We start from the raw sequence: 55,746 nt of genomic DNA on the forward strand, positions 1-55,746 counted from the left end.
ACATGTCCTTGACTAAAAAGTTTAAACTAATGAAGCTTATTACTAAATTATTAACGCCAACAAAGCACATACCAGTTTCATTAATTTACAAAAGTGCAAAGTTATTGCAAATGCACACAAATCATTTTTTGTTTATATGTAACATGCAAAACATAAATACCTGTAGACTTGTAAAACATCCAGCCACCCTGAAGTGTTTTTAATTTGGGAAACTCTCCTTCAAGCAGACTGACAATCTTAAGAATGAAACAAAATTCATCATTTAGTTTTTTTTTTTTTTTCCAACAGATATAAAACTCCCATCAATTCCTAGTATTATAGTAACATTTGCAATTACCTCACTGTGTTTAAAATTATCTGGAACAGTTAAAAGCCTTTTTCCAAGTCCAGCATGGACAAGCTCAAGGTCTTCATCTCCTTTTGGTGTGAAGGGTGTGGGTTCAGAGAGGACATGGATTTGAAAATCAGTTTTTTTAATGTTTCCAGGTTTGGCCACAGAAAAATCTCTGTCCCAAACATACTTGGGAATTGCCTATAGTGACAAAAGGGCAAAATGAATAAACATATTAATAATAAGAAACATTTTTTGCATGACACAAAAAGTTGTGTTTTACAGTAAACATGAAAAATTACCTTTTTAAGGCTTGCCTTACCATGTTTTCAGGCTCTGCAGGCAAAGGAATGGTCCCACTTGAGATGCTTTCTCTCATTGGTCTACTACCACTAGCTAGTGCATTTCTTTACGAAGATGGAGTAAGGCCCCTGGCTAATACATCGATCAGAGCTTTTGCTGCTATTTCTACTTCTGATGACAGTGCCTGTAAGACAAATACCAATTATACCTTTTATCATTTGTTATCTTCATAGTCCGCGATCAACACTGCCGACCCCCACCCCGCCCGTTCCTTACAGTCGGCGATCATCTCCTCTCTCCACCCCCCATACCCACCCACACCCAAAACGGCATTACGCTCTCCCGGTCTTCACTTTAGTACGCGATCGATTCTACCCCCAAATTAGTCCCCGATCAAATTTATAGCTGAGCTCCCTTGAATGACAATCCTAGAATCGACCATGACAGAAGCCATGCTATTTTACACAACCATCCCGTTCTTCACTCGCCATGTTGGCTTAATAACGGACTTAATTTACGTTATAAAGTTTACATTATAAACAACAGCAGCCATTGCTTTAACAAACGTTTGATACTTAATCTTTGCATACATAAACCACTATAGAAATCAAGTAACCACTTACCCGCGCATCCCGCTCTTCACCTGCCATGCTAAATAGAGGAGTATTCTTCTTCTTAGAGGATCATCTCCATTAATTAGGTCAGACTGCGCAAATGGAGCGCACAGTGAAGCGCTTTGGTCATTCCCGCGTTCTCAGGGAGTTGTGATTGGTTGAACAGTAAGCTCGCATCTTATTGGCTACAGGGCACGAGTGACTCACGTGGGAGGTGTGTGCTGACAGGAAGTCTCAAAAATGCACACACTCGTATTCAGGGTGAGTCGTACGTGAGAGAGGATTTGCACATTCTCATTCAGGATGAACTCGTGAATTTTAAACATTCAAAACTTTTTGTACACTCTTATATATTTGCAAATGGTGTTTTACATTTGTGAAATGTATTTTATGAAAATGTATTTTTATTTTGTGCATGTGAATTGTTTTTGTGAGTATAAATAAATATTTTACGCATGTGAATTTGGCTACGCATGTGTACATTGTGTCTTTTGCGTGAATTATTATTGAGACTAATCTCTCTCCATAGAAAAACACTTTTTATCAGATCTGGACTCCGTTGCTTGAATATGTAGGTCCTAGGATTTCAGGTACATTTTTGCAAAACCTTAAATCACCATAAACTTTGGTTAATTTATGCACTTTTCCATTTTTATTATTACTCTGTATTTTTATGTCTTTTTTTTATTTTGATTTTCATTATGTGCTGTGATGCTAAGAAATTTCTTGGTTGTAAGCTGTTGTCATTGTTCTGTTCTTTTTTGTTTTGTTAAAATAAAGACAAAAAAATGTATTTCGAAGAATTCCAGTTTGTCAGCAGATAGTGTCGGCGCATAAAACATTCCTTTGCATAGTGGCTTGGTTGTCTAGGACTATGATTCTCGTTCATGCTGTGAGAAATCCCAGATTCAAATTTCGGTTGAGCCCTTACAGTTGTCTGCTGTTTTGTAAGGGCGTTGTGGCTTACACAGAGGCCTTTTTTCTGAGAATGCCAGTTCGTCAGCTGATAGTGTTGGCATATAAAGTTACTGTTTTGCGGTGGCTCGTTGATCTAGGGGTATGATTCTCGCTTTGGGTGTGAGAGGTCCCGGGTTCAAATCCTGGACGAGCCCTTGCAGGTGTCATGTGTTTTACAGGGCACTATGACTTTCATTAAAATGTCTTTCGAAGAATTCCAGTTTGTCAGCAGATAGTGTCGCCACATAAAACATTCCTTTGCATAGTGGCTTGCTGGTCTAGGAGTATTATTTTCGTTCATGCAATGAGAAATCCCAGATTCAAATTTCGGTTGAGCCCTTACAGTTGTCTGCTGTTTTGTAAGGTCTACGGGCTTACACAGAGGCCTTTTTTCTGAGAATGCCAGTTCGTCAGCAGATAGTTTTGCCATGTAAAGTGGCTGTTACAGTAGCTAGTTGGTTTAGGGGTATGATTCTCGCTTAGGGTGCCCTTGATTCGTTAGAGAAAGTTTTCTGACTATCTGATGGTTCTGACGCCATGTGAAATTTTATCAATGTAGTGGCTCGTTGGCCTAGGGGTATGATTCTCGCTTTGGGTGAGAGAGGTCCCGGATTCAAATCCCGGATGAGCCCTTGTGGGTGTCATGCGTTTTACAGGGCACTATGTCCTTCGTAAAAATATCTTTCGAAGAACTTCAGTTTGTCAGCAGATAGTGTCGCCACATAAAACATTCCTTTGCATAGTGGCTTGCTGGTCTAGGAGTATGATTTTCGTTCATGCAATGAAAGATCCCAGATTCAAATTTCGGTTGAGCCCTTACACTTGTCTGCTGTTTTGTAAGGTCGTTGTGGCTTACACAGAGGCCTTTTTTCTGAGAATGCCAGTTTGTCAGCAGATAGTGTTGCCATATAAAGTTGCTGTTTTGCAGTGGCTCGGTGGTCTAGGGGTATGATTCTCACTTAGGGTGCCCTTGATTCGTTAGAGAAAGATTTCTGACTATCTGACGCCTTGTGAAATTCTCTCAATTTAGTGGTTCATTGGTCTATGGGTATGATTCTTGCTTCGGTTGCGAGAGGACCTGGGTTCAATTCTCAGATGAGCCCTTGCAGGTGTACTGTGTTTTACAGGGCATTATATCTTTCGTAAAAACGTCTTTCAAAGAATTCCAATTTGTCAGCAGATAGTGTCGCCACATAAAATATTTCTTGCATAGTGGCTTGCTGTTCTAGGAGTATGATTCTCGTTCATGCCATGAGAAATCCTAGGTTCAAATTTCAGTTGAACCCTTACAGTTGTCTTTTGTAAGGGCGTTGTGGCTTACACAGGGGCCTTTTTTCTGAGAATGCCGGTTTGTCAGCAGATAGTGTTGCCATGTAAAGTTACTTTTTTGCAGTGGCTCGTTTGTCTAGGGGTATGATTCTGGCTTAGGGTGCCCTTGATTCGTCAGAGAAAGTTTTCTGACTATCTGATGCTTCTGACACCATGTGAAATTTCATCACTGTAGTGGCTCGTTGGTCTAGGGGTATGATTCTCGCTTTGGGTGTGAGAGATCCCGGGTTCAAAACCTGGACGAGCCCTTGCAGGTGTCATGTGTTTTACAGGGCACTATGACTTTCATTAAAATGTCTTTCGAAGAATTCCAGTTTGTCAGCAGATAGTGTCGCCACATAAAACATTCCTTTGCATAGTGGCTTGCTGGTCTAGGAGTATTATTTTCGTTCATGCAATGAGAAATCCCAGATTCAAATTTCGGTTGAGCCCTTACAGTTGTCTGCTGTTTTGTAAGGTCTACGGGCTTACACACAGGCCTTTTTTCTGAGAATGCCAGTTCATCAGCAAATAATTTTGCCATGTAAAGTGGCTGTTACAGTAGCTAGTTGGTTTAGGGGTATGATTCTCGCTTAGGGTGCCCTTGATTCGTTAGAGAAAGTTTTCTGACTATCTGATGGTTCTGACGCCATGTGAAGTTTTATCAATGTAGTGACTCGTTGGCCTCGGGGTATGATTCTCGCTTTTTTGATGAGAGAGGTCCCGGGTTCAAATCCCGGATGAGCCCTTGTGGGTGTCATGCGTTTTACAGGGCACTATGTCCTTTATAAAAATATCTTTCGAAGAACTTCAGTTTGTCAGCAGATAGTGTCGCCACATAAAACATTCCTTTGCATAGTGGCTTGCTGGTCTAGGAGTATGATTTTCGTTCATGCAATGAAAGATCCCAGATTCAAATTTCGGTTGAGCCCTTACACTTGTCTGCTGTTTTGTAAGGTCGTTGTGGCTTACACAGAGGCCTTTTTTCTGAGAATGCCAGTTTGTCAGCAGATAGTGTTGCCATTAAAAGTTGCTGTTTTGCAGTGGCTCGGTGGTCTAGGGGTATGATTCTCACTTAGGGTGCCCTTGATTCGTTAGAGAAAGACTTCTGACTATCTCACGCCTTGTGAAATTCTCTCAATTTAGTGGTTCATTGGTCTATGGGTATGATTCTTGCTTTGGTTGCGAGAGGACCCGGGTTCAATTCTCGGATGAGCCCTTGCAGGTGTACTGTGTTCTACAGGGCATTATATCTTTCGTAAAAACGTCTTTCAAAGAATTCCAATTTGTCAGCAGATAGTGTCGCCACATAAAATATTTCTTGCATAGTGGCTTGCTGGTTTAAGAGTTTGATTCTTGTTCATGCCATGAGAAATCTTAGGTTCAAATTTCAGTTGAACCCTTACAGTTGTCTTTTGTTTTGTAAGGGCGTTGTGGCTTACACAGAGGCCTTTTTCTGAGAATGCCGGTTTGTCAGCAGATAGTGTTGCCATGTAAAGTGGCTATTTTGCAGTTGCTCGTTGGTCTACGGGCATGATTCTCGCTTAAGGTGCGAGAGGTCCCGTTTTCAAATCCTGGACGAACCATTGCAGAAGTCCCGGGTCCAAATGAAGCAAAAGCCCTGCTTCAATGTTTGTTAGATAAGGATTTCTGACCATCTGTTCCTTCTGATGTCTTGTAAAATATTCAAGCTTTTGTGGCTCGTTGGTCTAGGGGTATGATTCTCGCTTAGGGTGCGAGAGGTCCCGGGTTCAAATCCCGGACGAGCCCTTGCAGTTATTCTGTTGTTTTACAGGGCATTCTGGCTTTCATAAAAAACGTTTTTCGAAGAATTCCAGTTTGTCAGCAGATAGTGTCGGCACATAAAGCATTCCTTTGCATAGTGGTTTGGTTGTCTAGGACTATGATTCTCGTTCATGCCGTGAGAAATCCCAGATTCAAATTTCGGTTGAGCCCTTACAGTTGTCTGCTGTTTTGTAAGGGCGTTGTGGCTTACACAGAGGGCTTTTTTCTGAGAATGCCAGTTCGTCAGCTGATAGTGTTGCCATATAAAGTTACTGTATTGCAGTGGCTCGTTGGTCTAGGGGTATGATTCTCGCTTAGGGTGCCCTTGATTCGTTAGAGAAAGTTTTCTGACTATCTGATGCTTCTGACATCATGTGAAATTATTTCAATTTGGTGGCTTGTTGGTCTAGGGGTATGAATCTCGCTTCGGGTGTAAGAGGTCCTGGGTTCAAATCCCAGACGAGCTCTACAGGTGTTATGTGTTTTACAGGGCACTATGTGTTTCATTAAAATGTCTTTCGAAGAATTCCAATTTGTCAGCAGATAGTGTCGCCACATAAAACATTCCTTTGCATAGTGGCTTGCTGGTCTAGGAGTATGATTCTCGTTCATGCCATGAGAAATCCTAGGTTCAAATTTCAGTTGAACCCTTACAGTTGTCTTTTGTTTTGTAAGGGCGTTGTGGCTTACACAAAGGCCTTTTTTCTGAGAATGCCGGTTTGTCAGCAGATAGTGTTGCCATGTAAAGTTACTGTTTTGCAGTGGCTCGTTGGTCTAGGGGTATGATTCTGGCTTAGGGTGCCCTTGATTCGTCAGAGAAAGTGTTCTGACTATCTGATGCTTCTGACGCCATGTGAAATTTTATCACTGTAGTTGCTTGATAGGGTATGATTCTCACTTAGGGTGCCCTTGATTCGTTAGAGAAAGATTTCTGACTATCTCACGCCTTGTGAAATTCTCTCCATTTAGTGGTTCATTGGTCTATGGGTCATTGGCTTTCTGATGTCTTGTAAAATATTCAAGCTTTTGTGGCTCGTTGGTCTAGGGGTATGATTCTCGCTTAGGGTGCGAGAGGTCCCGGGTTCAAATCCCGGACGAGCCCTTGCAGTTATTCTGTTGTTTTACAGGGCATTATGGCTTTCATAAAAAACGTTTTTCGAAGAATTCCAGTTTGTCAGCAGATAGTGTCGGCACATAAAGCATTCCTTTGCATAGTGGTTTGGTTGTCTAGGACTATGATTCTCGTTCATGCCGTGAGAAATCCCAGATTCAAATTTCGGTTGAGCCCTTACAGTTGTCTGCTGTTTTGTAAGGGCGTTGTGGCTTACACAGAGGGCTTTTTTCTGAGAATGCCAGTTCGTCAGCTGATAGTGTTGCCATATAAAGTTACTGTATTGCAGTGGCTCGTTGGTCTAGGGGTATGATTCTCGCTTAGGGTGCCCTTGATTCGTTAGAGAAAGTTTTCTGACTATCTGATGCTTCTGACATCATGTGAAATTAATTCAATTTGGTGGCTTGTTGGTCTAGGGGTATGAATCTCGCTACGGGTGTGAGAGGTCCTGGGTTCAAATCCCAGACGAGCCCTTACAGGTGTTATGTGTTTTACAGGGCACTATGTCTTTCATTAAAATGTCTTTCGAAGAATTCCACTTTGTCAGCAGATAGTGTCGCCACATAAAATATTTCTTGCATAGTGGCTTGCTGGTGTAGGAGTATGATTCTCGTTCATGCCGTGAGAAATCCCAGATTCAAATTTCTGTTGAGCCCTTACAGTTGTCCGCTGTTTTGTAAGGGCGTTGTGGCTGACACAGAGGCCTTTTTTCTGAGAATGCCAGTTCGTCAGCTGATAGTGTTGCCATATAAAGTTACTGTTTTGCAGTGGCTCGTTGGTCTAGGGGTATGATTCTCGCTTAGGGTGCCCTTGATTCGTTAGAGAAAGTTTTCTGACTACCTGATGCTTCCTACGCCATGTGAAATGAATTCAACTTAGTGGCTCGTTGGTCTAGGGGTATGATTCTCGCTTCGGGTGTGAGAGGTCCCGGTTTCAAATCCCAGACGAGCCCATACAGATGTTATGTGTTTTACAGGGCACTATGTCTTTCATTAAAATGTCTTTCGAAGAATTCCAGTTTGTCAGCAGATAGTGTCACCACATAAAACATTTCTTTGCATAGTGGCTTGCTGGTCTAGGAGTATGATTTTCGTTCATGCAATGAAAAATCCCAGATTCAAATTTCGGTTGAGCCCTTACACTTGTCTGCTGTTTTGTAAGGTCGTTGTGGCTTACACAGAGGCCTTTTTTCTGAGAATGCCAGTTTGTCAGCAGATAGTGTTGCCATATAAATTTGCTGTTTTGTAGTGGCTCGGTGGTCTAGGGGTATGATTCTCACTTAGGGTGCCCTTGATTCGTTAGAGAGAGATATCTGACTATCTGACGCCTTGTGAAATTCTCTCAATTTAGTGGTTCATTGGTCTATGGGCATGATTCTCGCTTCGGTTGCGAGAGGACCCGGGTTCAATTCTCAGATGAGCCCTTGCAGGTGTACTGTGTTTTACAGGGCATTATATCTTTCGTAAAAACGTCTTTCAAAGAATTCCAATTTGTCAGCAGATAGTGTCGCCACATAAAATATTTCTTGCATAGTGGTTTGCTGGTTTAAGAGTTTGATTCTCGTTCATGCCATGAGAAATCTTAGGTTCAAATTTCAGTTGAACCCTTACAGTTGTCTTTTGTTTTGTAAGGGCGTTGTGGCTTACACAGAGGCCTTTTTCTGAGAACGCCGGTTTGTCAGCAGATAGTGTTGCCATGTAAAGTGGCTATTTTGCAGTTGCTCGTTGGTCTACGGGCATGATTCTCGCTTAAGGTGCGAGAGGTCCCGTTTTCAAATCCTGGACGAACCATTGCAGAAGTCCCGGGTCCAAATGAAGCAAAAGCCCATCTGTTCCTTCTGATGTCTTGTAAAATATTCAAGTTTTTGTGGCTCGTTGGTCTAGGGGTATGATTCTCGCTTAGGGTGCGAGAGGTCCCGGGTTCAAATCCCGGACGAGCCCTTGCAGTTATTCTGTTGTTTTACAGGGCATTATGGCTTTCATAAAAAACGTTTTTCGAAGAATTCCAGTTTGTCAGCAGATAGTGTCGGCACATAAAGCATTCCTTTGCATAGTGGTTTGGTTGTCTAGGACTATGATTCTCGTTCATGCCGTGAGAAATCCCAGATTCAAATTTCGGTTGAGCCCTTACAGTTGTCTGCTGTTTTGTAAGGGCGTTGTGGCTTACACAGAGGGCTTTTTTCTGAGAATGCCAGTTCGTCAGCTGATAGTGTTGCCATATAAAGTTACTGTATTGCAGTGGCTCGTTGGTCTAGGGGTATGATTCTCGCTTAGGGTGCCCTTGATTCGTTAGAGAAAGTTTTCTGACTATCTGATGCTTCTGACATCATGTGAAATTAATTCAATTTGGTGGCTTGTTGGTCTAGGGGTATGAATCTCGCTTCGGGTGTGAGAGGTCCCGGGTTCAAATCCCAGACGAGCCCTTACAGGTGTTATGTGTTTTACAGGGCACTATGTCTTTCATTAAAATGTCTTTCGAAGAATTCCAGTTTGTCAGCAGATAGTGTCACCACATAAAACATTCCTTTGCATAGTGGCTTGCTGGTCTAGGAGTATGATTTTCGTTCATGCAATGAAAAATCCCAGATTCAAATTTCGGTTGAGCCCTTACACTTGTCTGCTGTTTTGTAAGGTCGTTGTGGCTTACACAGAGGCCTTTTTTCTGAGAATGCCAGTTTGTCAGCAGATAGTGTTGCCATATAAATTTGCTGTTTTGTAGTGGCTCGGTGGTCTAGGGGTATGATTCTCACTTAGGGTGCCCTTGATTCGTTAGAGAGAGATATCTGACTATCTGACGCCTTGTGAAATTCTCTCAATTTAGTGGTTCATTGGTCTATGGGTATGATTCTCGCTTCGGTTGCGAGAGGACCCTGGTTCAATTCTCAGATGAGCCCTTGCAGGTGTACTGTGTTTTACAGGGCATTATATCTTTCGTAAAAACGTCTTTCAAAGAATTCCAATTTGTCAGCAGATAGTGTCGCCACATAAAATATTTCTTGCATAGTGGCTTGCTGGTTTAAGAGTTTGATTCTCGTTCATGCCATGAGAAATCTTAGGTTCAAATTTCAGTTGAACCCTTACAGTTGTCTTTTGTTTTGTAAGGGCGTTGTGGCTTACACAGAGGCCTTTTTCTGAGAATGCCGGTTTGTCAGCAGATAGTGTTGCCATGTAAAGTGGCTATTTTGCAGTTGCTCGTTGGTCTACGGGCATGATTCTCGCTTAAGGTGCGAGAGGTCCCGTTTTCAAACCCTGGACGAACCATTGCAGAAGTCCCGGGTCCAAATGAAGCAAAAGCCCTGCTTCAATGTTTGTTAGATAAGGATTTCTGACCATCTGTTCCTTCCTATGTCTTGTAAAATATTCAAGCTTTTGTGGCTCGTTGGTCTAGGGGTATGATTCTCGCTGATGGTGCAAGAGGTCCCGGGTTCAAATCCCGGACGAGCCCTTGCAGTTATTCTGTTGTTTTACAGGGAATTATGGCTTTCATAAAAAACGTTTTTCGAAGAATTCCTGTTTGTCAGCAGATAGTGTCGGCACATAAAGCATTCCTTTGCATAGTGGTTTGGTTGTCTAGGACTATGATTCTCGTTCATGCCGTGAGAAATCCCAGATTCAAATTTCAGTTGAGCCCTTACAGTTGTCTGCTGTTTTGTAAGGGCGTTGTGGCTTACACAGAGGGCTTTTTTCTGAGAATGCCAGTTCGTCAGCTGATAGTGTTGCCATATAAAGTTACTGTATTGCAGTGGCTCGTTGGTCTAGGGGTATGATTCTCGCTTAGGGTGCCCTTGATTCGTTAGAGAAAGTTTTCTGACTATCTGATGCTTCTGACATCATGTGAAATTAATTCAATTTGGTGGCTTGTTGGTCTAGGGGTATGAATCTCGCTTCGGGTGTGAGAGGGCCCGGGTTCAAATCCCAGACGAGCCCTTACAGGTGTTATGTGTTTTACAGGGCACTATGTCTTTCATTAAAATGTCTTTCGAAGAATTCCACTTTGTCAGCAGATAGTGTCGCCACATAAAATATTTCTTGCATAGTGGCTTGCTGGTGTAGGAGTATGATTCTCGTTCATGCCGTGAGAAATCCCAGATTCAAATTTCGGTTGAGCCCTTACAGTTGTCCGCTGTTTGGTAAGGGCGTTGTGGCTGACACAGAGGCCTTTTTTCTGAGAATGCCAGTTCGTCAGCTGATAGTGTTGCCATATAAAGTTACTGTTTTGCAGTGGCTCGTTGGTCTAGGGGTATGATTCTCGCTTAGGGTGCCCTTGATTCGTTAGAGAAAGTTTTCTGACTATCTGATGCTTCCTACGCCATGTGAAATGAATTCAACTTAGTTCCTCGTTGGTCTAGGGGTATGATTCTCGCTTCGGGTGTGAGAGGTCCTGGGTTCAAATCCCGGACGAGCCCATACAGATGTTATGTGTTTTACAGGGCACTATGTCTTTCATTAAAATGTCTTTCGAAGAATTCCAGTTTGTCAGCAGATAGTGTCACCACATAAAACATTCCTTTGCATACTGGCTTGCTGGTCTAGGAGTATGATTTTCGTTCATGCAATGAAAAATCCCAGATTCAAATTTCGGTTGAGCCCTTACACTTGTCTGCTGTTTTGTAAGGTCGTTGTGGCTGACACAGAGGCCTTTTTTCTGAGAATGCCAGTTTGTCAGCAGATAGTGTTGCCATATAAATTTGCTGTTTTGTAGTGGCTCGGTGGTCTAGGGGTATGATTCTCACTTAGGGTGCCCTTGATTCGTTAGAGAAAGATTTCTGACTATCTGACGCCTTGTGAAATTCTCTCAATTTAGTGGTTCATTGGTCTATGGGTATGATTCTCGCTTCGGTTGCGAGAGGACCCGGGTTCAATTCTCAGATGAGCCCTTGCAGGTGTACTGTGTTTTACAGGGCATTATATCTTTCGTAAGAACGTCTTTCAAAGAATTCCAATTTGTCAGCAGATAGTGTCGCCACATAAAATATTTCTTGCATAGTGGCTTGCTGGTTTAAGAGTTTGATTCTCGTTCATGCCATGAGAAATCTTAGGTTCAAATTTCAGTTGAACCCTTACAGTTGTCTTTTGTTTTGTAAGGGCGTTGTGGCTTACACAGAGGCCTTTTTCTGAGAATGCCGGTTTGTCAGCAGATAGTGTTGCCATGTAAAGTGGCTATTTTGCAGTTGCTCGTTGGTCTACGGGCATGATTCTCGCTTAAGGTGCGAGAGGTCCTGTTTTCAAATCCTGGACGAACCATTGCAGAAGTCCCGGGTCCAAATGAAGCAAAAGCCCTGCTTCAATGTTTGTTAGATAAGGATGTCTGACCATCTGTTCCTTCTGATGTCTTGTAAAATATTCAAGCTTTTGTGGCTCGTTGGTCTAGGGGTATGATTCTCGCTTAGGGTGCGAGAGGTCCCGGGTTCAAATCCCGGAAGAGCCCTTGCAGTTATTCTGTTGTTTTACAGGGCATTCTGGCTTTCATAAAAAACGTTTTTCGAAGAATTCCAGTTTGTCAGCAGATAGTGTCGGCACATAAAGCATTCCTTTGCATAGTGGTTTGGTTGTCTAGGACTATGATTCTCGTTCATGCCGTGAGAAATCCCAGATTCAAATTTCGGTTGAGCCCTTACAGTTGTCTGCTGTTTTGTAAGGGCGTTGTGGCTTACACAGAGGGCTTTTTCTGAGAATGCCAGTTCGTCAGCTGATAGTGTTGCCATATAAAGTTACTGTATTGCAGTGGCTCGTTGGTCTAGGGGTATGATTCTCGCTTAGGGTGCCCTTGATTCGTTAGAGAAAGTTTTCTGACTATCTGATGCTTCTGACATCATGTGAAATTAATTCAATTTGGTGGCTTGTTGGTCTAGGGGTATGAATCTCGCTTCGCGTGTGAGAGGTCCCGGGTTCAAATCCCAGACGAGCCCTTACAGGTGTTATGTGTTTTACAGGGCACTATGTCTTTCATTAAAATGTCTTTCGAAGAATTCCACTTTGTCAGCAGATAGTGTCGCCACATAAAATATTTCTTGCATAGTGGCTTGCTGGTGTAGGAGTATGATTCTCGTTCATGCCGTGAGAAATCCCAGATTCAAATTTCGGTTGAGCCCTTACAGTTGTCCGCTGTTTTGTAAGGGCGTTGTGGCTGACACAGAGGCCTTTTTTCTGAGAATGCCAGTTCGTCAGCTGATAGTGTTGCCATATAAAGTTACTGTTTTGCAGTGGCTTGTTGGTCTAGGGGTATGATTCTCGCTTAGGGTGCCCTTGATTCGTCAGAGAAAGTTTTCTGACTATCTGATGCTTCTGATGCCATGTGAAATGAATTCAACTTAGTGGCTCGTTGGTCTAGGGGTATGATTCTTGCTTCGGGTGTGAGAGGTTCCGGGTTCAAATCCCGGACGAGCCCATACAGATGTTATGTGTTTTACAGGGCACTATGTCTTTCATTAAAATGTCTTTCGAAGAATTCCAGTTTGTTAGCAGATATTGTCGCCACATAAAACATTCCTTTGCATATTGGCTTGCTGGTCTAGGAGTATGATTCTCGTTCATGCCATGAGAAATCCTAGGTTCAAATTTCGGTTGAGCCCTTACACTTGTCTGCTGTTTTGTAAGGGCGTTGTGGCTTACACAGAGGCCTTTTTTCTGAGAATGCCGGTTTGTCAGCAGATAGTGTTGCCATGTAAAGTTACTGTTTTGCAGTGGCTCGTTGGTCTAGGGGTATGATTCTGGCTTAGGGTGCCCTTGATTCCTCAGAGAAAGTTTTCTGACTATCTGATGCTTCTTACGCCATGTGAAATTTAATCACTGTAGCTGCTCGTTGGTCTAGGGGTATGATTCTCGGCTTGTGAAAATCTCTATTTAGTGGTTCATTGGTCTATGGGTATGATTCTCGATTCGGTTGCGAGAGGACCCGGGTTCAATTCTCAGATGAGCCCTTGCAGGTGTACTGTGTTTTACAGGGCATTATATCTTTCGTAAAAACGTCTTTCAAAGAATTCCAATTTGTCAGCAGATAGTACATATATAACATAAAATATTTCTTGCATAGTGGCTTGCTGGTTTAAGAGTTTGATTCTCGTTCATGCCATGAGAAATCTTAGGTTCAAATTTCAGTTGAACCCTTACAGTTGTCTTTTGTTTTGTAAGGGCGTTGTGGCTTACACAGAGGCCTTTTTCTGAGAATGCCGGTTTGTCAGCAGATAGTGTTGCCATGTAAAGTTACTGTTTTGCAGTGGCTCGTTGGTCTAGGGGTATGATTCTGGCTTAGGGTGCCCTTGATTCGTCAGAGAAAGTTTTCCGACTATCTGATGCTTCTGACGCCATGTGAAATTTAATCGCTGTAGTTGCTTGTTGGTCTAGGGGTATGATTCTTGCTTAAGGTGAGAGAGGTCCTGTGTTCAAATCCTGGACGAGCCCTTACAGATGTTATGTGTTTTATAGGGCACTATGTCTTTCATTAAAATGTCTTTCGAAGATTTCCAGTTTGTCAGCAGATAGTGTCACCACATAAAACATTCCTTTGCATAGTGGCTTGCTGGTCTAGGAGTATGATTTTCGTTCATGCAATGAAAAATCCCAGATTCAAATTTCGGTTGAGCCCTTACACTTGTCTGCTGTTTTGTAAGGTCGTTGTGGCTAACACAGAGGCCTTTTTTCTGAAATAGCCAGTTTGTCAGCAGATAGTGTTGCCATGTAAAGTGGCTGTTTTGCAGTTGCTCGTTGGTCTACGGGCATGATTCTCGCTTAAGGTGCGAGAGGTCCCGTTTTCAAATCCTGGACGAACCATTGCAGAAGTCCCGGGTCCAAATGAAGCAAAAGCCCTGCTTCAATGTTTGTTAGATAAGGGTTTCTGACCATCTGTTGCTTCTGATGTCTTGTAAAATATTCAAGCTTTTGTGGCTCGTTGGTCTAGGGGTATGATTCTTGCTTAGGGTGCGAGAGGTCCCGGGTTCAAATCCTGGACGAGCCCTTGCAGTTATTCTGTTGTTTTACAGGGCATTATGGCTTTCATAAAAAAACTTTTTCGAAGAATTCCAGTTTGTCAGCAGATAGTGTCGGCACATAAAGCATTCCTTTGCATAGTGGTTTGGTTGTCTAGGACTATGATTCTCGTTCATGCCGTGAGAAATCCCAGATTCAAATTTCGGTTGAGCCCTTACAGTTGTCCACTGTTTTGTAAGGGCGTTGTGGCTTACACAGAGGCCTTTTTCTGGGAATGCCAGTTCGTCAGCTGATAGTGTTGCCATATAAAGTTACTGTTTTGCAGTGGCTCGTTGGTCTAGGGGTATGATTCTCGTTTAGGGTGCCCTTGATTCGTTAGAGAAAGTTTTCTGACTATCTGATGCTTCTGACATCATGTGAAATGCATTCAACCTAGTGGCTCGTTGGTCTAGGGGTAATATTCTTGCTTCGTGTGTGAGAGGTCCCGGGTTCAAATCCCGGACGAGCCCTTACAGGTGTTATGTGTTTTACAGGGCACTATGTCTTTCATTAAAATGTCTTTCGAAGAATTCCAGTTTGTCAGCAGATAGTGTCGCCACATAAAACATTCCTTTGCATAGTGGCTTGCTGTTCTAGGAGTTTGATTCTCGTTCATGCAATGAAAAATCCCAGATTCAAATTTCAGTTGAGCCCTTACAGTTGTCTGCTGTTATGTAAGGTCGTTGTGGCTTACACAGAGGCCTTTTTTCTGAGAATGCCAGTTTGTCAGCAGATAGTGTTGCCAAATAAAGTTGCTGTTCTGCAGTGGCTGGTTGGTCTAGGGGTATGATTCTCACTTAGGGTGCCCTTGATTCGTTAGAGAAAGATTTCTGACTATCTGACACCTTGTGAAATTCATTATGTCTTTCGTAAAAATGTCTTTTGAAGAATTCCAGTTTGTCAGCAGATAGTATTGCCATGTAAAGTGGCTGTTTTGCAGTAGCTTGGTAGTCTACGGGCTTGATTCTCGCATAAGGTGCGAGAGGTCCCGTTTTCAAATCCTGGACAAACCATTGTAGAAGTCCTGGGTCCAAATGAAGCAAAAGCCCTGCTTCAATGTTTGTTAGATAAGGATTTCTGACCATCTGTTGCTTCTGAAGTCTTGTGAAATATTCAAGCTTTTGTGGTTTGTTGGTCTAGGGGTATGATTCTCGCTTAGGGTGCCCTTGATTCCCTTTAGAGAAAGATTTCTGACTATTTGATGCTTCTGACGCCATGTGAAATCTTATCACTTTAGTGGCTCATTGGTCTAGGGGTGTGATTCTCGCTTCTGGTGTGAGAGGTCCCAGGTTCAAATACCGGATGAGACCTTGCAGGTGTACTGCGTTTTACAGCACATTATGTCTTTCATAAAAATGTCTTTCGAAGAATTCCAGTTTGCCAGCATAAAGTGTCGCCACAAAACATTACTTTGCATAGTGGCTTGCTTGTCTAGGAGTATGATTCTCGTTCATTCCGTGAGAAATAACAGGTTAAAATTTCGGTTGAGCCATTCAGCATATAGTGTTGCCCTGTAAAGTTGCTGTCTGAGAGAACTATGCTTTTAAGCCAGGGGTCACCAAACTTGTTCCTGGAGGTCTTAAAATGACAACCAAAGAGGTTGTTTACAGTTTTTTCCAGTTGTTTACACACATTTTCTGAAAGCATGTCTCATATTGTCAGAACTCTACACACAAATCACAAAACACACACACATTGGGCAAAACTCTTCAATTCTTCTGCAAAATGAAACTATAAGTTCAAAACAATGTGATTTCTTCTCAAAAAGGTATTTTGTTTTCAAATGACACACACAAGCCATCACATTAATAGATATTCATAAGATCAGTTGAACACTAATGTGCTTAATGTAAAACACTATGACCACTTCTTCTCTATTCATCATAATGACTTTCTGTAAGCCTTCTTCTGTTCAGTGTTACACTTACTACAGACAGTACATAGACCTACAGAAGTGCATTGTAAAATTTTTCGAAAATTGTTTTAATACAAAACAAACAAATACCAAATATATTTTACTGTATTTTCCTCACAAAAACAGCGTACACAGTGTTCATCCCAACCAACACAAAGTTGCAGAAAATGTGGTCTACATATACCATCAACAGAAGTATTTACTAAATACAGTTACAGTAAAAAAATAAATAAATAAAAAAACAGCTATACTGCATTCTCTTTTCTGTATTGGTGTGGCCAAGCAGTGGGGCAAATGTCACCTTGCATGGCAAATCCAGCCATGAAAAGCATCAACTGCTATAGCTTGGAGAAGGGGTATACATGTGTTTGGATTTCGGTCATACACTTTTCATCTCTAGGCAGGAAAAAAATCCTCAATAGGTTTGAGGAATGGAGAATATGGAGGGGGAGATAAACAACTTAAAAACATGGGTGTGCAGTCAACTAGTTGTGAATCAGATGAGCTCTCAAATGTAACTCATTTTGTCGCACTATCCATTATGCCTCAAAGCTATACAGTTTTATAATTAATTTCGTTTATCTGTATAAAAAAAGCACACGCACCACCTGAACTAAGGCGCTGCTGGGATTTGAGCCCAGGATCTCCTGTTTACAAGGCATTTTGACCAGCTAAGCCACAGCGCCACAAAAATTAATTGTAAGAGACATTTGCCCGATAACAAAAATCGAAGAAGAAATAAATACACAACAAAAACCAGCATGTCAGGATGCAGAAAATGCTGACAAGACGGACGTGGTCTTTTAGAGTCTGGATGATCATGTCTCAAACCTGACCGGTAACCTGGCCTCTGTTCAAGATCAAAGCAAAAAATGCATTATTTTATTTTTATTTAATCTACCCTTAATCATGTGTTAAGTGTTTTTTGGAATATCCAGTTTCATTACATCCAAACCCTCTGTCAGCTCGGAAAATGGAAATCATTTAATCTAAGATAATGGATAGCGCATTGGACTTCTTGGCTGTGAACTGAGTCATTTAAAGGTTTTGAGTTCAAGTCCCACCAGCGTTGCAAGCTTTGGCCTTTTTCTTCACTGACTTAAGGTGTGGTGCGTTTCCAACATTTTTGGCATCTGTCCATCCTGTTCTGCTTTTTAATTTCATTGCGCAGTGCAGGCTCAGATACTAGGGGTACTCTACAATGAAGCCGATGACTTAATTGAGCTGTTTTAAATAAGGGAGATTAGAAAACGGTGTAGGGCCAAGTAAGCTTAAGGAATGACTCAAAGGCAACCTGTGGTTTTGGGCAAAAGTGTCTACCACCTATTGTTGAGATCACGCCTTTTGGAATCGTCGTACAAGAGCCTCTTTATGCATGTGCAAAGTAACTAAGTAGAAAGCATAGTAAATTTTGCTTTTCCCTCACTGTCTTAGATGAAACTGCGTTTGGAAGTATCGTATCCAGAGGTTTTCTTCTTTTAGTGTTAAGACTAAGTTGGCCAGAGCACCTTTCTTGAGAACAGCAGGTGCTAGATTCAAATCCAAATTGCACCTTTCCCTCAGATTTCCATTTTCCAAGCTGAATCTGGGTTTGGATGTAATGAAACTGGAGATTCCAAAAAACACTTGACACATGATTAAGGGTAGATTAAATAAAAATAAATCAATGCATTTTTTGCTTTGATCTTGAACAGAGGCCAGGTTACTGGTCAGGTTTGAGACATAATCATCCGGACTCTAAAAGACCACGTCCATCTTGTCGGCATTTTCTGCATCCTGACATGCTGGTTTTTGTTGTGTATTGGTTTGTTCTTCTTCGTTTTTTGTTATCGGGCAAATGTCTCTTACGGTCATTCATTGTGGTGCTGTGGCTTAGCTGGTCGAAGCGCCTCTCTTGTAAACAGGAGATCCTGGGCTAAATTGATCCAGGTGGTGCATGTGCTTGTTTTATAGAGCTTACCGGAATGCATAATAAAATTGTACAGCTTTGAGGCCTAATGAATAGTGCGACAAATAGACTTAAACAACCTCTTTGATTGCCATTTTAGACTTGCTGTCTTTTTTTAGTCTCTGTGTGCAAAACCGTCTTGCCTTCATTTCAGCTTTAGTGCTGTGGCTTAGTTGGTCAAAGCGCCTGTCTCGTAAACAGGAGATCCTGGGTTCAAGTCCCAGCAGTGCCTATTGTACATGTGCCAGCGTTGCTTTTTCTTAAGAGTTACGAGTGTTTACGCAGCGGGATGTTTAGCAGTCGGTTTCTAAACAAAACTCAAATCCTTAAGAACGCTACACGTTTAAGAGGACTTTGGACGATGGCTTTATATAGCATAATGTGGTAATGCCTAACCAATTGGACTTTAATATTTCAAGTCCAGACATTCACACATGCAGCGCTGCCATTGTTAGTTTTTTTTTTCTTTTTTTCGATTAAACAATTAGCCCTTGTCAACATCGTTTGACCCTGTGGCTTAGTTGGTCAAAGCGCCTGTCTAGTAAACAGCAGATCCTGAGTTCAACTCCCAGCAGTACTTTGTCTGCAGTTGGCTGTTCTTTCATGGGCCAGAGAGTCCCAACAAGTGCTTTTTGGTGCAGTCTCTGTGGTGCAATGGATAGCGCATTGAACCTCTAGGCTGTGAGCTGAGCCATTCAAAGGTTGTAGGTTGGAGTCCCACAAGAGTGTCAAGCTTTGACCCTTTTCTTCACTGACTTAAGGTGTGGTGCGTTTCTAACATTTTAGGCATCTGTCCATCCCGTTTTGCTTCTTTCTTTCATTGCGCAGTGCAGGCTCAGATACTAGGGGTACTCTACAATGAAGCCGATGACTTAATTGAGCTGTTTTAAATAAGGAAGATTATAAAACGGTGCAAGGCCGAGTGGACTTAAGGAATGACTCGAAGGCAACCTGTGGTTTAGGGCAAAAGTGTCTACCACCTATTGTTGAGATCACACCTTTTGGATTTGTCATACAAGAGCCTCTTTATGCATGTGCAAAGTAACTGAGTAGAAAGCACAGTAAATTTTGCTTCCCCCCACTGTCTTAGATGAAACTGCGTTTGGAAGTATCGTATCCACAGTTTTTTTCTTTTAGTGTTAAGACTAACGGCTGTTTCAAACCGCAAGCGCCAGCAGCGCGTGTTTTTCGGCGTCCATGTTAACAAATTAGAGCTTTCATACTGCACGCAACAGCAGCGCGTCAGAGCGAGGCGTGAGCGTCGCTGAAGCAGCAGTGCAGCGATAGTTTTGGCGCCGGGTCTATTTTTGACGCGCTGCTCACGCTCAATTAAAGTGACAGTGCATTGATAATGACCAAAACACAATGAATGACAGTAAAAAAGTAGCAATTGTACCCAATAAATGCCTTAATAATGTCAACTGATTTATATATAGTCAGTTGTAACCCAGGTTACTAGTGGGTAGTACACAGCAATAGAGCAAATAGAAACACCCTTATAAATATGAAAAAAAAAACATTGGCAGAATACTCGATTAAATAATATATATTAAAATTATTTATTTATATAAATAATTCATAATCGAGTATTAAACAGCATTCAAGGGAATAGTGCTTTAGAATAACATCATCGTGCCTTACACTATAGCAGATCAGATTTACAAACAATAACAAATCTCTCTTGTCTGTTAGCTTGTGTTTACCGTTGCTATGGTGATTCAGTGTTCGCAAGGGAATGCAGAGATGTAAGTTTTTAAATTAATAACAGTAGAAAACTATTAGATATATATCAAGGCCTCAAGGCTCTGTTCTTGGGCCACTTCTCTTCTCAGTCTACACATCATCTATAGGACCAGTCATCCAGAGACATGGATTCTCCTACCACTGCTATGCTGATGATACCCAGCTATACCTCTCTTTTCATCCTGATGATCCCTCGGTTCCAGCTCGCATTTTAGCCTGCCTGTTGGATATTTCACACTGGATGAAAGATCATCATCTTCAGCTGAACCTCGCAAAAACGGAAATTCTTGTAGTTTCTGCTAACCCGACTCTACACCATAATTTTTCAATCCAGATGGATGGGGCAACCATTACTGCATCCAAAATGGTGAAAAGCCTTGGAGTAACGATTGATGACCAACTAAACTTCTCTGAACACATTTCTAGAACTGCTCGATCGTGCAGATTCACACTCTATAACATCAGAAAGATCCGACCCTTCTTTTCTGAACATGCAGCTCAACTCCTTGTTCAAGCTCTTGTTCTCTCCAAACTGGATTACTGCAACTCTCAACTAGCTGGGCTTCCAGCTAACTCTATCAAGCCTCTTCAACTGCTCCAGAATGCAGCAGACGAGCGGTCTTCAATGAACCGAAATGAGCACATGTCACTCCGCTGCTAGTCCGTTTGCACTGGCTGCCAGTTGCTGCTCGCATCAAATTCAAAGCTCTGATGTTTGCCTACAAAGTGACTTCTGGCCTTGCTCCTTCTTATCTGCTCTCACTTCTGCAGATCTATGTGCCCTCCAGAAACTTGCGTTCTGTGAACGAACGCCGCCTCGTGGTTCCATCCCAAAGAGGGAAGAAATCACTTTCGCGAATGCTCACGTTCAATCTGCCCAGTTGGTGGAATGAACTCCCTAACTGCATAAGAACAGCAGAGTCACTCGCTACTTTCAGGAAACGACTAAAAACTCAACTATTTAGTCTCCACTTCACTTCCTAATCTGCAATTGCCTCTCTGAATATCACACTAACTGTACCCACACAAAAAAAAAAATACTAATACTAATACTACTAATACTTCCCTTCTTAGACTTTACAGACCTGAAACTTGCCTACAGCACTTATTCATTGTTGCTCTTAGTTGTGTAAGTTGCTTCCTTGTCCTCATTTGTAAGTCGCTTTGGATAAAAGCGTCTGCTAAATGACTAAATGTAAATGTAAATATATATTTTAATGTTTTAAATGTGTATTAACTGTGAAAACTGACCATTAATAAGATGCTGAAATGATTTCTATCATATATCTTTAATGAAGGATTGAGAGAAAAAAACAAGATTTGTATCTGTGAGTGAAATCTGCACACGAGTGCCCCCTGGAGTTTTCCTGGCTTTTCGCTTTGATTTTGAATGATTTTCTTGGTGAGTTCGTGTTTTTTTTTTTTTTTTTTTTTTTTCATTATAACATGATTACAACTAGTGTCAAAAATGTGTTTCATTAATTAACCATTTGTTTGGTCTAGTAAAAACACAGTATTATACACAGTATTATACAAGTGATTGTGTAAAGTTTAAGTGAGAGAGTTTAAGTAAAATGCTGTCATTTGTAAAAAGAAAATGCCAAATAGGAGAAAGAAATAGGAAAAACACAGAAATTCAGCAGAGAGAAGCATATACATGGTCATTTATTGTTGCTGTTTATTTACAAATGTGTTAAGCTGAGATAATGCATACACTGTAAAATGCTAATGGTTTTTTTTCTCCCCTTTGTTTGCTTGTGCATCTTCTTCTGGTTTTTCATTGGTGAGATGTTCTATTGAAGTCAGTTGCTGAATGTGATCTGCTCTGCATTCAAATTAATTGAAGTGTGAACTCTTTTCTGGATTTGGATTGTCTCAACTTCCATCGGTGCGTGTCTAATTGTGGAGTTGGACTGGCGAGCCTCCCATTAAGTGGATTTTTTGGATACACCTGTTGGAAAGATACAAAGTGAAACATATTCAGCGTCATGGTAAGAGTGTAAATTTACAATAAACTCACAAGTGCAACATCCTAGATCTCTTGAACTGAATTTGCAACCTAGTTGTTTTGCAAAAGAATCTTTTTGAGTGTTCATCACCTGTACTGGACTTTTGGGAAAATTTGAAATGTTTTAAGTAAATGTTTTATTTTCATTTTTATTTTATTTGTACATTGTTTCATTGGAGTGTTCATTTGTTGCAATTTTTGAAGCTTTATAGAGAGAAGTTAATTGGTTTAAGAAGGGAAACCTTGATTATATATTAAATAATAAAACAATTTTAATATTGTACTATTAAGAGGGTTTTGGACGATGGCATTATATAGCATGGTATGGTGATGCGTAACCAATTGGACTTTAAAATTTTTAAGTCTAGACATTCAAACATGCAGTGCTACCGTTTTTACCGTTTCTTTTTTCGATTAAACAGATACCCCCTGTCTGGTTTTGTGGCTTAAGTGGTCAAAACACCTGTCTAGTAAACAGAAGATCCTATGTATGAATCCCAGCAGTACTTTATCTGCAGTGAGCTGTGCTTTTATGGGCCAGAGAGTACCAAAAATTGCTTTCTGTGCAACAGTGCTAGAGGCAGGAGCTCTGTGGTGCAATGGATAGTTCATTGGACTTCTAGGCTGTGAGCTGAGGCCAGTGCGAGCCAGGACGAGCCGGGGCAATTGCCCAGGAGGTTAAGCAGTGAGGCCGAAATCATGTTGCGTTTCCACTGTCGGGCTAGTAGCTCGCAGCACGTCACGCAAACCCCGCCCCATAACATCCCCCGAATCAAACGTCACACAACCCGCCCACTTCAGCAGGAATCAGCCAGATAAAGCACACCATCACATCCTCACGAAACCTTTCAAATAAAGACAACTGAAACAAACAATTGACACGTTACTGTACAACATTACATTTTATGTCTATACGCACATGCCTGTGTGTTCTCATTCATCATATTCATTTACTCACCGACCGACTGAATTTGAAACTAATTTTCATGCGAAGCAACACGCCCCTTCAGCTACTCCAGAACGCAGCAGCATGAGTGGTCTTTAATGAATTGAAAAGAGCACATGTCACTCCGCTACTCACCCGTTTGCACTGGCTGCCAGTTGCTGCTCGCATCAAATTCAAAGCTCTGATGTTTGCCTACAAAGCAACCTCTGGCTTTGCTCCCTCTTATCTGCTCTCACTTCTGCAGATTTATATGCCCTCAAGAAACTTGCGTTCTGTGAATAAACGTCGCCTCGTGGTTCCATCCCAAAGAGGGAAGTAATCACTTTCCCGAACTCTCGCATTCAATCTGCCCAGTTGGTGGAATGAACTCCCTAACTGCAACAGAACGGCAGAGTCACTTGCTGTCTTCAAGAAACGACTTAAAACTCAACTATTTAGTCTCCTCTTCACTTCCTAATCTGCAATTGCCTCTAGCTATACCACTAACTGTACTCAAAAAAATATATAAAAATTCTTACATTACTAATGCTTTCCTTCTTAGACTTTACAGACCTGAAACTTGCCTACAGCACTTATTTATTGTTGCTCTTATAGTTGTGAAAATTGCTTCCTTGTCCTCATTTGTTAGTCGCTTTGGATAAAAGCGTCTGCTAAATGTAAATGTAAAACAACGAGCTGTGTACACGCCCTTAAAATGACACATTATAACACATTATAATAAAAAAATCTGGATTGTGTTTTGAACTGAACCTAAACTGGCACACTCAGAAGAACCATAATAATGTTAAATCATAAAAAAAGGGGTAAACTATGTGACTGTCAGGGTTCGGGAAGGATGAGGGAGCGAGGACTCAAGTGCAAACAATAATTGGGTTTTATTAATAATAAAGTACAAATAAAACAAAAAGGCAAAACAAACAACCCTGAGGGGAAAAAACTCTAATAAAACAAATAAACGAACAAACAAACTTGACTGGCTGGACAAGACAGGGCTGGACACAACAGGACAGGAAACTATCAACGACGAACTGGTAAAGGACTGAAAACATGAGGGGGGTTACATAACACAACACTGAAGCACACGACAAAAGCACGTGACCACAATGTAATCACAGAGCCACGTGCTTTGACAAGAGACGCAAGACACGAGCACACGATGAATGAAAACACTCACCGTGCGCTCACACATATAGCGTGCATGCTTCATCCCAGCGCCGACCAAAACCGAAACCAACAAGACTGAGACGCTGGGAATGAAACACCACACTGCTGACAGACGAAAACACAAACACGAGTACAAGAGCGCACACGTAGCGGCGTCAAGCAGGAGCGCGCACACTCTGCGTACACCCACGACGGCACGCGCGCACACAGAGACAGAAACAGGACCAGACATGGGTAGTGTCAGAGCTCTGCCACCAAAACAAGAATTTACAAGACCAGAGTGGTAGAACCCTGACAGTGCCCTTTAAGCAATGTGTTAACTTTATTAATTATTCAATAATCATCAAGATTGATAAAAAAAGTTCAACACACACAGCAGTGAACCTGTGCACACACACACACATCAGTGAACATGTACACACACACACACACAGTTGGTCCAGTAGGCCTACATACTGTATCTACCTTGCAAAGAAGTGATATGGTTCTTAAAGTGTTGTTTTACGTATGGAGCCTGATTGAATTTTATTTTAGTGTCTTCGTAAAAACATCTGTCCATAATTCCTGAAAATAGAAAAAATATATATATAAATAAAGAAACTGCAAAGAAACGATTCAATCATATTAAAGAGATTTGAACTAACCTTCTAACACAACTAGTGGTCCAGGTCCCTGACGGAATATGGCTCCCCAGACATGAATTTTTACTGGATGCTTTGCTTTCGGGTTCACAACATGGCGGTTTATTAATAGGGTATGTCCTATTAATAAATTTGTAGGACATGTAAGCTCGTATAAAGCAAATAGCCTAAATAAAGAGATGCATGGATTAATGTAAATAAATAAATCTTTTCATTATGGCATTGTTCAAAATGGCTTACCTGGCTTTTCCAGAGGTCCACCTGAGTTGTTTTACTGGTTTTCTAATATTGCAGACTGATGCTTTTAACTGTATTCTAAACAGAAGCTCACTCTGAATCTTTTTAGCAGATCGCTATTGTGGATTGTGCTGCACAGCCAACTTAAAAGGGACTGCATTAAAGACAACCCAGGTGGCACATACTAAAAACAACAAGAACAAAAAGTATTTATAAAAAAGTAAGATTTTTTTTTGGCACAGCAGGGTCTTTCTTCAGGGCTCGTTGGTCAAGGGGTATGATTCTCGCTTAGGATGCGAGAGGTCCTGGGTTCAATCCCCCGACGAGCCCTACAGCTGTCACAGAAAAAGCAGTGGAACTTTGGCATTTCTACATTAATTGTAGCACCTTTTGCTGTGACTTTAGTTAATGAACATTTAGTGGACTTCTAATTTAAATTAGTTTAACATGTACAATTATACAGACAAAACCGTCTGCTACCCTCAGGCAGATGGTTCCGCAGCATCTGGTTACGCACCATCCGGCTAAAGGAAAGTTTCTTCCCTCAGACTATCAGGCTGATGAACACTTAACACACAGGCTCTTCCATACCCTCACTGCACACCATCGATATGTAGCATGCACTGACCTTTAGCCAATCCATACTTGAAACAACACTGCCTACAACTATGTGGACACCTATTCATTGTACATATCGCTGTCAATTTCACATTGTCATTTTATTTGTCTGTTATTTGTACTGTCGTTGTATTTGCACTGTCATTGTTTTTGCACTATCTGTATTTTTTTACTGTTTGTACAGATAATTTTTCATGATTTTTGGTGAATTTTCCATGATTTTTGGTGATTTTTCAAGATTTTTTCATGATTTTTCAAGATTTTTTCATCTTTCATGATTTTTCGTGATTTTTCAAGTTTTTTCATTTTTCCATTTTTTATGATTTTTCATGATTTTTTGATTTTTTTGTTTTTTCAAAAATTTTTCATTTTTCGTGATTTTTTGTTATTTTTTAAAAAAAATCATTTTTCTTGATTTTTTGTGATTTTTATATTTTACGATTTTTCAAAAAATTTTCATTTTTTGTGATTTTTTGCGATTTTTCAAAAAATTTTAATTTTTGTGATTTTTCAAAAAAATTTCATTTTTTGTGATTTTTCAAAAAAATTTCATTTTTTGTGATTTTTCAAAATTTTTTCATATTTTGCGATTTTTCAAAAAATTTTCATTTTTTGCGATTTTTCAAAAAATTTTCATATTTTGCGATTTTTCCAAAAATTTTCATTTTTTGCGATTTTTCAAAAATTGTTCATATTTTGCGATTTTTAAAAATTTTTTGTTTTTGTGATTTTTCAAAAAATTTTTATATTTTGCGATTTTTCAAAAATTTTTCATTTTTTGTGATTTTTAAAAAAATTTTCATATTTTGCGATTTTTCAAAAAAATTTCATTTTTTGCGATTTTTCAAAAATTGTTCATATTTTGTGATTTTTCAAAAATTTTTCAGTTTTTGTGATTTTTCAAAAAACAATTATATTTTGCGATTTTTCAAAAAAATTTTCATTTTTGTGATTTTTAAAATTTTTTTCATATTTTGCAATTTTTCAAAAAATTTTCATTTTTTTGTGATTTTGCGATTTTTCAAAAAATTTTCATTTTTTGTGATTTTTCAAAAAAATTTCATTTTTTGCGATTTTTCAAAAAATTTTCATATTTTGCGATTTTTCAAAAAATTTTCATTTTTTGCGATTTTTCAAAAATTGTTCATATTTTGCGATTTTTCAAAAATTTTTCAGTTTTTGTGATTTTGCGATTTTTCAAAAAATTTTCATTTTTTGTGATTTTTCAAAAAAATTTCATATTTTGCGATTTTTCAAAAAATGTAAATTTTTTGTGATTTTTTAAAAAAATTTTCATTTTTTGTGATTTTTTGCGATTTTTCAAACAATTTTCATTTTTTGTGATTTTTTGCGATTTTTCAAAATTGTTCATATTTTGCGATTTTTCAAAAATGTCATTTTTTGTGATTTTTCAAAAAATTATCATATTTTGCGATTTTTCCCAAAATTTTCATGTTTTGTGATTTTTCAAAAAAATTTCATGTTTTGCGATTTTTCAAAAAAATTTCATATTTTGCGATTTTTCAAAAATGTCATTTTTTGCGATTTTTCAAAAAAATTATCATATTTTGCGATTTTTCCAAAAAATTTCATGTTTTGCGATTTTTCAAAAAATGTAAATTTTTTGTGATTTTTTAAAAAGTTTTCATTTTTTGTGATTTTTTGCGATTTTTCAAACAATTTTCATTTTTTGTGATTTTTTGCGATTTTTCAAAAATTGTTCATATTTTGCGATTTTTCAAAAATGTCATTTTTTGCGATTTTTCAAAAAATTATCATATTTTGCGATTTTTCCAAAAATTTTCATGTTTTGTGATTTTTCAAAAAATTTTCATGTTTTGCGATTTTTCAAAAAAAATGTATATTTTGCGATTTTTCGAAAAATTTTCATTTTTTGTGATTTTTTGCGATTTTTCAAAAAATTTTCATGTTTTGCGATTTTTCAAAATTTTTTTATTTTTTGCGATTTTTCAAAAATTGGTCATAAATTGCGATTTTTTAAAATATTTTCATTTTTTGTGATTTTTTGCGATTTTTCAAAAAATTTTCATGTTTTGCGATTTTTCAAAAACATTTCATATTTTGCGATTTTTCAAAAAAATGTCATATTTTGCGATTTTTCAAAAAATTTTAATATTTTGCGATTTTTCAAACATTTTTCATTTTTTGTGATTTTTCCAAAAAATTTTATATTTTGCGATTTTTCAAAAAATTTTCATTTTTTGCGATTTTTCAAAAATTGTTCATATTTTGTGATTTTTCAAAAATTTTTTCATTTTAGTGATTTTTTGCGATTTTTCAAAAATTGTTCATATTTTGCGATTTTTCAAAAATTTCTTTTTTGCGATTTTTCAAAAAATTAAATTTTTTTGTGATTTTTATAAAAATTTTCATTTTTTGTGATTTTTTGCGATTTTTCAAAAAATTTTCATTTTTTGTGATTTTTTGCGATTTTTCAAAAATTGTTCATATTTTGCGATTTTTCAAAAATTTCATTTTTTGTGATTTTTTGCGATTTTTCAAAAAATTTTCATTTTTTGTGATTTTTTGTGATTTTTCAAAAAATTTTCATGTTTTGCGATTTTTCAAAAAAAAATTAAATTTTGCGATTTTTCAAAATATTTTCTTATTTTGCGATTTTTCAAAAAAATGTCATATTTTGCGATTTTTCAAAAAATTTTCATTTTTTGCGATTTTTCAAAAAAATGGCATATTTTGCGATTTTTCAAAAAATTTTCATTTTTGTGATTTTTTGCGATTTTTCAAAAATTTTTCATGTTTTGCGATTTTTCAAAAAAAAATTATATTTTGCGATTTTTCAAAAAATTTTCATGTTTTGCGATTTTTCAAAAAATTTTCATATTTTGCGATTTTTCAAAAAATTTTCATATTTTGCGATTTTTCAAAAAACTTTCAAAAAATTTTCATATTTTGCGATTTTTCAAACATTTTTCATTTTTTGTGATTTTTCAAAAATTAAATTTTTTTGTGATTTTTATAAAAATTTTCAATTTTTGTGATTTTTTGCGATTTTTCCAAAAATTTTCATGTTTTGTGATTTTTCAAAAAATTTTCATGTTTTGCGATTTTTCAAAAAAAATTTATATTTTGCGATTTTTCGAAAAATTTTCATTTTTTGTGATTTTTTGCGATTTTTCAAAAAATTTTCATGTTTTGCGATTTTTCAAAAATTTTTTATTTTTTGCGATTTTTCAAAAATTGGTCATAAATTGCGATTTTTTAAAATATTTTCATTTTTTGTGATTTTTTGCGATTTTTCAAAAAATTTTCATGTTTTGCGATTTTTCAAAAACATTTCATATTTTGCGATTTTTCAAAAAAATGTCATATTTTGCGATTTTTCAAAAAATTTTAATATTTTGCGATTTTTCAAACATTTTTCATTTTTTGTGATTTTTCCAAAAAATTTTATATTTTGCGATTTTTCAAAAAATTTTCATTTTTTGCGATTTTTCAAAAATTGTTCATATTTTGTGATTTTTCAAAAATTTTTTCATTTTAGTGATTTTTTGCGATTTTTCAAAAATTGTTCATATTTTGCGATTTTTCAAAAATTTCTTTTTTGCGATTTTTCAAAAAATTAAATTTTTTTGTGATTTTTATAAAAATTTTCATTTTTTGTGATTTTTTGCGATTTTTCAAAAAATTTTCATTTTTTGTGATTTTTTGCGATTTTTCAAAAATTGTTCATATTTTGCGATTTTTCAAAAATTTCATTTTTTGTGATTTTTTGCGATTTTTCAAAAAATTTTCATTTTTTGTGATTTTTTGTGATTTTTCAAAAAATTTTCATGTTTTGCGATTTTTCAAAAAAAAATTAAATTTTGCGATTTTTCAAAATATTTTCTTATTTTGCGATTTTTCAAAAAAATGTCATATTTTGCGATTTTTCAAAAAATTTTCATTTTTTGCGATTTTTCAAAAAAATGGCATATTTTGCGATTTTTCTAAAAATTTTCATTTTTGTGATTTTTTGCGATTTTTCAAAAATTTTTCATGTTTTGCGATTTTTCAAAAAAAAATTATATTTTGCGATTTTTCAAAAAATTTTCATGTTTTGCGATTTTTCAAAAAATTTTCATATTTTGCGATTTTTCAAAAAATTTTCATATTTTGCGATTTTTCAAAAAAACTTTCAAAAAATTTTCATATTTTGCGATTTTTCAAACATTTCATTTTTTGTGATTTTTCAAAAATTAAATTTTTTTGTGATTTTTATAAAAATTTTCAATTTTTGTGATTTTTTGCGATTTTTCAAAAAATTTTCATTTTTTGTGATTTTTTGCGATTTTTCAAAAATTGTTCATATTTTGCGATTTTTCAAAAATTTCATTTTTTGCGATTTTTCAAAAAATTATCATATTTTGCGATTTTTCAAAAAATTTTTCATGTTTTGCGATTTTTCAAAAAACATTTAAATTTTGCGATTTTTCAAAAATTTTTCATTTTTTTGTGATTTTTCAAAAAAAATTCATATTTTGCGATTTTTCAAAAAAATGTCATATTTTGCGATTTTTCAAAAAATTTTCATTTTTTGTGATTTTTTGTGATTTTTCAAAAAATTTTCATGTTTTGCGATTTTTCAAAAAAAATTAAATTTTGCGATTTTTCAAAAAATTTTCTTATTTTGCGATTTTTTAAAAAAAATGTCATATTTTGCGATTTTTCAAAAAATTTTCATTTTTTGTGATTTTTCAAAAAAATTCATATTTTGCGATTTTTCAAAATATTTTCATATTTTGCGATTTTTCAAAAAAATTTCATTTTTTGCGATTTTTCAAAAATTGTTCATATTTTGCGATTTTTCAAAAATTTTTAATTTTTTGTGATTTTTCAAAAAATTGTCATATTTTGCAATTTTTCAAAAAATTTTCATTTTTGTGATTTTTTGCGATTTTTCAAAAATTTTTAATGTTTTGCGATTTTTCAAAAAAAATTTATATTTTGCGATTTTTCAAAAAACTTTCATATTTTGCGATTTTTCAAAAAATTTTCATATTTTGCGATTTTTCAAAAAACTTTCATATTTTGCGATTTTTCAAACATTTTTCATTTTTTGTGATTTTTCCAAAAATTTTTATATTTTACGATTTTTCAAAAAATTTTCATTTTTTGCGATTTTTCAAAAATTGTTCATATTTTGTGATTTTTCAAAAATTTTTTCATTTTAGTGATTTTTTGCGATTTTTCAAAAATTGTTCATATTTTGCGATTTTTCAAAAATTTCATTTTTTGCGATTTTTCAAAAAATTAAATTTTTTTGTGATTTTTATAAAAATTTTCTTTTTTGTGATTTTTTGCGATTTTTCAAAAAATTTTCATTTTTTGTGATTTTTTGCGATTTTTCAAAAATTGTTCATATTTTGCGATTTTTCAAAAATTTTCATTTTTGTGATTTTTTGCAATTTTTCAAAAATTTTTCATGTTTTGCGATTTTTCAAAAAAAAATTATATTTTGCGATTTTTCAAAAAAATTTCATATTTTGCGATTTTTCAAACATTTTTCATTTTTTGTGATTTTTCCAAAAATTTTTATATTTTACGATTTTTCAAAAAATTTTCATTTTTTGCGATTTTTCAAAAATTGTTCATATTTTGTGATTTTTCAAAATTTTTTTCATTTTAGTGATTTTTTGTGATTTTTCAAAAATTGTTCATATTTTGCGATTTTTCAAAAATTTCATTTTTTGCGATTTTTCAAAATATTAAATTTTTTTGTGATTTTTATAAAAATTTTCATTTTTTGTGATTTTTTGCGATTTTTCAAAAAATTTTCATTTTTTGTGATTTTTTGTGATTTTTCAAAAAATTTTCATGTTTTGCGATTTTTCAAAAAAAATTTAAATTTTGCGATTTTTCAAAAAATTTTCTTATTTTGCGATTTTTCAAAAAAATGTCATATTTTGCGATTTGTCAAAAAATTTTCATTTTTTGTGATTTTTCAAAAAAATTCATATTTTGCGATTTTTCAAAATATTTTCATATTTTGCGATTTTTCAAAAAAATTTCATTTTTTGCGATTTTTCAAAAATTGTTCATATTTTGCGATTTTTCAAAAATTTTTAATTTTTTGTGATTTTTCAAAAAATTGTCATATTTTGCAATTTTTCAAAAAATTTTCATTTTTGTGATTTTTTGCGATTTTTCAAAAAATTTTCATGTTTTGCGATTTTTCAAAAAAAATTTATAATTTGCGATTTTTCAAAAATTTTTCATGTTTTGCTATTTTTCAAAAAATTTTCATATTTTGCGATTTTTCAAAAAATTTTCATATTTTGCGATTTTTCAAAAAATTTTCATATTTTGCGATTTTTCAAAAAATTTTCATATTTTGCGATTTTTCAAAAAAATTTCATATTTTGCGATTTTTCAAAAAAATTTTATATTTTGCGATTTTTCAAACATTTTTCATTTTTTGTGATTTTTCAAAAAATTTATATTTTGCGATTTTTCAAAAAATTTTCATTTTTTGCGATTTTTCAAAAATTGTTCATATTTTGTGATTTTTCAAAAATTTTTTCATTTTAGTGATTTTTTGCGATTTTTCAAAAATTGTTCATATTTTGCGATTTTTCAAAAATTTCTTTTTTGCGATTTTTCAAAAAATTAAATTTTTTTGTGATTTTTATAAAAATTTTCATTTTTTGTGATTTTTTGCGATTTTTCAAAAATTTCAATTTTTGCGATTTTTCAAAAAATTATCATATTTTGCGATTTTTCAAAAAATTTTCATTTTTTGTGATTTTTTGTGATTTTTCAAAAAATTTTCATGTTTTGCGATTTTTCAAAAAAAAATTAAATTTTGCGATTTTTCAAAATATTTTCTTATTTTGCGATTTTTCAAAAAAATGTCATATTTTGCGATTTTTCAAAAAATTTTCATTTTTTGCGATTTTTCAAAAAAATGGCATATTTTGCGATTTTTCAAAAAATTTTCATTTTTGTGATTTTTTGCGATTTTTCAAAAATTTTTCATGTTTTGCGATTTTTCAAAAAAAATTATATTTTGCGATTTTTCAAAAAATTTTCATGTTTTGCGATTTTTCAAAAAATTTTCATATTTTGCGATTTTTCAAAAAATTTTCATATTTTGCGATTTTTCAAAAAACTTTCAAAAAATTTTCATATTTTGCGATTTTTCAAACATTTCATTTTTTGTGATTTTTCAAAAATTAAATTTTTTTGTGATTTTTATAAAAATTTTCAATTTTTGTGATTTTTTGCGATTTTTCAAAAAATTTTCATTTTTTGTGATTTTTTGCGATTTTTCAAAAATTGTTCATATTTTGCGATTTTTCAAAAATTTCATTTTTTGCGATTTTTCAAAAAATTATCATATTTTGCGATTTTTCAAAAAATTTTTCATGTTTTGCGATTTTTCAAAAAACATTTAAATTTTGCGATTTTTCAAAAATTTTTCATTTTTTTGTGATTTTTCAAAAATATTCATGTTTTGCGATTTTTCAAAAAAAATTCATATTTTGCGATTTTTCAAAAAAATGTCATATTTTGCGATTTTTCAAAAAATTTTCATTTTTTGTGATTTTTTGTGATTTTTCAAAAAATTTTCATGTTTTGCGATTTTTCAAAAAAAATTAAATTTTGCGATTTTTCAAAAAATTTTCTTATTTTGCGATTTTTTAAAAAAAATGTCATATTTTGCGATTTTTCAAAAAATTTTCATTTTTTGTGATTTTTCAAAAAAATTCATATTTTGCGATTTTTCAAAATATTTTCATATTTTGCGATTTTTCAAAAAAATTTCATTTTTTGCGATTTTTCAAAAATTGTTCATATTTTGCGATTTTTCAAAAATTTTTAATTTTTTGTGATTTTTCAAAAATTTGTCATATTTTGCAATTTTTCAAAAAATTTTCATTTTTGTGATTTTTTGCGATTTTTCAAAAATTTTTAATGTTTTGCGATTTTTCAAAAAAAATTTATATTTTGCGATTTTTCAAAAAACTTTCATATTTTGCGATTTTTCAAAAAATTTTCATATTTTGCGATTTTTCAAAAAACTTTCATATTTTGCGATTTTTCAAACATTTTTCATTTTTTGTGATTTTTCCAAAAATTTTTATATTTTACGATTTTTCAAAAAATTTTCATTTTTTGCGATTTTTCAAAAATTGTTCATATTTTGTGATTTTTCAAAAATTTTTTCATTTTAGTGATTTTTTGCGATTTTTCAAAAATTGTTCATATTTTGCGATTTTTCAAAAATTTCATTTTTTGCGATTTTTCAAAAAATTAAATTTTTTTGTGATTTTTATAAAAATTTTCTTTTTTGTGATTTTTTGCGATTTTTCAAAAAATTTTCATTTTTTGTGATTTTTTGCGATTTTTCAAAAATTGTTCATATTTTGCGATTTTTCAAAAATTTTCATTTTTGTGATTTTTTGCAATTTTTCAAAAATTTTTCATGTTTTGCGATTTTTCAAAAAAAATTTATATTTTGCGATTTTTCAAAAAACTTTCATATTTTGCGATTTTTCAAACATTTTTCATTTTTTGTGATTTTTCCAAAAATTTTTATATTTTACGATTTTTCAAAAAATTTTCATTTTTTGCGATTTTTCAAAAATTGTTCATATTTTGTGATTTTTCAAAAATTTTTTCATTTTAGTGATTTTTTGCGATTTTTCAAAAATTGTTCATATTTTGCGATTTTTCAAAAATTTCATTTTTTGCGATTTTTCAAAAAATTAAATTTTTTTGTGATTTTTATAAAAATTTTCTTTTTTGTGATTTTTTGCGATTTTTCAAAAAATTTTCATTTTTTGTGATTTTTTGCGATTTTTCAAAAATTGTTCATATTTTGCGATTTTTCAAAAAATTAAATTTTTTTGTGATTTTTATAAAAATTTTCTTTTTTGTGATTTTTTGCGATTTTTCAAAAAATTTTCATTTTTTGTGATTTTTTGCGATTTTTCAAAAATTGTTCATATTTTGCGATTTTTCAAAAATTTTCATTTTTGTGATTTTTTGCAATTTTTCAAAAATTTTTCATGTTTTGCGATTTTTCAAAAAAAATTTATATTTTGCGATTTTTCAAAAAAATTTCATATTTTGCGATTTTTCAAACATTTTTCATTTTTTGTGATTTTTCCAAAAAATTTTATATTTTACGATTTTTCAAAAAATTTTCATTTTTTGCGATTTTTCAAAAATTGTTCATATTTTGTGATTTTTCAAAAATTTTTTCATTTTAGTGATTTTTTGTGATTTTTCAAAAATTGTTCATATTTTGCGATTTTTCAAAAATTTCATTTTTTGCGATTTTTCAAAATATTAAATTTTTTTGTGATTTTTATAAAAATTTTCATTTTTTGTGATTTTTTGCGATTTTTCAAAAAATTTTCATTTTTTGTGATTTTTTGTGATTTTTCAAAAAATTTTCATGTTTTGCGATTTTTCAAAAAAAATTTAAATTTTGCGATTTTTCAAAAAATTTTCTTATTTTGCGATTTTTCAAAAAAATGTCATATTTTGCGATTTGTCAAAAAATTTTCATTTTTTGTGATTTTTCAAAAAAATTCATATTTTGCGATTTTTCAAAATATTTTCATATTTTGCGATTTTTCAAAAAAATTTCATTTTTTGCGATTTTTCAAAAATTGTTCATATTTTGCGATTTTTCAAAAATTTTTAATTTTTTGTGATTTTTCAAAAAATTGTCATATTTTGCAATTTTTCAAAAAATTTTCATTTTTGTGATTTTTTGCGATTTTTCAAAAAATTTTCATGTTTTGCGATTTTTCAAAAAAAATTTATAATTTGCGATTTTTCAAAAATTTTTCATGTTTTGCTATTTTTCAAAAAATTTTCATATTTTGCGATTTTTCAAAAAATTTTCATATTTTGCGATTTTTCAAAAAATTTTCATATTTTGCGATTTTTCAAAAAATTTTCATATTTTGCGATTTTTCAAAAAAATTTCATATTTTGCGATTTTTCAAAAAATTTTTATATTTTGCGATTTTTCAAACATTTTTCATTTTTTGTGATTTTTCAAAAAATTTATATTTTGCGATTTTTCAAAAAATTTTCATGTTTTGCGATTTTTCAAAAAATTTTCATGTTTTGCTATTTTTCAAAAAATTGTTCATATTTTGTGATTTTTCAAAAAATTTTTAATTTTAGTGATTTTTCAAAAAAATTTTATATTTTACTATTTTTCAAAAAATTTTTATTTTTTGCGATTTTTCTAAAATTGTTCATATTTTGTGATTTTTCAAAAAAATTTTCATTTTAGTGAGTTTTTGCGATTTTTCCAAAATTTTTCATGTTTTGCGATTTTTCAAAAAAAAATTATATTTTGCGATTTTTCAAAAAATTTTCATATTTTGCGATTTTTCAAAAAATTTTCATATTTTGCGATTTTTCAAAAAAATTTCATATTTTGCGATTTTTCAAAAAAATTTCATTTTTTGATTTTTTGTGATTTTTCAAAAAATTTTCATTTTTTGCGATTTTTCAAAAAATTTTCTTTTTTGTGATTTATCGCGATTTTTCAAAAAAATTCGATTTTTTGTTATTTTTAAAAAAAATTCATTTTTTGTGAATATTCAAAAATTTTTAATTTTTTGTGAATTTTCAAAAATTTTAATTTTTTTGAATAGTTTATTATTTTTTATTTTTCGTGATTTTTTGTGCTTTTTCAAGATTTCATCATTTTTCATGATTTTTCTTGATCTTTCAAGATTTCATTTTTCGTTATTTTTCGATGTTTTTTCATTTCTCGAGATTTTTCATGACACTGAAGCGGTTCCAGCAGTACATTCTCAGCAAAGATATAGGCTTTATTTTATTTTTTTAACTACTTTATTAAAAATATATATCATGCTGGCAACATTTCATGCAAACTACAACTTGTAACTCACAGAAACCCCCAAAGGACAGGCCTTTTCCTGCAGTGGCGGCCAGCTCCAGCTCATCGGGTTCTAGAGGTGACGGTGGATGCGTAGATGATGCGCTACTTGTGAAAAACCCTCAATGCTTTTGAAGCACAAGGTGCACAGCAAATTCATTGGTGTTCAATTTTTAAGTGTTGTGGTAATTCAGAGTGAAGTGTTAAAATTCTAGAGTTATATAAAGTGTCACACTAGAGCTCCAGCAGATCTTTATGACACACAGACATCAAGAATCAGGATATGAACCTCAACCATGGTTGCTAAAAAGAAAAAAGCTGCATATTTCATGCTATGTGCCAGCATAGTACAAAGCTCCCAGCATGCATTGCATCATAAATAAATTATGCAGCTTTATGTTGTTACAATCTCTTTCTTTTTATTTATTTTGTGTTGTGTTTGGGAGGTAATATTTCAGTAGTTTTTTTAATTGATTTTTATTTTTTTGTTTGTCACCATTATTGAGATTCAAAGACTAATTGTTGATGTCTGTGTGTTTTTAAGTGCTGCCATAGATCAAACATTCACATTGTAAATCATGCTTTTAAAGCTGCAGTGGTTTCATTTATGTATTTTATTTATTTCACACACATAACAAATGTGACACTGAATTAGAAAACAAGCAGGAGAAGATGGCTTTGATATCATAGTTAATCTCTTCAGACTGACTCTTACATTTTCTTATGAATTTTCATGCTACATGTAAGAATAGTGTGATTAGCACTAATAATTATAGCATCCAAATTAAAAAAAAAAACCATTTTATAGCAAGAAGTTGAAGAGCCATACTAAAGCAGACTCTGTCCTCCATCATGGTGACTTCAAATGAACAACAGAAATTTAATAAAGAGCTTTTGTTCATATGACAGAATTAAAGCCAAAGCTCAGTAATAAGTGAAGCTCCATGATGAGTTGTTTAATGTGATGAGTTGTTTTAAAGATGTTGAAAATAAAAATAAATTTTATTGTGTAATTTTTTTTTATTTTTTTTTATTCATTATTATTTTATTTAAAGTTTTATTCTCAGTTGATTTCATCTTTGGTTTTGGCTACTGCTGCCAGTATTTTGATATACATTTTACATATATTTTACACAATAAGAGTTTGCTAATTAACACTCTCTGAGTGGTAAAATTTTTTAACACTTTCAAAAGTGTTATTTTAACACTTTTATAGTGGTTCCCATATAAACACTGAGGGAGTGTTAATTTGAACTCTAAGGTAGTTAAATCTACAATCTAAAATTTGCAGTGTGTATAACCCTTTATTATTGTCTTTAATTGTTTATGTACCATAGCATAATCAATGAAACACAACATCAAAACACTGTGCTGATGAGATTGTCTTCTTGCTGCTTTGACACTGACTTTTGCCCATCTTGTGTTTTTTTTTTCCTCCTTTAGCAGTTGAGGACAAAGGCGGTCTGCCGAAGAAACCACTCAGCTTCCCTGAAAGACAAGGTATATCACATAATGAATGTCACTTATTAACATTTATTCATACTGTTGTAGCATGAACTACAGCTGAGGGCCCTCCTGTGAAATATTTATTTAAGGTAATGGAGCAAGGACATGTTCACAGTACTTGCGATAGTATATTATATTCTGAAGAAAGTTTTATTTGTTTTATTATTTATGTTTTTCTATTGGCTACAGAACAAACAGTGTTAAGCTAGTTAAGCCTTTACTTTCTCAATCTGAATATGGTAACACTTCAGTATAATAGTCCTTTAGTTAAATAATTTACTAACACTAAGTATCGCCAATCTTGTGCAGCATTTATTAATTACAGTTCAACATTAATGCATTATTAAAATCCAAAGTTGTGCTTGTTGCACAGTGCATTATTGAACTAACGTTATTTAACTTAAATAACATCATTAACAAAGATAAATTTATACTGTAATTAATGTATTAAATTTCTTGTTCATGTTAGTAAATGCATTAACTAATATTAACTAATGGACTATTACTCTAAAGTGTTACCTTAAAGGGTGACACTTTACAATAAGTTTGTATTAGTTAATGTCAAAGCATTTACTACCATAAACAAGCAATGAACAATATACTAAATACAGTATTTGTTCGTGTTACAGTCATCCATGCCAACTCACAGTCCATCAACTAAGCATTAAATATTATTTTAATAAAGCATTAGTACATGTTGAACTATGATTAAAAATGTTGTACAAGCATTTTTCATAATTAGTTCATGTTAGTAAATACATTATCTAATGAAACCTTATTGTAAAGTGTGACCCAATATTATGTTCTGTCATCATGGCAAAGATAAATTATAAGAAATTAAGTTATTAGAACTATTATGTTTAGAAATGTGCCTGAACAAGTCCTCTCTCCATTACACATAAATTGTGAAAAATAAACTCAAATTTAACAGGGGGGCTTATAATTCCGGCTTCAACTGTGTGCATTAATAAATAAAATTCATCACACTAAGACACTGTCTTCTGATAATCACAACTTTGCTCATTTAGGAGCCAGGGAAGCAAAGAGAAGAAAACGTTCCTGTGAAGATCTGTCACAGAAGCCCCACTCAGACTCTCCACTGTCTGCTGTAAGTTTATCATTTGTACATCACAATTAGGTGGTGTATAAACTCCTGAATACAGTTTTGTGAGCATAGATGGGGAGGCTGTGCAAAAAGTATGATTATGTCAATGAAAAAGGATTTAACTATTATACTTACTTTGTTGAAGGCTCCTGCGTCAACTTCTTTATTGGAGGCTCCTGCATCAGCCTCATCAGTTCCTGTTTTTTCTTCTTCATCCGCTCCTGCATCAGCCTCGTCATTTCCCGCCTCGGCTTCTTCATCGGCTCCTGCATCAGCCTCATCAGTTCCTGCCTTGGCTTCTTCATCGGCTCTTGCATTAGCCTCGTCAGTTTCTGCCTCGGCTTCTTCATCGGCTCCTGCATCAGCCTCGTCAGTTCCTGCCTCGGCTTCTTCATCGGCTCCTGCATCAACCTTGTCAGTTCCTGCCTCGGCTTCTTCATCGGCTCCTGCATCAGCTTCTGTGTCAGCTTCTGACGTTCAACCTAGAAGGTCATCTGGTGGGTCAACACACAGTGACCCAGCACATTCTGAGGTAACTGTCAAAGAACTCTGTGGTTGTGAAGATAAGAAAAATTAATACTTTAATACTAAAACTTTAATTGATTTTAACACAGATTTGTCTCGGTTATTCTAATTACCAGGTGTCATTTGAGGGTTGGCACAAGATGTGGGAGTCTGGTCTTCATGGGCTGCCCAGTGCAGACATACTGTGGCTTAAGGAGGATGCTGAAAGGGGACTCTTTCAGAGGGCCATGTCTTATAAAGACAAACATGGAAACAGAAAGTGGAGGAAAGTCCTGAAGGATGACCGGATGTGGTTTCACCCTCCAGAATTTCCTGGAGTGGTGGAAGGAAAAGTCCCCTCAGCAGACTCCTTTTTTCGCAGATCCGTTTTTTTCTGGAGACCAGTCGGTGTGTGGCGTTACAGTCTTCGGTGCCCAAGGTCTGACTGCCCAGCACGCACCAATCAGAAGGCTTTTCTCTACCGTTGTGGGTATTCATCCACGGTAAGACAGATCTGCCACATGTCTGGCTGGTACTCCATGCTGACTGAGGTCCTGGCATGCAACGCCTGTAGAAAGGCTGCAAAGGAGTCGGAAGAGCATACTATTGGTCGTTTCCTGTCATGGGATCAGTGCATCCTTAACCAGCTCAGTCCAGCTCACAGAGCGGTGTTTCCTGCTGTCTTGACGCTACGGTGAGTCTCTAGCAGAATACAAATCATTGTAAAATTATTCAGAGTCTAATAAAAGTTAAGACTCACCATCATCTAATGATTGTGTTGCTCCTATGATTCTAGGCGTGGCGTGGACAAGCAGGTGATCCGCCTGATGAGGGATCGCACTGAGGGAAATACCATGGTGAAAGTTTGGAGACAGGTGCAGGAGAGCCACTGCGAGGACTATCTGCAGAGAAAGGACTTGTACACCACTCTTCTCAGCCAGTACAACAAACCTGGGAAGATCACTCGTAAGTCAGAGTTAATTGTTTTCTTTAAGGGATAGTTCACCCAGAAATGAGTGAACCTTTATGAGTTTCTCTCTTTTGTTAAACACAAAAGAAGATATTCTGAAGAAAGCCGAAATCCTGAAACCATTGTCTTCCATTGTAAAAAAACAAACAAATACTATGGAAGTCAATGGTTACAGGTTTCTGACATTTTTCTAAATATCTTGTTTAGTGTTTAAAGGAAACCCATAATGGTTTACAATCATTAAAAGGATCAGCAAATGATGAAAGAATTATTATTTTTAAATTCCTATCCTTTTGAGCATTTATTCAAAGATTAAGCAGACTGATGAGAATGGCGTTCCTTATCTCAGAGGCAGATAACATCGAGGACTACCGTACTCAGATTATGTCCACATTTGGGCAAGTCCTGAAGTACGACTCCACCAAGAAGGTAAATTTAACACAATGGAAAAAAAGTCAGTTTGTAAACGTATTGCTAAACCTTTTTACTGTTAATCTTTCAGGAAATCTTTTATCAGAGAGATTTTATCCTTAAAATATTATTGTCCACTTTTGCATCATGGGACATTTTAATCATTAATTATTAATGACAATTGATAAGTAAAGTATTATTAATTGTTCAATAAATTAATATCTAATATGGGTTACTAGTGCTTTAAAATCCTGTTTGTCACCATCACACGCACCAGATTATTAATCATACTTACCTACATCTTTGTGTGTCGTTTTCTTCACTTCAGGTTTCCTCTTGCATGCTCTGCATCCGAAATCTAATGAGCTGCAATGCAAAAACACATTATTAATTCATTTCTGAATATTAGTGACTATTACTTTCTTGGTCTGGTGCAGAAAAAAAAAATACAAAATACAAAAATGTTTAAATCTGTTTGTGTTGTATTTGTTATCAGATCTGCAAGAAACTCTCCGGCGATGGAAAAGGCACTGCAGAGTGGTGTACCAATGTGGCCAACGAGCAGGGGCAGATCCTCATATCTGTTCTCACCTGTGAGGAGTCATTGGAGAAGATGAGGCCGATGGCTGAAGGCCTCATGGAGAGGTACAGGAGAGCTGACGAGGCACCGCCCGAGCTCATGTATGTGGATCGTGGCTGCTGTCGCGTCCATGCCGTGTCCTCGGTTGAGCAGCTCTTCAGTGACTGGACGGACAGGGGCATGCTGGTACGGCTGGACATCTTTCATTGGATCCATCGATTCGATGCAGCCCTACGGACAGATCATCATCCAAAGTATGCCCTGTTCAAGTCTGCCCTCTCTGCTGCCGTCTTTGCCTACAACAAAGACGACATGGCTCTTCTGGTACAGGCGATACGTGCCGGTCACCCAACCAACGATGCCTCCCTGACTGACAGCCAGATCATCGAGCTGCGTGTCAGTAAATATGACCTCAGCCATTACGTCAGGAGGATCACAGTTGGTGCACAGGAAACATGTGCGCGCGTGCAGTGCGCCATTGATCTCCTGAAGGGAGCCGCAGGGATGGATGAGAACCAGGTGCATCTGTTTAAGGACTCTGCAGCCATCGACCACGTCTGGGAGAACCAGCAGAAGCACCTTGAATGCATCCAGGATCCTCCAGGGAGGAACATGTACACCATCACCAAGTATGTGACCCGTAACGGTGTTCGTCTTGCGCGGTACAGTACGGTGAGAGGAAGCAACAGTCTGGAGGGCTTTCATTCCTTTCTGCCTGACATGATCCCGGGACCCCACTGTGCTGCCGTCCCGTTTCAAATCTATCTGTTGGCTGGCATCGCACGCTGGAACTCTAACAGGGAGTCAGCCAGCGTCCAAGGGCGGAAAGGGAGGAAACATATGGTGTACATGTCTCCTCTGGTCCATCGCCTAAACCAAAGGTGCCAGGAGCTATTTGGGGAGGTGGAGGAGGCAAACTACAGGCCTCCGGTTCCTGCTGGTGATGAGCGCATTGGTCTGGAGTACCTGTTTTCCCAGTCCTCAGAGCCCTTCAGTGCTCCTGATCATTACGCTCAGACTAGAGAGACACTTCAGGCAGATGAGGATGAGGACGAAGATGTTCCTGCTGGGGTGGCAGAGGAAGAGGAAGAGCTGCAGGAGGAAGATGATGATGTGGGCTACTCCTCAGACCGCGAGAGGGACAGCCTGACTCCTCTGAGGAACCGTCTGTGCCTCACCGATCAGGCAGTGGCTGCTGAATTTGACCCCTGTGTGGAGGACGTGTGCGGTCCCAATCATCTGCCTGGGTACCAGCACGTAGAGGATCTGTGTAAAGTCCTTGTTGAGATCGCCCTGGAGGAAGGAAAACTTGCCTTAAATGAGTCGACCAGGCAAAAGGTCATCAGCGCCTGGAACAAGCTTGACCTCCATGACCGCAGCATCCAACAATTCGACAGCCTCTACTCTGCACGCTGGGGCAATGCTCTGTTTGGCCGCACCAGTGGAGATCCAACTGAGGCGTCCCTGGTGCAGAAGCTCAAGTTCAGCAAGCGGTACTCAGCCGCACACTTGGTGGACTCCAGAAAGAACCGGCTGATGTACTGCCTGGTCAAACAGCTGTGGCTTCATCCTGGTGTTGGAGGAAAAGCTAAAGGGTCACCGCTGAAACAGCAAATCACTAAACTGTACCAGCGTGTGCAGCAGAGAGTGACGGTGGACGATGATCAGCTCAGCAAACTCGGGATTCCCATTCTGAAAATAAATTCAAAGTGCGTGAGCGAGTTCATCAGGAGGCAGGAGGCACTGTCAGCCACAAACGTCACCGACCAGGGTCTGTCTGTCCTCCGTCGTCACCAGAGCGTCTCCAGCACCAGCCAGCCCCCCGCTGAGGAGCTTCCAGAGGAAAGACCCCATACCAGCCGGCCTGCAGTGCAGTATCCCATCACCACTTCTCTGGCCGGCACCCGAAAGTTGAAGCAAAGGCTCCCGCAAATCTTACCTGTCCCTCCCTCTGCTCTTGCTCAACCAGTTCCTGCGCCGGCCCATTCGATGCCCGCAGGACTCCGGCACACACACACTCCGCTGACTGCACCTCCCGCTGTTTCCTTGCCGCATGCATCCACTCCGCCACTGTTGCCCTCAAGATCAACAGTCTACAAGAGGAAAAAGGCAGAACTCAGTGGCTCTGGACATCCAACCTCAGTGAAGGTTTACATCTGTGCTCTGTGTGGCCAACCAACTCAAGGCCACAAGAAATACAGAAAGAAGAGCTACTGTGAGAGCTCCAAAGCCTCCACGTCCACAAACCTTGCTGGGCTCTCAGTCTCAGGCCTCCGAGTCTGTCTAACTGGACCTCTATCCATGTTGCGGTTCATAGTTCTTGACTTGTAACAGTGTTATTGTTGCAAAAATGGATATGTTATAATAACAGTTGGTTGTTTGAAAGTTTACAGTGTTTTACACTAATCTGTTGATTGTTGTAACACTGGTATTGATGCAAAAATGTATGTTATAATAACAGTTGATTTTTTAAAAGTTTACAGGTTTTTACGGTTTGCACTAATTTGTTGACTGTTTTTTACACTTATTGTTGCACAAATGTTCGCAATATTAACAGTTGACTGTTTCAGAGTACACATAGTTTTATACTAATTTGTAGATTGTAACTTATTGTTAATTTACAAAAGTTAAGCTTTTTTTTTTTTTTTTACAGTTTGCACTAATTTGTTGATTGTTGTAGAAACATATTTTATATTAACATTTGACTGTTTAAGTTTACAGTGTTTTACACTAATTTGTTGATTGTTGTAACACTGTTTTGTTCCAGAAATGTATGTTATATTAACAGTTTATTGTTTTACAGTTTACAGTATTTCTTTAATTGTTTTCTTGTTTTTATTTATTTATGTATGTATTTATTTATGTTTATTAAGTATATATTATCATAATGTTATTTAAAGTACTTTAATATAATTATTTAATTTAATTATTTATTTATTATAAATTTTTAGTAATAAAAAATATATAATTATGTTATTTAAAGTACTTTAATTATTACTTTGTGATAACTAATGTTGCTTTATATACTTTAATTGTTAGCTTAGTTTTTTTTTTAAGAGGATTTATTTTTTTATTTATTTTTTTATATCTAAATGCTTGACCTGGCAGTATTTTTTATGTATACAATATAGTCTTATATCTATAACTGCTATCAGTAATATTAAAACTAATGATTGTAATAGTAATGTGTTTTTTATTATGTACAAAGTATATCTATAGTATACATTTTTATGTCAGGCAGGTCTAACAATATGTTTAGAACTTTTCTTTTGCACTTTTAATAAATTTGGATAATAAAATACAATCTCGTGTTTCTTTTTGTATGTGTTGGAAGGACTTCATTGGTTTTTAAAAATTGACTAAATCTTCTGATTTTGAATTTAATTTAGAATCATTATCTAAGTCTATGACAATAATATGCAGTCCATTTTAATAGTAACCTCTGGTACAGGCGCTCTGAAAAGTCTATTGCTCCTCTGTGTTTTTCCAAGTCCAGCTCTGGAGTCGATGACAGCTTATCCTGTTGCCGTCAGATGGGATGCCAGTGGATTCATCCTTAAACCACACTCCAACATCAAGCTCCACCTGCAACACACAAATACAAAAACAGTACATTATTCAAATATTCTATGCCATTACACTCTCAAAATAGAACTGTTGTAATTTGTTACAAAGTAGTTAGTTACTATAATTAAAATACTTACCCAGTAACAAAGTAAGGGATTATTATTCATTTTATGTAATTGTATTACTGCTATTAGAAATATGATGGTATATCTGTATAATATAATAGAACAGAAGCAAAATGTTTCCATTTTTTGTTATACAAACATATTTAAGAATAATTCTACTAAACATTATGCATTTATAAAAAAGTTTGACCTTTAATTACTACTATTAATTATATTACATATGAATATTTTATTTATAGAACTGATATTACATATATTAATTTATATATTCCATTTGTTGAGGTTTATGGGGATTTTGAGTGAACCATTAAAAGTAATTTAATTTAAAAAGCAACTTAAATTTTAATAACAAACTTATTAAATGATCATTTCATGGTTCACTTTTATGCACAGTTAGGGTTGTTTGCTTTAATTTCAAAAGCACCACACTATATGCAACGTGTCCTGACAGTTACTACTATTTGTTTTGATGACATCACCAGGTGGTTGTTCACTCGCAAAAGCAGTTCATTCATGGTTTGCTGAAACTCAATCAACCAATCAGGTGCTGTAATTGCCTACACATCTAAAATGAAATTTGCACGCCGTACAGGTCGATCGCCTGGGGACAGAATCTGCCCAGGGAACGTGCAATGGTAACTGTAGACTGTAGACTCTCGTCCAACGAGAAGCCGCGATTGTCTACAGTTTGCTTAGACCATGGGCTAATCGGAGGGATGCATTGTCTAAAGTTTAAAATCAGGGCCAATCAGCGCTAAGGATTTTCCAAAGTTTCTCTTGCTCTGAATGCTCAATTTATCGGGTCAGAAAGTTCATCTGCCGAGATAAATTCGTATGTTAAAGTGATTTTGTGTGGAAAGTTATTTTTATACTGTTATATTGATGCACAGTATGTTTTGTTCACGACATGTTTAAAATATCTCACTTTTTGAGCAGTATTCGTGAGGCTGCGCCTTCAGAAAGTACACCTGTCGTAGAGATTTCGTGTGGTAAGTTATTTTAATACTGTTATATTGATGCACAGTATGTTCTGGTTACATCACGTTCGAAGTTTTTCACTCTTTGTGCAGCATTTTGTCTTTGTTCGTGAGGCTGCGCTGTCATCAAGTACACCTGTCATAGTGATTTAGAGTGGTAGGTTATTTTTATCCTGTTCTGATAAACAGTATGTTTTGCTCACATCACATTTAAAATATTTCACTGTGTGTGCAGTATTTTGTCTGTGTGCCTGACGCTGCGCTGTCAGACGTTCATCCATTACAGAGATTTTGTGCGGTAAGTTATTTTTATTGTTACATTAATGCTAAGGTCACATCATGTATGAAATATCTCATTCTTTGTGCAGTGTTTGGTCTGTGCTGGTGACGCTGTGTCGTCAGAAAGTTCACCTGTCCTAGAGATTTCGTTTTGTAGGTTATTTTGATACTGTTATATTACTTACATGTATATATGGCTGCACAAAAACTGAAAATGTTTAGCTTATGTATTATTTTCAACGCTCGTGTCGGTTTGATAGCTCCATTTACATAGTAAACAGTTGTTTCATTAAAATATAGCAACCATCATGCTAATAAATAAATATCCCTTCATATACAGCAATATATGTGACCATGACAATTATTATCATTAGTTGTTACTATGAGAAGTAAAGAACATTTTAAGATCTTAGCTGGGACAAAACATATGATCCATACCTGTACACAGTAAAATCATCAGAGTAAAATTTACTCAGTTCAGAGAACATTTGGTCCCTCTCTAAATTGAGCAAAATTTACTCAGCAGCAGAGTAAAGTTAATGAGCCGATGATGAGTTTAATTAAGTGATGATTGAGCACTGATGATGAACACCTGCTGTTAATATGCAGAAACAGAAGAGAAGCAGCAGCAGCTACGCTCATTGCTTACCTGATTGACTTTATTTCTGTCAGATGTTCAAAAAATCCATATGAGACTGTGGCGAGGGGGCGTGGCCAAGAGCCGTGGGAACATAGTAAGGCCACCGCGTAAGTGGATACACCTGCGGTGCGCACCTGCCTCGTATCCCACGGAAGGAGCTCTGGACCATAAAAGGAGGAACTATGGCAGAGGAAGCCGAGAGAGGACCGGGCCCGGACATATTTTACTTTTGCTTTCAGTTTGACGGCAGTCTTCGTGAGGAGCTGCCGTCCGTCCGTCCGTTTTGATTTAGACACGGAGACTGCCGTCCCTGTTATTAATAAATATTTTAAAACTGCGTTGGTTCTCCGCCTCCTTCTATCTGGCGGCCAAAGGGCCATGAACTTTATTACAGTGGTGCCGAAGCCCGGGAGAAGGAGGGACGCGTTGTCCAGATGCCCTTGCCGCTGAGAGAGGGGCGAGTGTTTGGGAGTTAACCCGAGTGGGGGAGAAACCTGTTCGTCTGCCCAGAGTGCCGGGGCGGCCTGAGGCTGGCGAGGAAAGGATCTGCCTGCTGCCGTCTCCCAGCATGGGGAGGAGCAGGAGACGCAAGGCTCACCACCGAAGGGGAAAGTGCTGAAGGGAGCCATCCCACAGAACCTGGGGGAGTTGCCGCGATCCACCATGATGCCAGAGCCTGCATCCATCCACGGAAGCGGAGCAGGAGACCAGAGATGCCGCCAGCCAGCCAGGAGAACCGCCGCCGGACGCCAGAAGACAGACGGGTGGATAGATTCCTCCACAGGGCTCCCAGCACGTCATCGCATCTCTCAGCTGGTGGAGGACCGAGTGGCAGCGTGTCTGGAGAACCGAACCCCAATTTTTTTTTCTTTTTCCTCTCTCCCCTTTCCTGGTCTACTCTGTCTTTCCTTTTTTTTCATCTCCTGTTCTCTCGGCCCATCTCATATAGGTCTCGCAGGGGCTGTGGCGCCAACCCCCCCCCATTGTCTCCGTGAGGAGCTGCCGTCCCTGTTATTAATAAATATTTTTAAACTACGTCGGTTCTCCGCCTCCTTCTTCCAGGCGGCCAAAGGGCCGTGAACTTTATTACAGAGACTTATAGTGAAGTCCAGTGTTGTAATGAGAAACTAAATCATTTGGTGATAAAAGGTTAGTAATTTCAGGAAGAGAGTTAATACTAGCAAAAAAAGGATTCTAAATTAATATGTTTTATGTTACGGAAGGAAATAGTACGGAGAGATTTGGTGGAAGAAAGAGAGAGTGCAAAATTAAATCAGAGGAGAAAATTATCCATTATAGGGAGTTCCTCAGCAGAGAGGTCAATGGGTGAAACACCAGAGCAGCAGATGAGGTCGAGGGTGTGTCCTTTAGAGTGTGTGGGAACATTGACATGCTGTTGAAGTCCAAAGCTCTCAAGACAGGATATAAAATCTCTTGTAAGGGAGTTATTAAAATTATCCACATAAATATTAAACTCTCCTAAAACTATAATATTAGGTGAGAGGGTGGTAATATGTGTTAAAAAGCAGCAAAGTCATTTAGAAATTCATTATTTAGTTTGGGTGGACGATAAATTATAGCAACATTTGTAGGTGTGGATCCAGAAAGTTTTGAAATCATAGATTCGAATGAAGGAATAATGTGAAAATGTTTTTAAAGGAAAATGAGAAAGATTTTCAAGAATGTGTTCTCAAAAATTTCTACATTTGTTTCAGAAACAAAGTGCATAAAAGACCAGTTTCAGAACAATTTTGGAAAAAAATATTTGTGGAAATAGACGAAGAGGGAATCTGGAAGAATTTAAAATGGAAATATTTAGACGCAAAAATTGAAACGTTGGATTATTTTATCAGACATAATGTTATTTTCACTGAAACAAAACTGACACAAATTGGAAGCAGTGAGAATGCATTATGCAAAATATGTGGACTGGAAAATGAAGGTATTATGCATTTGTTTTTAAAATGTGTTGAATTTAATACATTTATGGCAAAGTTAAAAGAAAGTATTAAACAAATGATGCCAAGTAAAACAGAGCTGATTGAGGAGGAGACAGAATGGTATAAAATATTTTTATTTGGTTTTAATTAGGGATGCACCGATATGGATTTTTTGGCCGATACCGATAACCGATAATTCTGCAGACTTGGAGGCCGATAGCCGATATATATAGGCCGATAATTATAAATATTTTAAATTGTTATATTTTTATACAGCAAACTTCATAAAAGATTGAACTGCTCTTATGAACTGAATAGTCTATACTTGAAGCAAAAAAGCTATGATTTCGAAATTGCAAGGTGATTATAGACCTATATTCACCATTTTACATAAATCTGCATGCAAAACATTATTTACTTTTTTTATAGCAAATGAACATGCACATTGATTGTTGCATAAAAATAATAGTTTAAATAACAAAATTATATTTATTTAACAAGCAAGTTAAATATACTTTAATAGGATAAAAATTAAAGAGCTAAGGACAGAAACCAGCTCAAATGGTCATGAATAAAATGTGTTACAGTGATGTACACATCTACAAATATGTCATGTCCAAAAAAAAAGGCTTTTTAGAGGTGTTTTGACAGTTTAGAGCCACCGTACAAGCAAATAGCTAAATACAGATAATACGTTTTAGTACGTTTAGAAAATACGGCACAGATTTATCCTATTTGGTGTTTTGACATGTCACATGTAGGTGCTGCTTGTCAATCAGACAGCGCTTCTGCGCTCATTCTTGCCGTCAATCATGGAAAAATCATTGATGAATAGTTTGATAAACCGCTGAGAGGCAGACTGTAGAGGCAGAGTTGCCATCAGAGTCAGATTTTGATACAAAGCCTGCATTGAGCTGACTTTATTACAAACACAGAGCAGAATATAAAGAGCCCCTTTGACTGAACTCACCTCTCCCTCGTGCTACAGTGTGTGTGTGTGTGTGTGTGTGTGTGCGTGCGGTGACAGCTCTCACGTGAACTTGTTATAGTCAATATGAATATTCCGATCAAACTGAATACTATCTTACATCAACAACACATGACCAGCAACGCGTTGATAATAACAAATAATAAGATTACAAACAACCATTATGTTTACACGTGTTGTAAAATGTGCGAGTCCTTTAACAGGACTGGGCTGCAGTTTGGGGTGTGAGTGAAGCGGAGGGAGAGGGAGAGAGAAAAGAGGAGCGTTTTTTCGCAATGAGACCATTTTCTGTGATGTTCCCTCTTTGGTGACTTACTTGTTGTACCACACGGAAAGTAATAAATATTTTAGACCAAGTTACACGTGTCCTCTTTCATTCACCAGCTGCAACTAAAAGAGTTAACCCTGAAAAGAACATTATTCGGCCCTGGAGTAATAAGTGAATCTCCCCTGCTATCCCTAACACAACAAAGAGACAGAGCAGGAAAGGTTTCCACATGTAATATTTTTCCTGAGGCGATTTAAAACAAAATACACAATGACACTCAATCAAACATATCTACAATGACAAGGAACGTGGTTACTTACTGAGTTATTAATGCACAGCAAGCCACGCGAAGAAAGGACAGACTTAGAGGGAATAATCAGTGTGAGGAGAGATCCATTATATTGCACTGGGCAAGTCTGAACAAGTTCAGCCCACGCGTGCGCGAAGCAGGCAGGTCTGTACAATTACATAATTTATTGGCTTAAAGATATCGGCCTAATTATGACATCGGATCGATAACAATAATCTTAAAAATAGCATTTATCGGACAATAACGATATGGGCGCCGATATATCGTGCATCCCTAGTTTTAACGGAAGTAAAACAAGAATTGCCAATTTGTTTCTATCAGTTGCAAGAACTGTAGTTTGAGAAGGGAGAAACATTGTTAAAAATAAACATGCTAAAATGGAGTTATGGAAAATGTATAAAAGAAACTGGAAAACTATATTAAACTGTGGAACAATATTTAAGAATGGAAGAAAAAGAGACTGAATTTTACAAAACGTTTATGTTGAATACTCCTTATATTATGTACTCACTAGATGGTTTGAAAATAGATTTGCCAGAATGATTATGCTTGTTGTTTTCCTGTTTTGAAACCAACATAATGTCATAAGGAATGTTTGTAAATGATATTTTAATATGCTTCTGAACTGATGTTTTGAAAAAAAAACATATACTTGGATCGATACAGAGAATATTAGCATGGCCCCTGCGAAAAGGAACCTGATGGATCTTCTCTGTCCCCACCCTGTGGCCCCCAGCAGTCCTCTCGACGTCACATGGCCTTAGACTGCAAGGTAGTGACCCCTGAACCCCACTGGGGTCACCTGTGACCTTGACAGGTGCTCATGCTTGCTGAAATTAAAGAAATTACCCAATATGGTAAAAAATCAAAGGCGGGAACTGGCATAATTAGCCATGTGCTTTCTGGGGTATGACAGGTGCATATTAATTAGCCATGTGCTGTAGACTGCTCTCATTGTATATCATATATTACATAATTTGAAAAAGAAAATCCATTTTAAATGAATTGAGTAACATATAATAATAAGTATTATTTTTTAATAAATGTATTACATTATATTCAAATATAATTGTATGTTTATTTGCAACATAACTAAATATAGCTTTTTTGAATTGCATGTCAGTTAGATAAAATGTTTTTATAATCAGGACTTATATTTTACACCTTTTAAGAAATAAAATATTTTAATAGTTCAATAATAAACATACTGAAATATTGACTTTTAAATGTTTTAGAATTTTGTCAATTATATTGACCGTAATGTTCAGGTAACTTATTTATTAATATTAAATAACACATAATAAAATATTTAAACAACTGATTAAACTAAATATAGTACCTAAAATATTAGGTTGTAGGATAAAAGAAATATTACATTAAAATACTTTTAAATTTAAATTTCAGGCATTGATATTTAAATAGGTTTGTCATTTTTTAAAAGTTTAATAAATTATTTAAAAATTCAATTAAATATATTTTAAAATATTTCATTTACATCAATGTTTTCAGTTATATTTACATATACACATATTATTTTTTACTGCATTTAGATTGAACATTTACTTAAATTTAATTTACAATATAATTTTATACCATTTTATTTTTACTGTTAGCTAAACTACAGTTTATAACTTGTTTATGAATAATAAACAGAACCCTAATATTACCATCCTTTAAATTACACAATGATAACATTAAAGCAACCACATGAATATGTACGCAGTGTATTTTTGCAAGTTTTATTTTATCCTTTAACACTTGTTTGCAATAAATGAATAGAAAAAATGATGAATGTAAAGTGTAATATAAATATTGTGTAAAGTTATTCGAGTCACAACAGATAACTCACTCTTGGGACACTGTAGCTACTGAACAAATCTTTAAAAAAAGCTGAAATGGACACAGAGATTAGAAATAAAATAGAAAAATGTTTATTTACACAAAATATACAACCATTTATACTTTTAACATATTAGGGCAGTACAATATAGCGTAAAATTATTTTATTATCACAACAGTTTATGCAATATTTAAAAAAAAAATCACAAACATATGATAAATTATTATTTTATAAACTACCTTCCCAGTAGTTGCTGCTCGGCTATTTGCTAGAGCAGCTCAAAGCATAACCCAGAGCTGTAAATAAACACTAATAGCAGAAGTTAAGAAGAAAAAAGAAAATGACAACAGCCAATCAGAGTCAAAATATCTTGCTTATTTGTTTTAAAGACTAAATGTTTGCACCTTTATAGTGTTTTTAGACTTAGACTTAATTTTTAAAATTAGTTATTTGCATCTGAACAATATCTTTTAACTGTTTAATATTATTAAGTAAATGATTTAATAACACAGATAAAAAAATGCATTTTTGTAGGGAAATGTTATCTTAGAAATAATAGCATTTTCTATGCTATCATGAATGTTATCTTAGAAATAATAGCATTTTCTATGCTATCATAAATGTTATTTTAGAAATAATAGCATTTTCTATGCTATCATAAATGTTATTTTAGAAATAATAGCATTTTCTATGCTATCATAAAGCCCTAAAACTTATACATGTATATATCTATTTGTTTTATACAAAATAAACATTTATCTTGCTTAATTGTTTTAAAGACTAAATGTTTGCACCTTGACAGTGTTTTTAGACTTATAACTTTTAGAATTAGAGTTAATTGCATCTGAACAATATTTTTCAACCACTTAATATTATTAAGTAAATGATTTAATAACAGAAAAAAAAATCATTTGTCTAGGAAAATGTTATTTTAGAAATAATCGCGATTTTCTATGCTATCATAAAGCCCTAAAACATATACATGTATATATCTATTTTTTGTAAAGCAAAATAAACATTTACAACAAAAGTGGTCGTCTTTATAGTCTGTTTTGTCTCCTTTTTTACTTCCTCTATCTACTGCACCGCTTTATCAATCGCGCTTCCTGGAGGTCCCGCCCAGCGGCCAATCGGAGCGCACGTTCAGTGGAACTTTCTCAAAGAGCCAACGGCACGCAACATGACATGACCAAATTCGGAAGCACGCTTTGTGGAACTTTGCGTCGACCAATCCCGAGCCAGACGTCGGGCCAATCAGGAAGAAGGGAAAGTGGAACTGTGGAACGGGAAGGGAACCGAAGATTCTCCCGCAAGAGGCGCAAGGATGACATGCAAATCCGTGAAGCGCTCCATATTGCTTTTTTTAGTGCGTGGGTAAAGGTACAGAAATGAAAAAAGACAAAAAGCTTTTCACGATTCCAAATGGTGCATAAGGATGGATTTAGCAAGTCGTGGGAGGTGATGCTGGGTAAACTGGAAAGTCTACATGCATGGTGAAAACGAATGTGGGATGCTTTGATCGTTTGTTTTGTTGTGCAACCAATGCACTTCCAAAGCCTTTGCTTTAGTGGGACTTTGCCATAGGCTAACCTGACACTCTAATTTCCCCTGTCTTTAAACTTGGTGAATCAGTGTGCCTACACTGTTAAAAATTGTCCCGTTAAAAAAACAGAATGAATGTTTACGTTTCCTAAAGTGTGGAAGACTAGGGATATGATATAAGAGAAATAGGATCTTTGATGCCAGCATGCTGTGTAGATAAGTACTGATCAAGTCACGCTTCTAAGGCATGGAAGGAATCTTTTCAATTGTTGAGTGTCCATTCATTGCCACAACAGCAGAAAGACATTCTGCAGTTATCATTGATCTATTTAATGTCTCCTACATGACATGAAGTCCAAACTATTGTGTTGTACTGATGTCTACACCTACAAAAACCATAAACCCAACCTCAAAGTAACCTGTCGTGTTTTAGCAACATCCACACCAACCATAAGCTTAAAACCCCATCTCACGGTAAACTTTAGTGTACTGTAAAGGTCTGCGCCGACCACAACCCAACCTTGCCTACTTGTAAATTACTGTTGTGGAGCCCGGATAGCTCAGTCGGTAGAACATCAGACTTTTAATCTGAGGGTCCAGGGTTCAAGTCCCTGTTCGGGCGTGTGACGCTCATTTTGTGGAGCCACAGCTTTTGCCGTTGAGCTATCGCTTGATGAAAGTTTCATCTGGATGCACAATATGTGTACTAGGCATAAAGAAATGGCAGTACAGGCAGTCTTGTAGTCGTGGCCGAGTGGTTAAGGTGATTGACTAGAAATCCATTGGGGTCTCCCCACGCAGGTTCGAATCCTGCCGACTACGTCCTCCCTGTTTTTAAAATTGCAGCAGTCATCAATTGTTTGCATTTCCATTGTTTCTTGGGAAAAGCGTTGTGCTGGTAGAAGGAGAAAAACAACAGAGTGTTCTCACTGAAGAGAAAGGGGCTTATCACAGGGAGGAACATACCACACATAGGTCACAACGGCTGTTTCGTAGCTTGCCGTGATCATATAGTGGTTAGTAGTCTGCGTTGTGGCCGCAGCAACCCCGGTTCGAATCCGGGTCACTGCAGGTTTTACAAGGTGACATTGGTGTCGCACTCTGTGTTGCCATCCGTTATCTCCAGCCTTCTTTTAGTGCAGGCTGTGCTAATGGCACGTCCTGAATGTTTACGTTTCCTAAAGTGTGGAAGACTAGGGATATGATATAAGAGAAATAGGATCTTTGATGCCAGCATGCTGTGTAGATAAGTACTCATCAAGTCACGCGTCTAAGGCATGGAAGGAATCTTTTCAATTGTTGAGTGTCCATTCATTGCCACAACAGCAGAAAGACATTCTGCAGTTATCATTGATCTATTTAATGTCTCCTACATGACATGAAGTCCAAACTATTGTGTTGTACTGATGTCTACACCTACAAAAACCATAAACCCAACCTCAAAGTAACCTGTCGTGTTTTAGCAACATCCACACCAACCATAAGCTTAAAATCCCATCTCACGGTAAACTTTAGTGTACTGTAAAGGTCTGCACCGACCACAACCCAAACCTTGCCTACTTGTAAATTACTGTTGTGGAGCCCGGATAGCTCAGTCGGTAGAGCATCAGATTTTAATCCGAGGGTCCAGGGTTCAAGTCCCTGTTCGGGCGTGTGACGCTCATTTTGTGGAGCCACAGCTTTTGCCGTTGAGCTATCGCTTGATGA

General features: G+C 35.9%; 2 protein-coding genes, 1 long non-coding RNA gene and 6 other non-coding genes across 9 annotated transcripts; 8 read left to right on the forward strand and 1 right to left on the reverse strand.

Moving 5' to 3' along the window:
- Nucleotides 1-5,211: 5,211 nt before the first annotated feature.
- On the forward strand, nucleotides 5,212-5,283 carry trnap-agg (transfer RNA proline (anticodon AGG)). Its single transcript has one exon. It is a non-coding gene; the product is annotated as a tRNA-Pro (tRNA).
- A 1,045-nt stretch (nucleotides 5,284-6,328) lies between these two features.
- trnap-agg (transfer RNA proline (anticodon AGG)) lies at nucleotides 6,329-6,400 on the forward strand. The gene has a single exon. It is a non-coding gene; the product is annotated as a tRNA-Pro (tRNA).
- A 1,877-nt stretch (nucleotides 6,401-8,277) lies between these two features.
- On the forward strand, nucleotides 8,278-8,349 carry trnap-agg (transfer RNA proline (anticodon AGG)). Its single transcript has one exon. It is a non-coding gene; the product is annotated as a tRNA-Pro (tRNA).
- A 1,432-nt stretch (nucleotides 8,350-9,781) lies between these two features.
- Nucleotides 9,782-9,853, forward strand: trnah-aug (transfer RNA histidin (anticodon AUG)). The gene has a single exon. It is a non-coding gene; the product is annotated as a tRNA-His (tRNA).
- A 2,871-nt stretch (nucleotides 9,854-12,724) lies between these two features.
- On the forward strand, nucleotides 12,725-12,796 carry trnap-cgg (transfer RNA proline (anticodon CGG)). Its single transcript has one exon. It is a non-coding gene; the product is annotated as a tRNA-Pro (tRNA).
- Nucleotides 12,797-18,394: 5,598 nt separating this feature from the next.
- trnat-cgu (transfer RNA threonine (anticodon CGU)) lies at nucleotides 18,395-18,468 on the forward strand. Its single transcript has one exon. It is a non-coding gene; the product is annotated as a tRNA-Thr (tRNA).
- A 1,478-nt stretch (nucleotides 18,469-19,946) lies between these two features.
- On the forward strand, nucleotides 19,947-22,150 carry LOC141381936 (uncharacterized). Its single transcript, XR_015942914.1, has 2 exons — nucleotides 19,947-21,381; nucleotides 21,768-22,150. It is a non-coding gene; the product is annotated as an uncharacterized LOC141381936 (long non-coding RNA).
- A 15,621-nt stretch (nucleotides 22,151-37,771) lies between these two features.
- LOC147845185 (uncharacterized) lies at nucleotides 37,772-40,992 on the reverse strand. Its single transcript, XM_087250642.2, has 4 exons — nucleotides 40,363-40,992; nucleotides 39,737-40,181; nucleotides 39,234-39,647; nucleotides 37,772-37,975 (listed from the first exon to the last, which is right to left on the reverse strand). Exons 3-4 carry the CDS (start codon nucleotides 39,548-39,550, stop codon nucleotides 37,927-37,929), a joined length of 366 nt encoding a protein of 121 aa, XP_087106768.1. The 5' UTR covers nucleotides 39,551-39,647; nucleotides 39,737-40,181; nucleotides 40,363-40,992; the 3' UTR covers nucleotides 37,772-37,926.
- On the forward strand, nucleotides 39,450-40,878 carry LOC141381844 (uncharacterized). The gene is made up of 3 exons (XM_087249859.2): nucleotides 39,450-39,630; nucleotides 39,740-40,296; nucleotides 40,399-40,878. Exons 2-3 carry the CDS (start codon nucleotides 39,764-39,766, stop codon nucleotides 40,601-40,603), a joined length of 738 nt encoding a protein of 245 aa, XP_087105985.2. The 5' UTR covers nucleotides 39,450-39,630; nucleotides 39,740-39,763; the 3' UTR covers nucleotides 40,604-40,878.
- Nucleotides 40,993-55,746: the final 14,754 nt, after the last annotated feature.

This window comes from Danio rerio, chromosome 4 (assembly GCF_052040795.2).
Source record: "Danio rerio strain M-AB ecotype USA chromosome 4, GRCz13ab, whole genome shotgun sequence".
NCBI lineage: Eukaryota > Metazoa > Chordata > Actinopteri > Cypriniformes > Danionidae > Danio > Danio rerio.

Bases quoted from the DNA above. Each gene is read 5' to 3' on its own strand.
- LOC147845185 (XM_087250642.2), bottom strand. From the start codon at position 39,550: ATGCAGGAGCCGATGAAGAAGCCGAGGCAGGAACTGACAAGGTTGATG. The intron at 37,976-39,233 runs GTAAGTATAATA...CTTGTCTTTCAG, and splicing joins ACGCAGGAGCCTTCAACAAA to GGAAGCTGAGTGGTTTCTTC.
- LOC141381844 (XM_087249859.2), top strand. From the start codon at position 39,764: ATGTGGGAGTCTGGTCTTCATGGGCTGCCCAGTGCAGACATACTGTGG. The intron at 40,297-40,398 runs GTGAGTCTCTAG...CTATGATTCTAG, and splicing joins CCTGCTGTCTTGACGCTACG to GCGTGGCGTGGACAAGCAGG.